The sequence below is a fragment of the Mercenaria mercenaria genome, chromosome 14 (genome assembly GCF_021730395.1).
Source record: "Mercenaria mercenaria strain notata chromosome 14, MADL_Memer_1, whole genome shotgun sequence".
Lineage (NCBI taxonomy): Eukaryota > Metazoa > Mollusca > Bivalvia > Venerida > Veneridae > Mercenaria > Mercenaria mercenaria.
Genome location: NC_069374.1, coordinates 31,153,640 through 31,225,728, shown reverse-complemented (window position 1 = coordinate 31,225,728; position 72,089 = coordinate 31,153,640). Strand labels below are relative to the sequence as shown.

The window sequence follows — 72,089 nt, the reverse complement described above, 5'->3', positions numbered from 1 at the left end:
TCAAAATGAGAAAAAAACTTAGACCATGAGAACGATATTCGTTTTACTTATATGAATGGTATGAAGAACATTCGTTTGTTTCTACATTTTTACTTTAATTCAGATAAAAATTTGCATTTATATCGGAAAATGGTCGAAATAAAAACAAATATCCAGATTAATTTTTTACCCCAAACTGTGTTTGCCTGAGGAGGGAGAATTCCGCCTTGGTGGAGTTCACTGAATGAGTACGGAAATTTCATACTGACTTCATTTACAATCCTTTCTACGTCTTGTGCAAATGGAACCTGTCAGCACGAAAAATAATTAAAAATAGCTGTTTAAATTTTGTGAAGGTTTTATAACGATTCGGTTCAATTACAGTCAAATTTGTTCATATGCACCGCTGACCTTATTGGGGCTACTGTATTGGAGTGGTTAAGGTCACTGATTGCAACTCACCTGTCCTTCAGAGCTGTTGGTTCGATCATCGCTTTGGGAATAGAATTCTTTTATGAAGATTAATATAATTCCATCAAGGTGTACGCCAATGCCTGAAGTAGTCTTGTCGGTGTGAATGTATATTTTCAAATCAAATAAATAAGCCATCGCTCTTTAACCCTTACCATGCTGGACACGATTTATTCTGCCTTTGCGACCAGTGCAGTCTGATCATGGTTTACACTGTTCGCTATTCAGTCAGTAAATTTTCAATAAACATCCCTTCAAATGATAAATAGTACTGCCAAAATTGAAAGATGGACAAGTCCATTACAGAAATTTAGCATGTTAAGGGTTAAAGAGGTGGCAACTTAGATATACATGTACATTTTTAATTTTTTGCGAGTAAAGTGGAAGAAAAATGATAACATTCCTTTTGCATGTTAAAAAGAAATTCTCCAATTGGTCTCTCACATGTCGCGCAGTATTTTAAAACATGCCAACTTCCTATCTTTGGCAAAGACCTAGAGATTTTTATCCGAATGCATCCAAGAACTCATCCACCATCTAGCTTCGCTTTGTTTCGGATTTTCTTTAAACTCTGGGATTGTTGTTTCAGGTAATGCAAAATATTCCAACAAGCAACAGGAAAAACCACATTAAGGAAAGCAGCTGCCCATACAGGCGATATGGAAATATGGGCACATGTACATATATGTATATGCACCTTTGAGCATATGTACAAATTTACACACATGAACGCAAGAGTAATAACATAAAAGTAACAAACAAAAACAAACATATATGAAGAAAAACAAACATATATGAAAAACGAACACCGCATGGCACCGCCTTGGAACGATCAGTGGCCAATCTCTTACATAATTATGTAACGGTCTCCACAGAGACACATTGTAAAACAATGTTATGCGCATGTTAAGATAAATATAATTCAAAATGCATGCACCCGTAAACATATGTATCCCATGACTTTATAGAAGCCAGATTATTTAGAAAACACCATTTCGGACTAACTGATGCAGGACAAGGGATCCTAGAGAGCTAGTTCTCATGCAGTCTCCAATCTATATGAAAGATTAACCTTACTCTTAAACAACCACTTTAGTAACATAATCACGTACACGGACACAAGTTTTTAAAATGCTTGCAGTAGTACTTTTTCATCATCACTTTTTAATAATATTAAGTTTATGGCAGTTCAATACGATGAGCACAGATATAATCAGTATTTTACATTGTTGTTTTTCGTTTTGTCGTAGAATTGTTCATTTTTCATAGATGTCATTAGCATTAGTCCTAAAACTCTGAGGGCGCGTGACAATGTACTTGTTTCTATTCATGTAAATAAAATATATAAATATGTACATTGACGGTATTGAAATGAAAACTACTACTTACTACAACTCAAAATCAACAGCTGAGCAGTGGCAATAAGGAATGAAAAATAAACAAAAACGGGACAATAATACATTGTTACATGGATGTGTAATAAAAATATATGTAACTTATTAATGTAAACTATCAAAGTAGACTGGGGTTAAATTGATGTTTCAAATTGAATAACTGTGCTATTGGGATAATATGTGAAAGGAAAAGGAATGTCTGATAATAAGTTAATTTCATATGAAAGCCATCCTCAAGTATTTCATAATGCTGAATGCGGGCCACTATTGAAAGAGATAGGTCAGTTTAAAATTTAAGAAAGTGGCTGATTAAAGCGGCAGCCATTTTAGTGTGATTATGAGGACAACATCATACTTGAGGGAGGCCATATAACGAAATCAGGAGGCACCCTTTTCGGAAAAAATCGTATCCCACAACCCCTCTTCAAAAAGATACAGCCGGTATATTCGACATTACTCCTCCTCGGCGGCAAGTGAAGTCATTTCACGCTATAGAAAATGAATAATAATACGTTAATAACCTCTTGCAGTCAGACAAGATCAGCGCTTGATTCTTCGTTTCAGTACTGTATAAGTGCATCTCGCCTTTCTTCACGATTATTTGGAATAGCTTGGTTGTTATCGTTAGCTAAGCTAGACTCTAACAGCGCTGCATTGTATGTCAAAACCTGCAAAATATTGATTTTATATATTTGATAATACAGTGCTGACGTTCTTATATACCCATGTAAAACGCCTAAGGCGCTCACTTTAAGAGAACCTCGACCATACGACATTGCTCCTACCAAGTTTGGAGAACAGAGTTCACAGTTCATTAAAATATAAGTCAATTGAACGTTTTTCCTAGATTTTGTTTTACATCCCAAAATTGAAAAAAAAAAAACAACAAAAAAAATAAAAAAATAAAAAACAACAACATGAGAATAAACTTAATAATTCTCTATTTCTGGCTTTTGTGTACCCTAATAGGGACAAAGCGCCCCACACCCCCACCCCACCCCCAGTTCAATACATCGGGCATAATACTTTATAATGATGCTACTGACAAAGTTTGAAGAAGATCCATCAAGAAATTCATGAAAAGAAGTTTGATGAATATCTATCAAGCCAATCAGAAAGGGAAAGTCGTTTATAGTCGTTTGTTTAGCTCCAGAGGCCCCTTAAAGGGGCCAAGTGCCTCCAATTGATATTTTTGGAGAGGACGTTATAATGATATTACTGACCAAGTTTAATGGAGATTAAGCTAGCGGTTCATGAGAAGAAATCGTTCAATTTTATTTCTGAGAGGGAACCTTATAATAATGCTATAGACCAAGTTGGATTAAAATCCATCAAGCAGTTCATGAGAAAAAATTGTTTAAAGGTATTTTCATGTGAAGTCCTTTCGGCCCCTTAAAGGGAGCAAGTGCCCCCATTTGAACAAAGGACCTTACAATGCTACAGACCAAGTTTGATGAAGATTCATCCGCAGTTTCATGAGAAGCGGTCGTTTAAAGGTTTTTTTTCTATTTTTAGCTCTTAATGCCCCTTAAAAGGACCAAGTAAATTCTTTTGAATAAAGTTTAGAGAGGATCTTATAATAATGCCACAGAACTAGTTTGATAAAGAATAATCAAGCGGTTCTTTAGAAGAATTTGTTAAAAGTTTTTTGCATGTTTAGCCCTTGCAGCACCTACAAGGGGCCACGTGCCGCCATTTGAACAAACCTGGGAGAGGACCTGATAACAATGCTACAGACCAAGTTTGATGAAGCTCTATCAAGCAGTTCATGAGAAGAAATCGTTTAAAGTTTTATTTTTTTAGGTCTTGTAGCCTCTAGAGAAGAGCCAAGGTATTCCATTTGAAGAAAATAGATAGAAGTCCATACCAGGATGCTACTGACCGAATTCAGTGTAATTTTGTTTAGTAGTGTCAGAGAAGAAGATGTTGAAGTAAATATGTTGATGCAGGACATAGAACGACGGCCGACGGACGATGGACGATGGACAATGGACGACGAACGCCAGACCATCCACCTATTACTAAAAGCTCACCCTGAGCAAAGTTCAGGTGAGCTAAAAACGTATGCGTATATTTACGTAACACCATTAAAATGCAAGTCAGTCCTTCTGATCCAGTTTATAAGTATCAAATCACGTTCAAAAATAAAAGAAAATCTCGTGCATTCATGTTTTTATTGGAATATGATTATGAGCTCACATTTTTATGGTAATTAAACTATTATCGTGTATCTTTCGAAATCGCAAATTTAACTTGCGTTTTTATGAAGTTTGGAATAGATCCATGCTGTTCGCTAACGGTTTCTCCGATTGCAATAGGCTTTGAAAGCGAACAGCATGGATCCTGACCAGACTACGCGGATCCGCAGGCAGGTCTGGATCCATGCTGGTCGCAAATGCACTATGTTGGTTTTCTCATGGTGCGGCTCATATATAGTCAAAGCTGTCTATAAAAGACACCCTTGGGAGAGACGAAAAGCGACCTTTGTTGGTAGATGTTCTTTATTCATAGGTAAAAATAAACAGTAATGTTAAAATAGGAACCAGAACCAGTGGTCTTTACAGCCATAGGGTCTATGTTCAGAGGTGGTCCTTGCACAAGTTTGACTTTATATCCCCAAAAATACTGTGAAGTGAATAGCACTCTTTTAAGCTTAAAATATATATCGTGGGGTTCGTTTTTCCATGTTAATGCATTTTCTCTCATTTTAAAACAACTAAATAGGCTAACGTTTTTTTATCGACAGCTTCAGCGGTATTTTCTCTATAACCTAAATGTGATATATGGGTTGATATTGTATCCAATCATATATTAAAGTTATAAGAAACCACGGCAACAGAGCAATATTAAATATCTTATATCTTGCTTTATTCACAATTTCTTTAATGAAAATAAATAAATTTATCTTTCTCGTTTCATGTAACTGCAAAACATTTTATTTTTAAAGTAAGTAATATTATTTTGTTTTATATTCAAACATTTTTTTAACAAATATCAAATATTAAAATACTAACAGTAGTACTCTTCATTTGACTTTTGTTTTTAAAATCATGTGTGCTTACCATTATAATTGACCATCTTGAAGTACAGTTGAATAGCTGAAACTGTGTTCCTTATGACAGTGTCAAAGCTTTTGAATCTTATATTTAAATGTAAAAAGTTCGTGGGTAGTTTCCATTGTAACATATTTTTAGTTCACGATATCACTTAAATGTACTGACATTTGCACAGTATTTATATAGTCATTACTATAAAAATACTAAATTACCAATTTCAACGGAAATGTGGACATTACAAGTCAAACTACTAATTGACAGTTCCGTGATAAGTAATCTTGCACCAGTCTATTTTCTCTTTATTTTTAGTAATCAACATCCAATTGCTAACACTCCGCATGGCATTTCAATACAAAATACATAAAAGCCGCAAAATATTGATCATTATTTAACCCGGAAGACTCGTGAAAAGTATTTCAGCTAAAAGCGCAGGTTTAAATTAAGTTATTTAAATGAAATTATGCACTCTGCACTTTTATATACGATCGGGTATTTATAAAGCAAAACAAAGTGTAGATTTTAAAGTAAAGTAAAATGTTCATTTTTTTTTATGTAGAACATATTTTACAGAACACATATTTTACATCATAATTATATTAATCAAAATCTAGGAAACTTTGACAAAAAAAAAAAAAAAAAAAAAAAAGACTAAAAAGGAGGGGCCGAAAAGTGGGGGACGAAATGACTATTTTTGAAATCGTCAAGAGATACGAAATGACTGAAATAGGGACGAGTTGGCTGGGGGACGAGTTGGCTTGGGGACAAGTTGACTAAGGGACGAGTTAACTATAGATCGTTTACGGGAGATCACTCCGTATTAGAGTTGGCAGATTTGTAGTCGAGCTCAGGTTTATGACGTAAGCTATTTCCTCAGGAGTCTTGCAACGGATTATACTGACTAACGATAAAGATCAGAGCACCTGCATATCCCTTAAGAAAATTTTATCTATTCCATTTGAAAACCTGTGGAATTTTTTATCCACCTATCCAAATGTACAGTTTTAATCAGCTGTTAATTGACCTTCATCCCAGATATTTATAAGAAGTAAAGATGAAATCAATACCAGCCTGCGGCCGCCGGAAAAAGCCGCTAAATACTGATTATTAGTTTAACCGAAAAATCGTGAAAATATTTCGACAAGAAGTGGATGTTGAAAGTAAGTTTAAATAAACAAAATAATCGAAATCATGTATTTTCAAGATAATAGGTTTGCGCGATTACTGTCACGTAACGTCATGACTTCTATGACATCATTTTAACACAACAATGTTTTGTTACATTTCGTAGGTAATTTAGTGATTATTTTGGCATAATTAAACTAATAAGCATCAAATCGGAGACAGGTTTATGTATTTGTCCAGAAGAATAAATATACAAATACATTTAAAGCTATATATTTACTTTGTCGTAAATGATCACGTTCTGCTTCCGGTTGTACATGCGCAAATTTATATCTTATAGTAAACTATCTTCTGACGCGTACATTTACATATCTATGGAAAAATGCACACTAACCACAGAGGCGCATTAAATTGAATCTGACGATATGTCGTTATACCACAAGGCTTTGTTATTTTTAGAAAAGAGCTCTATGCTCGCTTATTTAGTGATATCCTGTAAATAAGGTTAAAAGATGTAGGAAAGGTTATCAGATTTCATAGTTCGATTATGTTAAAATATATATTCCAAAACATAACATTAATTTTCTTTAGAACATAAAAGAAGTTAAAAAATACACTTAAATCTAAACAGCTGATTCAAAATATTGGCAAGTATAAGATTTTCTTTTCAAGATTATCACGTAATGCAGAAGAGTGTACGTTTTATATAGCATTACATGTAGCTTGTCTGGTTCCCGTTCGTACTCTGAAAGTACCGATAACGATAGGAAGGGGCAGGTAATCCAGACTATACATGTAGCCGGAGATACAACAGCGACGAAAGTAATGTAAAATAAATTATTGCAACCACCTTAAATGTTTCCACTCTACCAGCTTCAACAAAACGTCTGATACATATCATGAATAGGCTTGTACGCAACAGATGTATCGTCAAGACCGGCATCATAACCCAACCAATGGTTTTTCCTGCAAAACAATTAGACAAATGCTGTTAGAACAAGAAAAACTTTGTAGCATTTCTAAATTATTTTTAATAATGGTTGTTAGAAACAAGAGAGATTATAGACCTTTATTAGAAACATCAGGGGTCATTGCCGTCTTAAAATAGAAAGCCGATGAACCCTTACGGTTCTTACATGGCGAATATTTACTCGGGCATTTTACTTTTAGAACAAATGCCTTCCTTTTGTCTTAAGTGTGTTTCTGAAATCTCATAATAAAGATATGTTAAATTAATCTGTTTTGTTTCTGTATTAAGGGATTCAAAATGGCGCATAGTTTTAAAACGCTAATAAATTCGTGCAAATGTCAACATTAAGACATGACTATCGCCTTCAATGGTTGTTCAGACATGTTTATATAAATTAATTTGTCTTTAAATGAATAAGTAAGAGTACAAACTGATTAATTCTGTGAGAAGAGTCAAGGTGTCTGCTTAAACAGTACCAAGAATCATTACGAACATATAGTCCTTGAGGAATTCCAAGTTGATGATAAAAGTAATACTTGAAATATACGGTCATACTTATTTGATGCATCCAAGCAGATCAGATTTGCTGACAATGGCTGGCATAAGAATGTCTGTATTAACCGCTTGTTTCAGACAATATTCATGGACTAAGTCTCACTCTGAAACTCATTTTAAAAGAATCAAGTACAGTGCACATAAATAACAAGGTTTAAAAAGGTAATGTGTACATTTCTTACCTTTAATATGTAAACAATTTTCTCTCGATTAATCTTAGAATATCAGTTGCATGCCACGACAACAAATATTGCTGTTACTGTGTTTCAGCTAGTGACTAGTCACTAGTATGAGCAACAACTATCTGAAGTATATTACCTTCGAAATCATAAATATTGATATGGAGCAGGTGCTACAAAAAATATTTTGCCACGTGTAATTCACCTATAACCACTATTTTCCGCGTTTATGTGTCGTTAGTTGTGGTTTCAATGGTTTAAAGTAATTGACGAAATTGGCCTAAGGCTTAAGTTTAGTTTATACTTGTTTATACTTGTTTCTTTTAATCAAATATAAAATAAGGAACATCATTAAAAAAAGTTCTCCCGAATATACGAAGTGCTATCTGGAGTACAGCGCGTTCGACCACTAGATTGAAAATATTTAAAACGATGTTACATATTGAAGAAAACTCAAATTATATATCTACATGACGTCAAAATGACCGTGTTTTAATGAAAATGACCGTGTTTTTTTTTGTTAATTTAGGATAGAACAGATGATATGACTCAATGGATCATTATTAAGTAAAAAAAAAATTACGTCTTTACTTTGGTGAATATTCCAAAACAAGTAACTTAACAGATCTATATGTAGGTAATGTTACCAGATGTGAATGGTGCAAAAGAAAGTAAAAAGGCTAACGAGGAGCAACATACTTAAGTTGTTGTTTTGTCTGTTGAACTTTTGAAAGACTTTTATCTATTTATATTCAATTTAAAATGTATATCAATGTACATATGTTAAGAAAAGTCTTTTTAGTTTTAAAGCGCTTAAAACAAATGTGGCCATAAAGCTTATGCATTCAAACAATAAAGGTATCTAAATCTAAATATGGCCTATAGCTACATACGACGCCTTGTACCCAAACTGTTTATTACATTTTATTAATTCCGCGCTTTGCTTAAATATATATGCGCGTTGCTGAAATATATCAAACATAACTAACTTTTTTTACTCAAAAATGTAAAGTTTCTTATTAACGTTGGTAGTCGACGAAAGTCTCCAACTGGAATGGATGGAACAACTTATTCCAGCCGAGCACACGACAGGTGTTACATTTACCTCCCCAGCATCCAGTCTAGGCCGATACTGCTGGAATCAGTAATTACCCAGTACTGAACACTAGTTGGGATATCAGCCGCGACCGGGAAATGAATCCGGTCCACCCTGCTAACCACTGCGCTACTGACTTTAATAAGCACCTGTAATTCTCTAAAGTAATAAATTCAGTTGCCACACCAGTAATTTTTTATCTTGGGATATATTGTTTGAAAAAGTGTTAATAATAACAATGAACATAAATTAAGTACATTGTAGAGGAAAGGAGATTCGAAATGTACATTACGTGTGATTTATATATGTTTGTGTTTTACTAATAAGACTTTTATTTTCATCGAATGGAAGTAATATAGTATATTTCAAGTAACGTTTCAAAAAGACTTGTGTATTAATACTGAAAAGAAAACGAACCAAATAATCCTAATAACTGCAGTAACTACATCATTAATATAAATTGAAAATTCATTCCTTTCTAAACGAAAATTTGAAAAATAACCACTTTTGTTAACTGTTACAGGCATACTATGATCCCTGCTGACAACCATAGAGATACACCACTGTCCAAGGGCTTTAAGACCCAGAAACTAGAAGAAACATTCCACAGGATATATCTCTTCCATTGAGTTATAAAACAACTGTATATAAAGTTAGGTCACAAGTGCTTGATAATTTCAAATGAATAGAATAAAAGTAAATAATTTTATCGGCATCATTTTCTGAAAATTTTCTTTCAGCTTTGACAACAAAAATATTCCAAAGGGCGTGTAGGTTTGTAAAACGGCAAGCCTTCTGAAAACAACAACATCAACAACAACAACAACAATAATGTTTCACCAGTTTAAAACAAATAATTACCTACGAGTATAAAGATGATCTTCGCTACATTTTATTAAATGGTACATTTCATGCAGTCTAGATAATATATAAAACAACCCCGTATGTATTTTTTTTTCATCTTAAGGTTTGACATAACTTAGTGAAACATAATTTAAATGCATGCTATGTTTTCTGTTCAGGCTGGTCGCAAGTGCATACTTGTAACGTCGCGATCATTTGTCATAATCTGGAAAAGTTGAAAGTCTTTCATCCATTTCTTGAAGATCTCATACAAAGACAGTTTACAGTAATGTTAACTGCCACGAAAGCATAGTTATTTGAAAGTTGCGCGGAATAGTCCAGTTGGTCTTCCAGAGCATCTGATCGTCTGAGAACATTTAGTGCATATTTCTGTGGCGCACACTCAAAGTGTCCAAACCAGCACGTGCTATTATGGCACGCGCCATCCCGGACAAATCTAGGGTTGTATCCGTCCCCTAAATCTCTCCAGAAATATCTGCAATCGCAGGACCAAGGAAGTTGTCCAATGTGGTCCATTTGAATACGTTCTGTAAATTTTTTCAAACCTTTGATTAGACAACTTTCTTTCTCATGCTTAATGGCAGCTGAAGTTTCGGAAATTTGTTTCAAGAATTTACTGTAGTTTTGTAATGTTGGTAAGTCTTGGTTTGATCTCACATGATTTCTTGAGGCTGGATGGATTTGAGCGTTCGTCGTTTGTGATGTATACCATACTGCCAATAGTCCGTACATTATAGCGTTATCCTGGAATATAAATATTATAAAAAATATTTGATAAAATGATATAAAAAATGTTTAACAGTATGTCACATGTTATTTAGGAATTTAATCAACCAAAAAGTATTAACACCGTATTCACATGTTCTTATTTTAGCGGATTCTTTTAATCATATTGACTTATTTGTTCTGCACTGATCACTACAAATGCAAGAGTATCACATTTACACTGTACAAACATTATTTGATATTGCAGAAACGTTGTCTTAATCGGACTTGACCTTTGATCTAATGACTAAGATGTCATTACAGCATGGCAACAGCAAACTTCCAAGAAGTTTAGACGTAGTAAACTGTTCAAAGTTATTGTTGAACCGATTAATTTCGCCTATGACCCGAACGATTCTAATGATGCAATTACGCATATAAAGTTTAACAATATAAGGCCAAACCTTCTTTTGATATAGAGCGAAAACCGTTTCTGATCTTGAAATCAAGGTGACATTGTACTTGGATTAACTGACCCCAAAATACTTAGTAACAGAGGTCATCTTCTGACAAAAAGCAATTATGCTATAAAGTTGGACGACTGTCAAAACAGACTCCATGATACTTAAGTAACCGAAATTATAATAAAAATGATTTAAGAACACAGCGACATTTTAAGTTCAAGGTCGCTACCTAGCATCTTAAGACTGTTTTTGTGATGGTTATTCAAATCTGTTAGTTGAACCTTTGATAGCACAAAATGCTTTTGGAGATTCTAGCGAATCGATTTGATAAAGACTTGCAAGCACGCCATAAGAGGCAACCCTTAGAAGAATGAAATACTTTATCGTGCTTTAGGTTAACAGCTTTGCATCGAGAAATATGCACGAGTTCTGCTGCGGAAATATTAAAGAATATAAATTTCTTTCACGGATTGTAAGTGCAGGTGGGAATATCCGGCCTTTAGGCGGTTACGAGGCTCTGCGGAGATACCGCGTGATATCATCAGAAATCCCAGTCCGGTATGAAAGAACAGTGCATATCACTTATATAAAATAAATAGATACTTTTACATACTTATCTATTCTGATAAGTTAATAAATGATAAAAATTATCCCTAAATCAGCGTAAAATTGAAAATATCGTCGTTAGTGAACTTTTTAATGCGAAGACATTTGAATAATTATGATGTTACAAATGACGTCAGGAACCTGATATGTTTATCTATGGGTTCGTAATAGACCCTTCTAACGCAAACGTAAATCGGAAACGGAATACTGAATTCGTAAATATTATTTTCAAATAATGGTCTAAGGGAGATACTATTGCATTACTATTGGATGAAACTGTCTCCCCTAGACCACAAATTAGCCTAAAATTTTACGAATTCAGTATTCCGTTTCGTAATTACGTTTACGTTAGAAAGGTCTATTAAAACATGATATATTAACATAACATATAATAAATATGATATAAGAGAGGTTAAACATGAACAGATATACTTTTTTAAGATTAGTTATTTTTCAGAATCAATTGATAGTCAAAAGCAATTTTAGTATATTTTATTATCATGTAGAAACAAAGAAGAAAAAATAAGCATTACCATACAAGACTGCATGTCCTTTTACATGAATCAAACACAGACTACTAAAACGAACAGACGTATTTGTCCCGATAATTCAGTGTGAAAAATTCTGACAAAACAGGAAATTCCAAACTGCAATATTGGTTCTAAAGTACATAATTACACATAGATTGCATCTTAAATACCGAACAATTACCCAGTGATTGATGCAGTTATAGAGAATATGCATAGAACCGTGGGGATAGAGACCAGTGTGAATATCACTATGACTGTATAGTTAGGATAATTTTTGTTGTTGTTGTTGGAATTAACGTCGCACCGACACATGGTAGGTCATATGGCGACTTTCCAGCTTTAATGGTAGAGGAAGACCACAGGTGCCCCTCCGTGCATTATTTCATCACGAGCGGGCACCTGGGTAGAACCACCGACCTTCCATAAGCCAGCTGGATGGCTTCCTCACATGAAGAATTCAAAGCCCCGAGTGAGGCTCGAACCCACATCGATGAGGAGCAAGTGATTTGAAGTCAGCGACCTTAACCACTCGGCCACGGAGGCCCCGGATAATTATTTAGAAGAGTTTTGATTGAATAAATGTATTTTCTAATCTTGAAACAGGAATTTAAAGGCGAGATAAACATGTAAGAGTCAACAATTTTAGATAAAGTATGAGGAGAAACGCAACATTTGTGATTTTTAAGGGCGAGACACACATAATAAGAGTCAGCAATATTACATAAAGTACGAAAAAAAAATGCAACATTTGTATCTATCAGGCGTGTTGATATTTATCATAATTATGAAATGTTACTGGATAGATTTCCTAAAATATACCGTATTAGAATATATTATATACAAATTCCTCTAAAATGACAAGGAAAATTGTCAGCAGTTTACACACCATACCTCACGACTTTGATATTTAATCCTGGTCTCTCCGGCAGACTGTAGAACGCCTTAGCTTTGAACAGAGCTGTAAGATCACGGGTGTCTCTATTTTGGCATTTACGATTCTAAATTATTATAATCATTAAGCTTATTTCATTTCTGAAAGATTTTTTCTGAACTATGGATCAGATATTTTTTAACTGTGCATATAGAGAGAGCAGTTATTTTATGTATAAATTAATTCAGGAAAATTTCCGCACTTCGGAATAAATAAATTATAGTTAAAGAACTGTGTACCTTATGTATGTACTGGAGAAAATCAATTATACGATTAATTAATGAAATTGTAAACGGCTGATAGGGGTACATACGCTTTCTTTACATCTAACACTGAGAGTAGTTGCCGCAAAATCTTTATTTTATAAAATAGTAGGTTAATGCAAAAACGTATTTAAAACAGTATTTCAGTCTGGTTTAGATGCTAATTTTGTCATCAGATTTTTGCAGGCAATGGTATACATGAATATAAGTGTAGGTTCAAATGAGCCGTGCCATGAGAAAACCAACATAGTGGGTTTGCGACCAGCATGGATCCAGACCAGCCTACGCATCCGCGCAGTCTGGTCAGGCTCCATGCTGGTCGCTTTTAAAGCCTATTGGAATTGGAGAAACTGTTAGCGAACAGCATGGATCCTGACCAGACTGCGCGGATGCGCAGGCTGGTCTGGATCCATGCTGGTCGCAAACCCACTATGTTGGTTTTCTCATGGCACGGCTCAAATCATGGCATGGATTTTCTTAAAATTCAAATCTTTGTTTTAACCTTGTATTTCTTTTTTAAAAGAAAACATGTATCTTCGAAGTCGTCGGACATTGTTCTTTCTGTTTAGTCTATTCTTTTTTGTAAACAATGCATTGTTTTCGGAACCCCAGCGTATAATTTCAACAGAATACCTATTTTGTTAATCTGTTAAGTAAAATAGGCTTTAAATCATATAACAAATGTGAAACTAAGAGTTAACCATAGAAATGAAATGACATACGTCAGAAACGAACCTACATCCAAAAATTTGTTTATTTTAGTGACAGGTTCTGCTCGTTACCAACGAGCTGAGAGGACCTTTGTTACTTTGTCATCAAATAGTATGAAATAATCTTCTTTTGTGTTTAGGAAACATAATTCTGCTGTAAAAAATGCGTTTTTTTTCCACTGGATCACCACATATTTTAACGAGAGAAAAATCGTGTACAAACGAGGCAATTCACGACCTGTTAATACATGATTTTTATTTTTGAAATGCTTTACTAGTAATAGTAATATATCTCATATACTGACAACAAGTTATTATGATTTCACTGTATATGGAATTAAGAAAAAAATGCTCATATTAAACATTTTCACTTCAATCAAATTCGTTCCTTATGAGACATTTATGGAATGTCGTTTTTCATATAGTTACATTATATGTGTGTGTATATAGAAACTACAGAAATATTCATTTCCGATACGGCAATCCAGTCGCCAACAAATTCCTGACCTCAGAAATATAAAACTTCTTGCCGGAAACAAAATATACTCATGGGCATCGATGTAATACCTATTGAGTGCCATATTGTCATAAATAATTAATTGTCTAATTGGTACCGGATAAGTACAGACATAATTATGCTCATTTTTACAATAAAGTAGAATTAACATATGATCAAGTAAGTCCCAGAGTATCAGAGGCACAGTAAAAATACTGATTATTTGATAACGAACTTGAAAAGCCTTTGGCCCTCAGCTGCTGCTAATACCAACAATTTAGTTTGTTTAGAATATACTATGAAACAGTCCAGATTTAGACATAAGGTATATACATAGTACTAAATTAACTAATATTTATTAATTCAAATATTCATTTTCTTCCTTATTTTTTTATTTGAATATTTAGTCTTTTAATATTAATGTACTTTTTTATGCATTCTAATACAATCTTTAATTTGAAAAATAATATCAGAACGGTGCTACTATATGTCGTTCATAAGTGAACAGAGTGCGAATTGATGTCAAGATCATATTTGGTAGTGCTTCAGATAATAGGGAACAACTCCAGTTTAGGTCAACGCTTTCGGAATAAGGAATACTTTCGTTGTGAATAGGTAGAGATCAAGACATTATATATATACAACGATCACTTGCATTGTAGTCTGTTAATTCTTTTTGTTTGTGTTTATCGTCGAAACGGCACTATCATAGGTCATAAGGCGACTTTCCATGGGCGTAAAAAAGTCTCCCCCTACCTTCAATACGCGTAGTAATATTTCGATCTTTTTAGATCGTTCAGCACGACTAATATATTGTTAAGTGGGTACTTTATAATTTTCCAGCTCGAACATTTCAACTTTGGTTATTTCAGTACTCCCGCTTTCATAGTTTTAAGTACTGTCCAATCACCCATTGGATATGGTACCTGATTTTAAATTTTGTCAGTTTCTGTGTGATACAGGCTCCATAACCTCAGTTTTCTCTTAATTCCAGTTTGTAAAGTTCTGCTATTTCTTGTATCGTTTAGGACACGCCCATCATTTCAACTGGAGACCCGCTTTTAATGAACTGCACTCTGTGTATCGTCGAAGGACCTTTGTACACCATCGTATATCTCTAGATTGTTTTTGATACTTGCAACATGTGCAAATGTTGAGCTATGCTCAAGGGCGTGAACGTTAGCATGCATTTCCGCCACCGGTCGTGAACAGGCTCAGTTAAAGCCAGCCTGCAACATTTTCACTTTTGTCACGTGGGGCGATCTGTGGAACTTCAATCGGTTTTCTATTTTATAGACTGTTGAGGAAAATTTCAGGTGTTCTTCCGGCTATTATTACTGACACGAGGTACCTAAGGAGAACAACAGACACCCGTTTATGCAATCTGGATGACTTCTTTTGTAATACTTTCGTCATACTGTATTACCTTGAAAGGCTTTAGCTTTTGTTTCAATGACATACTCATAAATTATCAACTAAAATAATACGTACTTGAGATATTTTGATAATAAAACTACGTGGCTATAATTTTAGAAAAATGAAGTTCTGGGGCCGTATTCATAAAGCATCTTAAGTATATGTTTTGACTTAAGTTGAAGATTTTACTTAAGTTTGTGGTGATTTCAGCTTAAGTCTAAGTAAAACACTTAAGTCTTATTCATAAAAAGCTTAAACTTAAGAAATTACTTACGTCAGAAAACAAAATGGCATCGCGAGTACGATTAAAGTGTTGTTTTTCAGATAAAAGCACTTTAAACATAATTGTGCATGTTGTATCTGTCTGAAATTAATGTTGTTTTTTTTTAATGTTTTCGCCCACAATAAAAGCCAAGAATTACTTATTAAGTTGTTTTATGAATAACAAATATACTTAAGTAAAATAAATTTCTTACTTAAGTAATACTTAAGTAAATAATCAATTTCTTATACTTATACTTAAGATGCTTTATGAATACGGCCCCTGATGTCAACTATTTATGGAATTGCACTCTGTCTTTCATTAAAGGTTCTGCCTACACTGCCGTATGAATATATCTGTGTCTCTAAATGTGGCTCTATTAAACCGAGTCTACAGCATTTTCATTTCTATCGTTTTAAACGACTTTTAATGTTTGCTTGAAACGCATTTACATTCAATTTCATCTTTTAATCTAAGAAAAACTTTTATCGTTATGTTTGACAAAAATTATTCACCTTTAGGTGTTTTACATAATGTCGCGTACTGCTACACACTTGTGTCAATCAAAGGGAATTTTAATTATATAAACAACAAGAACCTTAAAAGGAAAACTGCTATTTACTTGGACTTAAGAGTGGCAAATATTCCAATTGTCATAACTCTCTTTATAGCAAATTGGGACTGCTGAGTAATCAGTAAAATCAGTATTGTACACCTACTTTTGGGGTTATACTTTTTTGCCTGATATATGATAATCATAGACAAAACGGAGAGTTCCGGAGTGGATAACAAACAAAGAATTAGCCATTTAAAATACAGCAATTTACTAACTCAAATATATAACATTATTTATTTTCACAGATGTGAAAAGTCATGTAATAATAAATGACAGAAACTTTATGTGACTACACAACATAGTGCTAATTAAACAATACAACAAGCATTTTAAAATTGCCAAACTAAGCAAAATTTTCATGAAATCAAATGTTGAGACGGAAAAACTGCTTTTACAATTATAACGAATGTTGGTATGGCATTGAAGACAGCAAAAATGTTGCTTTTATGACATTTAATACAAACAAATATTCAAGCTTACGCCCTTGATGGAATGAGCCAAGTTGTAGATATATTACAAAAATTATTTGTGTATACAGTACATTAATTACATCTTAACTACTAGAACATAATAATGACTGATTTAAAAGCCGTCTTCCTATATAATAGTGCAGTAGAAAACGCCATTACAATCTCTTTGTATAAATTTATACTTTTAGTTTGCATAATATTAGTTTCACTGTTGTATGTAGAAGTTATCGCCATTCACCGATAAAAAGGTTTTGAGCAGCTGATAACATCCTAAATCTTGCTATTATTGCATCATAGAGCCGGTTAAATTATTCTTTTTTCTTTATCCGAATTATCCGAATGAAAAGGACAAATCATAATGTAATGCGAAACTGTCAGAGGAATTAATCATTAACAAACAAAATCAAATCAATTAATCTAAATCCACACTGCCCAGAACGTATGAAACACTGAATTTTCAAATAAAATCATGAAGGAAGACAGACTTTAGAATTTATTATTCGTCTGTGATAGTTGACAATACAATAAAACGCTGTTGGTGTTTCAACAATTTTAATAGTCATAATTGGATGTAGATATTATGTCTTTTGTCATACATTTACAGTTCATCTTATCCCATTAAAAGCTTAAAGTGAAAGATTCGTCAGTCAGGTCATTAAAACCAAATATGTGTGACTGGCCTTACTGACACTGCAAAAATTCAGTAGATAATGCCATTACTTTTATTATATTTGATCACTTTTGTAGAAATGATTATTTTCTAAAAGTTGCCATTTATGGTTCAGAAGTTACCACTTCTTAAAAATGGCTGTGATGTGCAACGTGTTTCAAAAAGAAATTGATAACTGAAATGGACTATCCCACACATTTTAGGCGAAAACAATTTTAATCTCAAAAATCCATAAAACGTGAGTACTCTGAAAATGACTAATGGTACAAACTTATTGACACAATTCACATAAGATTTTGCAAGATATTCTTATAAATAGCGGAAAATATTGAACAGAAGTGGTAATGAAACGTTGTAACTCTTTTGAAATATTGCAATAAATTTACATTCTTCTTACATTTTTACCAATATCTAACAGTTTGTCCTTTTTCAGTGTCATATATACATTCTATGCCGGACTTGGTGGAAATGAATATGTTGAAAAATTTTAATAAAACTGTGAACGAGTAGCTTCAATGTCGCTGTATCCTTTACAATTAACCCTTACCCTGTAATATTTCTATAATGGACTGGTCCATCTTTCAATTTGGACAGTACCACTTATTATTCAAAGGGGTTTTCACTGAAAATTTACTGACTGAATAGCGAACAGTGCAGACCATGATCAGACTGCACGGATGTGCAGGCTGATCTTGGTTTACACTGGTCGCAAAGGCAGAATCATCTGCCGCCAGCAGGCTAAGGGTTAAGGATACCGTGTTGTAAATACCATATTTCAATTTCAAGTTTAACAAATAATTCCGTAATACCTTTTTTATACATTTTATAATCTAAGCCAGTTTTCAAAAAGTCAAAAATACTTCCACAATACTGTCAATTTCATTATAATAAAACAAAAGCGTTATAACCTTTAAGCCCCTCGTTGTCACGATATGCATCAAAGGAAAATTAGTTTTTTTCTGTTTGACGATACTGTAGAAAAAAAGTCAGAATCTGTACATGTGTCCCTTTTTTAATCCAGCTCGTTTAAGGAAGCAGAAGATTTACTTATACATTTGCATGACGTTCTAAGATCATAAAATGAGCAACACTGTTTGATTACATGATAAGATTGTATTGAAATTTTGGTAAATATTATTCACAACATATTGTCCAACAAATATTGAAAAGTCGCCATATGACCTAAATTTTGTCGATATGACTCTAACCAAAACAAGATAAATAAACAGATAAAAAGTATGTAAATAAAAGTTTCAAAAATGCATTACTATACTAATTGTAAAGATACTAATAAAATCCAAAGTGCTGTATAAAAAAGATTTGCTTTTTTCTTCGTACTTACGATTCGTTCTAACAGTTCAAAAACATACCAGTGTTTTTCTATAAATTTTAAAAGCAATTGAAAGTTTATCAAACAGAACATGGTCTCTCAATGACATGCAGAGAAATAGATCATTAGGAACAGATCTTTAGATTTTGTCGAACAAATGACAGTGAAAAAATAGGAAATGTCATGATCAAACACTAACAATTAACATTTATATAAACACAATATTCTGCAGAATGCTGGTCACCCAGCACGAAAATTTCATCGCTATCTACTCTAAAGGTGTCTCCAATGAGATGTCCTTTGCGTTATCATGGGGTGGCGGACAACCGGTTGCACCATGTTCAAACTGGTGTAACTTCCGAGACTGCCTGATATTCTTGCTCTTATTCCTGAAAGGGAAAATCAAAAGCAAATGCTTAAAATTGTTCATGTAAAATGCGAATATATAAATTAATATAATTTCTTTCGAAAACGAAACGATGTCGTCCGAGAACAAGTAATTTTATTGTCCAGAAAGAGTTTCCACAGATATATTGTCATTGTACTGAACAATACAAGAGATACCTGTAATCGGCTCAGTTGTATTTTGTAGAAAGAAGTACTTCTGCAAATTGGAAGTGATTTTATTTCTGCAAATATTGGCGGAAAATGCTGCTTGCAAAATGAAAAGCTTGGTTCGTTCGAGTATCTTAAAATCAAACTTGTGAAAAATCACAAATTTTCAACGTCGCAAATTTAACTTAGTCTTTGGAATTTTAGAATAAAATTGACGCGAGAAATATGCAGTCTTCAGTAAAAATTAATGGTGATAATAATGTGATAAAAAGTAAAAAGACTAAGGATATAAATCTAAAAATTACACTCTACCTAACCCGTAAACGCCATGCAATTACAACGCCTATTGCAGCAATGAGACCTACAGCAGGTAACGTGGTGCCCAATATTATTATAATATTTGTTGAGTCTGTAAATAAAATGTATTATGAAATGGGTACACATGTTTGTTTCATAAAGTTGTATGAAATATGAGCAACCTATCACTTTTGTAATTCATAATGTTAAATATAATGCCAATACATCTGACACATAAACCATTACATAGCAAGATTTCTATTTCCAAAAGTAAATATTGTCATATCTACACTATGTTCAGGAATATATTCCGCTGACACGCAGGGGATGCCTTTGAAAATTATTATAAAACACTGTTGATACATAAATAATCAACTGATAGGTAAGTTATAACTTTTGACATTCAAGCTCCAAAATTCGGCATTGTTTAAGGTATTTTGAAGAATAAATGCAGTTGGATACTTTCGTCAAGTACAATAGCCGATATTTTGAAAAACGGAGATATATAGAATTGTGTGTTGCTGGTGGACATTAGTTTACGCGGCTTAAATGGTTACTTGTCAGGTATATACAGCTCATTCTAAAGCAATTTTTCCAAACATTGCAAATTAAATTTTAGTTTTATATGCCTGTTAAAATCATGCGAGTATTGAAATATAAGAAAAATTCAAGCGAGCCTCTCGAGCTCTCTTTGCGATGCATATATATGTAATGTATATCAATTTTCGTTTTCATAGAAAACACATTAATTAAACTGAAAATTTTTAGAGCCTCACGCATTCCAAAATTGAGCATCCAGTTAAATGATACATATAGCGATCAATCTAAGCATACGTTAACCGATGCATATATGAATTGAAATATACATAGGTACACGTAGAATATATAATAAAACAAGAGTTGTCCGTAAGACAGCCAAGCTCGACTATTCGAAATATTGTCACAGAAGCAGGAAATTATTACCCAAAATGTTAAATATCAAAAGAGTTTTAAGTTCGAAAGGGGACATAATTTGACCAAAATACATATCAGAGTTATGGGACTTGATGTTATCAACTAGTTTTATAACCCCGAAGAAACATGTTAAGTTTCAATTCAATATCTGCATTAGTTTTGGGGATAGTAACTTGCATGTAAAACTTTAACCAGAATTTTCTAAGTCCAAAAGGGGGCATAATTTGCTCAAAATACATGTTAAGAGTTATAGAACTTGACCCAGTGAGGTTGGTAATTGACCTAGAAAAAGAATAAATAAGTTTCAAAGCTATATGCCTTTTGGTAATAGCTGTATGTACTTACACGCAACAATTTAACCAGGATTTTCTAAGTCCAAAAGGGGGCATAATTTGCTCAAAATACATGTCAGAGTTATGGGACTTGGTGCTATCAACTAGTTTTATAACCCCGAAGACACATGTGAAGTTTCAATTTAATATCTGTAGTATTGTAGTTTGGAGATAGTTACTTGCATGTAAAACTTTAACCAGGATTTTCTAAGTCCAAAAGGGGGCATAATTTGGCCAAAATACATGTCAGAGTTATGGGACTTGACCCAGTGAGGTAGGTAGTTAATCTAAAAAAAGAAAAAATAAGTTTCAAATCTATATGTCTTTTAGTAATAGCTGTATGTACTTGCACGCAAAACTTTAACCGGAATTTTCTAAGTCCAAAAGGGGGCATAATTTGGCCAAAATGAAGGTCAGAGTTATGGGACTTGGTGCTATCAACTAGTTGATAACCCCGAAGACAAATGTGAAGTTTCAATTGAATATCTGCATTAGTTTTGGAGATAATAACTTGCATGTAAAACTTTAACCAGAATTTTCTAAGTCCAAAAGGGGGCATAATTTGCTCAAAATACATGTTAGAGTTATGGAACTTGACCCAGTGAGGTTGGTAATTGACCCAGAAAAAGAATAAATAAGTTTCAAAGCTATATGCCTTTAAATGATAGCTGTATGTACTTGCATGCAAAAACTTAACCAAGGTGCGACGCCGACGCCGACGCCGACGCCAGGGTGAGTAGAATAGCTAGACTATTCTTCGAATAGACGAGCTAATAAACAGTTTACACCTGTGAATTAAATGGAAACTGAAAAATTTGTGCATTTCAGTTCTCAGTATTTCAACGTATACGTCTAGGTAAGAAGTCGTACATATACTTAATCATTTTAATTTTTAATATAGTTCTTATATATTCTCCAATCATAAGGAATAGCAAATGTATCTTAACTTATCAATACTCTCCTCCTGTAAACATTTCTTAAACAAGACTTATCTATGGGTATGCCTTGTCCATATACTTGCCTTTAAATGTCGCATCGGTCGATATCGGACTGTTCAACTGTGGTGTTGATGTAACTGTTTCCGGGGTATCTTCTACATATAAATAATCGTAGTTTATATTTTTTGTTTTCTTACGAAAATCGCAGCTAATTAATTGTCGTTAAACTTATATACTTCGTTATGTATTTCCATAAATTTCCATAATTTATTCAAAGAATCATATTAAAAAATACACATTCCCGGTCTTACATGCTCCATGTTTTATGTCAATAGTCTTGGTTATCATGTAGTCATGATCGTAAAAGACCTCATAAATTTATAAACGTGTTCTGCATTTTCCTAGAATTCACTACATTGCTTTTATGTCGTATCAAATCTGCATTGAAAACTGCACAATATATAAAACGAAAATACAACTGACCTGATACAAAGACATAGGCAAAATCTGATGAAAGATTTGCTACCAGATTTCCGGCGATGCAACGATATTTCTTCTCGTCTGTCTTTGATATGTTATTGATTTCAAGGATTCTACCCGATTGTTCCGGTAAATATTCATCTTCGCGGTACCACCATATCTGAGGAGGAGGGTTGCCAGTTACATTGCAATAAAGTCGTAAGATGCTTCCCTCTGTGACATTTTGATTTCCTATTTGAGATAACATCGTCGGTGGTTCAGAGCAGAACACATCGTAATCGTTGATTGCCTTGAGTGTCGTTGTCATTGCCAGTGTTAGATCGTAGACCTCAACAACTGTTTGAGATGCATTTCCTGTTAATTCGAGAAAGAGATCTTCAAAATGAGATATAACCTTTAAACTCTTAGACATGTCTGTTACATTTTCTGCGTCAAATAATCCGTACAGTTGATAGACGGCAAAATGAGCACAGTCCAAGAACGAAATGCAACTTTCTTCAGGAAAATATTCGGATGTTGAATTTTCCACCAGAAGAAGCCAGTGGTTGACTAGGTTAATACTGTTTGCATCGTCTGTTTGGTTTATAAGAAAGGTTTTTGCTTCTTTTGATAAACCATCGATACCAGAAAGCGAAGGATCATTTGTCAAATTGTCTTTTGCCTCTTTGATAGCCCCTTCGATATCCTCAACACTCATATTGAATTCGTTGAAAGCTGCGTCAGAGTTAACGCCGATATTTTCAATGGAGAAATTTGACGCTATGTCGTCAATGTTAAATCCTCCTAGCGATCCGTCCAAAGACGACGCATTGTTTAAGGTCTTTGCTGTTTCATTCGACATTTCAAAAAGAACTTGTACAGCTTCCGTAAAAAATGACATTGCATTACGCATTATATCGCATTTTTCTTGAAACACTTCTACTCTATTTTCATAGTCCCCGGCAGAAGCATTTCGTTTAAATCCGCTTGTGCTGAAGATAGTATCAATCGTATCGTTTATATATAAATCAAAATCGCCAGACGTCATATCTGCATTACGTGCTGCTCGTATTACTTTATGTAGTCCAGACATAGCCTCAGATTTTATTTCTCGCTTCCTTCTTCCTGAAAGACGAGTTACATCAACAAATGTATCTACAGTTCCCTTTGCGGCTTGCCAAATACTTTGCATGTGATTACCAAAATTTACGCCAAGTTTAACGAGTTTGAACCCCTGTCTAAACAAGTTGATTTCACACTCAACATGAAATACAGTAGAGTCATAAACTTTCATTTCAAATCCACAGTTTCGCACATCAATAATGTTCTGTATACCATATTCTATGATAAAATCTAAAGCTTTTAGACCCCATCCAACAACCTTCTTTACCGCTTCCAGTGCATATTTCCTTCCTTCCAATACTCCTTTGGCTCCCTCCAAACCTAGCTGTGCCAAATCAAGGGCCCCGCTAGCTATGTCAAGAACTACTCTTGATTTATCAACAACAAATTGTGCACTTGAGACAAGGTGTTTAGCAGCGTCTAATGCCAACATAGGAATTCGAACAAATAGTTTCGCAGCCTCTAGAGCTACGTATGCAGCAGCACGTATAGCTCTACAGCCTAGGTTAAATGCAACACAAATCGGGTCTGGGAACGAAAACATGCAACTCGTAAAATGGCAACAAGGATAAGGTATTTTGACAAACCAAACCTTTTTCCAACATATTCTACACTTAATGCCTGGAACACATATTCGTCTGCAGTCTCTTATCTTGCATAAACTATCCACCTTTCTCTTCGCTTCATTAAGTTTATTCAATGCGTTTCTAAAAGGAATTTTAGCTTCTTCCAATTTATCTTTTGCGTGTTCTAATGACTGCACTGCTTTGTCAAAAGCTTTATTAGCACTTAAAAAAACATCTTTCTTTTCTTCTAGCCAGTCTTGTGCTTTGGTTAATGCTCGCTGTGCAGTGCTAAATGCATTCTGAACACTACTTATCCGTCTATTTGCTTCGTCTGCAACTTTTCGTGTAATCTTTCTAAGTCCGTCGAGGTAACTACTCTCAAACGAGTCGCCTTCCCCAGCGTTTGCTAGTAGTCTTCCACGAACATCAAATGATTCAATTCCGTTCCCAGCACTTTCAAATGACACGGTTAGTTCTGCCATAAATGTGTTCCAGACCTTACCTTGCATGATGAAGTAGTGTCCAGTCTGAGTTAGGAAAACGTCCACGTTAGCAGAAATTCCAAGAACGTTAGCTTCTGCATGTGACTGTGCTATCATTTTTCCTGGCGTATCGATGCTCATGGCAACTCCAATGCCATCCCCGACGTGCATGCGTAGGAATGGGGCTAATTTGACAAGACCAGTTGAAACCACAGCATATATTCTTGCAGCACGTTCACCTCTCAGTAATTCGTAGACTTTACTGAAACGACCACATGTTCCTAACCGATCTACGGAATAAACAAGTTCAATTTCAAGGCCCGCAATTTTCAGAAAAAATATTTTGAGGCTACCTTTATACCGAACTCCGAAACCCTGAGGATTCTCAAATAGATGCATAATCTGTGCAGTAATCTTATCAATAACGTTTTGGATATTTTCCTTTAAATGATCTATTTCTCGATATATTAGTCTTGTGAAGTTATACTTAGCTACAACTGTATTGTGTTCTATAGAATCTAAAAAGTTTTCAGCGTCCTTTTGCAGTCTTTTCCATCCATTGTTCCAAATTTTCGAAATATTTCCAACAAGATGAGATATGATATTTCCTTCTCCTTTGTTTAGTTCCTGTACAAAGATTTCCAAAGATGTGGTTAGTTGCCTAGCTGAATTCTGAAGATGACTGAGCATTACCACTGACTGGTTGACAAACAGGGAGCTATATCGAAAGACGTTTTCTACAGTTGTATTTATAAATATTTCTGTCATTCCTTTCAAGTCAATAATGTCGCGGATAATATCAATATTGTTACCCGTGTTGACTGTAGGCGTGGGATCTGTAGCAAAATATACGTATACCCTGTTGCTGAAATCAAAAAGCCCATGCTTAAGAATAGGTACTTCCCGAAATGGATTGACATCAACCATTAATGAGGTGAATATTCCAGCGGGATTTGCATCTTTACCACACCATTTTCTTTGCATCAGTCCTGAAATCGGGAGATTATGTAGTAGTAACGTAAAGTAATATCACTTCACGATTTTTCCTGCTTCATGAAATGAATGATGTTAAGGTGATACCGCAAATTCATGCATGAAACTATTGAATATCATTTTATCGCCTCCGGCACAAATTACACATATTGTGTAAGTGCAGGTGTGCATCCTCTTTTTAGACCTGAACTCGTGCGATGCATGAATGTACGCCCTGCACTGGTTCAGGTTTATATAGCTTTAGACTTTGGAGGTTATTTTTCCTGCGTGGTCCGAATTATTGGGTGAAATCCATTTGAAAGTTGAGACATTCTTTTTTTGGCGATGGTTGCTTAGTTAATCGATATTTATATAACATGTCCTCAATTCAATATATCGTAGAATGTTAGAAAAAAAAATATTTCAATGTCATACAAACTGCTAATATCTCATCACATTTGAAAACTGTCGTGATTGTTGGTTTAAGTATTCAAAGTCTATAGTTTCGACGTATACCATGTACTATGATAGGATTGGCCTCTTATGTAATAATGCATTGCTATACTAAAGATGTAATTAGTATTCGTAGAGTTATGAGAGTTTTAAGAATTTCTGAAATTTTGTAAAATTGAAAAACATGGTGGTACTTTATAAAACATGTGATATCCCACTAATTGTTATATGGATTCCAGGTTTTACCGTTTACTATGAACACATTGTGATATCATATTATTATGCATATCTATCACTTACAAACCTCTTTCATATTTACACGCTGACATAAGTACCCCATCTACTTTATTTGCAATGAAACAAAGGTATTTAAATCTACAAAACAATTCGACTTTAAAACTTTAAAAATATTTTGCAGTTTTAATAACATGTAAAAATACTTCAAAATCGAAAGATTAACAATTGGGCATATCTAAGAGACTTATTTAGAAAAAATGTTTAAAAACTGGTGATTTTTTTAATTAGTTCTTTTTGTTTAAATTTTTATTTCCTGGAACATATAAAGTGCTATGTTGAATTTTTTTATTTCAGTTGTAGCTTATCATTATATATATCAGTAAGAAAAATATCAGAACCAAACCTGACCTACTATCATAGATATTTGAAATTAACGGCCGTTACACAATTTAGGCAAATAAAGGATGATTTTTTTCGCAACAAATAGAATCTGTTTGGTAAAATGGTACATTTAATTTATTAGTCATATCTTAATCATTTAGCATTAATGTTTTGCAAACATTTTGTTAGAAAGAAATATTCAAAGAAACGTTTTACAAAATCCCGAAAAGAAAACGCTCGTATATTCTTAAGGAAACTACCGGAGTTCTGTAAACTTGAGGCTATGTTGAATTGGCGGCGCCAATCATTCCGATGGTGAAGGAAAGTTGCGATGTAATTTACTTTTGTAACAGCAATATTTAGCCCAAGTAAAGGTATACCTTTTACTGTTGCAGAGATAAGCACTTTATATCTCAGGTACAATGTTCATTATAAAAATAAAACAAAAGACATACAAATGTTGACGCGTTGTCTCGGTCGCCGGTCGTAGGTACACAAGAAACGAATACTGATGATATAGACGAAGAAAGGGTTCTATACATCACATACTGACAAGCTTACGGTAACGAGCGCATAAAGCACTGCAAAGTTGTATTTACGCGCGTGTTCGAAAATGTCAAAACAGGCTGGGATGTTCGAAATTTAGACTTACTTGTGAACGCATATCACAGCCGAATTATCACTGCATCACGTATAGTTATGCGGGGCGATAGAGATGTCATACCGTTCAGTTTGCGAAGCCGATGTCTTGATATTTTACTTTTCACACATCGATCCTGGTATCGTGCGAACGAAGCCAATAAAGCATAGTTTTAACAGGTGGAATTGACTTATAACCAGAACATATGGTGTGAGGTTGCAATGGGAGTCAGATGTCAAAGAATGCGCCTACCGCCATGGAAATGGTCAAAATTCGGGTAGGGAAGGCTTGCGCGTTGAATTTGCTGGCCAGTTTCTCTATTGCATGTTTCATGTAATAGTTAACGCACATTTACACCAAGCGACAAGAGTTTCTATATAATACTGTATTTTACAACCGCAGGAAAGGCTATTAAAATAACGCGAACACCATTTTGGCGTAATGGTTTACTAGGACGCCAAAAATGGAGTTACAATGGTAATCATTTAACATCAGATCTCAACATCAGATCTCAACATTGGTCAATCTTATAATGTCGGGCTTGATACTACATTTCAGAAAAAATTCGAAATGTTAAGAAGTTCCTAACTACATCGGGCTTTTTTTTTTTGTTTAGTCATATGCCGTAAATTATCACTAGAAATTTGTTTTGATATGAATGAACTGATACTATTCAATACTATTCAAAGTGTTCAAATTGAAGTAAACGGTTGTCATAAATTTTATTGAACTAACATTTTCTGTGAAAGATCCTTTGAAAGCACAAAATCCAACCAAACAACATAAGAGCAGAGTCTGTTCATTGGAGGTGATGAAATATGCAACATCTCTCACCGATTAAAGTAGAATTCTAAAAAATGTAAAAATAAATGTACTCTATGATCGCAAAAGACCAGAAAATATATCGACATTAAGTCTACGTACGGGGAGATTTTGTTCTTTAAAATATTTAAGGAAAGTTTTGCATAACAATTTATCATATTTGAGGAGAACTGTATTCAGACATATTTACGTATTATAATGACGTATTTCAATAAGTGAAAACGTTGGAACTAAATTAACTAACTTAAGTTGTCTTCCTTGAATCTTATTTAAAAATAAGAAATTATTTGCAGTTTTAAAAATAATATCATATTAATATGGGTCTGGGAATCGAATTTACAACGTGTAAGAACGAAACCGAGTGAGTTGCTACTCGTCCAACAAAGAATAAGTGTTTACATCGGAAACATTGTATATGGATTTAATCTAATGTTATTCTTTTGTTTGTTTACTTTTCAAAACATCATAAAACTGTGCGGTCCCTTAAATCTGATTAAATGTGATAGCATGTTCTGTGATATTTAAAGCATGCTCATCTCACTTGCACTGTGCACGTTTAGCATGTGCTAATTGACGTCAGCACTAATTTACAAAGCTCAAATGTCATCAGATCTTGAAGTCGATAACATAATTATTTCATGTTTATTTAATTAAAAGCAGTATTAGCATTTCTGCTTCTCACAGGTAGGTCATTCTCAAAATCTGTTATTCAAACGTTGGTGTGTGTGTGTGTGTGTGTGTGTGTGTGTGTGTGTGTCTGTGTCTGCGTGCGCGTACGTGTGCGTGTGCGTGTGCGTGCGTGTGTGCGTGTGTGTGTGTTCAGGTTTAACGAATATATTACTACAATTTTTCAGTCATATAAACGACGGTGTCTACTTGTAGCAGAGAGCACAATGACCATCATTTTAAGTGCTGCCTTACTGGAATATCACGGGAGGTCGTGGGTGCGATCCACGGACGCGTCATACCGAAGACGTAAAAATGGTACTAGTAGCTTCCTCGCTTGACGCTCAGCATTAAGAGGATAGTGCTAGGACTGGTCAGCCCGGTGCCAGTATAATGTGACTGGGTGGGGTATCATGCCACGTGTCTTCGGTATGACGCGTCCGGGGATCGCACCCACGACCTCCTGCACTCGAAGCGGACGCTCTACCACTAGGCTACCGAGGTGGTTGAAAACCTATTGAAGTTATTTCGCAATGGGAGTGTCACCGAAAACATACTAGGCGAACTAGGGCCCTTAAGTTTCACTTTTTACGCCACATGTTAATGCTTTAAATTACTTCCACATTACAACCTAAATATCGACTTAACCCTATATCTATATATTCTTGGAAACCATCTGGTTTATAACAACGATCTAATGAAGTTATGGATATTTGGTATTCGTTTCCGACGACGATCGAGAACCGAATCAATGTTCTAATCTAATCCTGAGCTTCCTTTGCGGTAGTCGAGCTTCGCTTAGCCCAGGTAAGTTACCATAATATTACCATTATTTCTGTGCATATTTCATAAATACAAGAGTACGCTTCACGAAAATGTCATTTTGTCAAATTTTCCAAATGCATAATGGGACGTTTTCAAAATTTCACTGGTATGACACGTTACTGACTCGGACACGTTAAGGGAGAATATGTGTCAAGCAGCTGGCTAGCTCAGTCGATAGAGCACTAGCCCTGACAGCGAGAGGCCCCGGGTCCGAGCTCCGGTCTGACTGCACATTTTTTCCGCACCTTGTGACATTTGGCGCGCAACAAAGGACAGTGGCATGCTTGCTTGGTCAGTCTTACGACGCTTGCTAAATTATGCACCTCGGAATTCGCGAACGAATTCTAATTTGTCGGGTGAAGGGGTTGTATGCCGCGGTACGGACTTGTCAACTTGGAGAACATTTGTCAGGCAGCCAGTTAGCTCAGTCGATAGAGCACTCGCCCGGTAGAAGAGAGGTCTCGGGTTCAGGCTCCGGACTTACATCACATGTTTCTCATCCTGTGCCATTGGCGCCCTGACGGTATTAAAGTGATTAGTCTCCAATAACTGAAATTGCTTATATACAGAATACCCGCTGAAATTCGAGGACGAGTTTCAAAATGGTCGGGAAATATGTCACAGTAAAGGACTTATAATAAAAAGAAGAGACCATATGTATACCGCCAGCTGGCGCAATCGGTAGAGCATCGGAACAGTATTTCGAGACCCCGTGCTCGACTCTCAGTCTGGCTGTTCATTTTGTTTCTCACCCTATAACATTTGACACCCAGCGATGGACCGTAGCCTGCTTGCTTTGTCAGTCTTATGACGCTTGCAATTTTATATACCTTCGGAAATCGAGGACAAATTTCCAATATGTAGGGGTGTATGTCTAGTTACGAACAGTCTCGTTTGGGGAGAATATGTGTCAGGTAGCCGTCTAGTTCAGTCAGTAGAGCACTCGTTCTGTAAGCGAGAGGTCCTGGTACAAGTCCCCTACTGACAGCATATTTTTCTCACGCTGTGACAGGTATATGGGTTGTAGTTCATTAAATTAAATTCATAAAACAAATCATTTGTAAATCGTAGAATTTAAGTGCATATTAGCAGTTTCCATACTAATCTAATGATTTCTTCAAGCTTTTAAAAAAGGAAAAGGTATGAAATCTGTAACTGCCGATGCTTAGACAAGTAAGTTAAATATACAAACCTCCAAGAGAAGCATATGCCTCAATATCGGCTGCACCTGCATTTTTAAGTGTTAAAGTCTGGCTTTTGCCAAACAGTTTAAATGTAAGACTTATAGACCCAAGGAGTTTAAGCTTCATATAAGCTTTCCATTCTTCGAGAAACACGCTCTTCAATATCTGAAAAAGTTTCAAAGTACTGACGTGAAATTAAGTTCATGTATTATGAGTATATATACGTTTGTTACATACAGCCACATGTTTAATACAATCCTATGATGCTTTCTTTTGAAATATCGACGTCAATTTAAAAACAATTCGGCATTTATGAAAACATTAAGTATATATTTTAAATAAATGACCATCTTGTTTATGTTGAAAGCATGAGTGTATTTAATGAGATATGAAAATATCACGACGACGTTTTTCTTTGTCTACCTTTATGGTTAGATATTATGATTTAAGTATATTTTGATTTTACAGAACAAAACAATAGAATGTACCTCTTTGATGTTTAATCTACATGTATCCTTTTTTTCAAAACGTCTCAAATACATGTTGCGGTTTATAAGAAAATAGAGCTTAAGATTTTCATTTTTTAAAACCACACAATTGTTAAATGCTCTTTGTAACATTTGAAGAAAGCCAGCTTATCCTGTTTTTGGTGACGTTTTTTGCATTTAAGTACATTTTTGTGATTTTTTTTAAAGTAGGCTGAAGATGTGAATGAATAATTTTATACGGTGGCATAGTTCGATTATATTGAAATTTTGATAAGTCATCGAAAACGTTTTAAATTGCTCTGAGCGTACGGTAAATTGAAAACGAATCAGTATTTTTGAAGATATTGGCCAAGTTACAAATTGCGGGTTAGCTGCTTTCTTAAGTATATAATACAGAATACTAACACAATATATATAAATGTGAACTTGTAAAATGCTTACATATCATGTTATAAGCATAACACAGTACGCTTGAAAATGTTGTTAACTTTGTTAGTTCCTTCTTATACAAAGGTTGCAAGGGTGCGATATAAGTACAGTGATATTATAAATCATCTCTCTCTCTCTCTCCCTCTCTCTCTGTGCGTGTGTGTGTGTGTGTCTGTGCGTTTGTGATGAGAGAGACAGAGAGTGAACTTACGTTTTGAGGACTAGGCACAGACATAAACATATTCAAGTTAGCTCGTAGATCTGCAGAAAAAATGTCTCCTTTCAGTGACCATGTCGCTCCACCACCAACCCATAGATTTGCTTCTTGCATTTTCCTTTAGAAATTAACAAAAATATCAACAAGTGTCAGAAGGAGAAATGTAGCATAGGTATATGTAAACGACTCTGAAGTCAATGCCATAAGTGGACTGACTAGCGATGACCCCTGAATGGGAAATCATACTTAAATTTACAGTCGTTCATATCAATGATACAACAGAAAAATGACTTCCTGATTTATTATACTTTTTATTTCAGATAAGGTACGCTTGGTTTAAGAAGAACTATACAATTATATAACACTAGATACAAAGTAATCTTAAATGAATAAAAACTGTCATAAATGTTATCATCGTTTGTACGAGTACTTGAGATTTCAAATGAAATATGCATTGATAACACAATGAAGCCAAAAACATTTGTTTACTTACCGATAGGTAAAATATTCATCTCCTTTCCAAAGTTGAAGTGACGTTGCAGAATATCGTACGTTAATATGCCTAAGTAAAGATAAACCAACTCCGACCGGTTGGATTTCTATCCCATACTTTTGTCTGAATTTGTCGATCATGCCTATGTTGTTAAGTAGACCCCTTGATTCTTCCGGGATGATTAAGAAAAGCGAGCCTCCATAATCTTGACAGATGTCAATGATGAGACAAAACTGTTCGTTTCTTAGCATCTTGGGTATTACTACCTTATCCCCGTACAGACTAATTGAGAAACTATTGCCAAATGTCAGAACAGTGTACAAACGATGTTCGTGGGTAGGTGCCCCTCTACATTTGTCATTTTGTATTTCGTTTCCTTGTAGAAGTTGTGTTTGCAAATCGCTTACGCCTAAGATGTCTGCCCCTGTCTGTGAAAACTTTATCCAGTCAGGCAGAACATCTTCGAGATTTGCAAAAACAGACTTCATAAATGACGATGATGTTAGAAAGTCACGAATATCTCTTGGAGTTGTAAAGAAAGTAACACAGTCATGTTTTCTTTCTTCTCCATATGCGATACCATCTTTATCATTAAAAGCAAGGGAACCTGTCACAATGGCAAAATTATCATTGCTTTTCACAATTTCTATACCGGTAATGGAAACTGGTAGAGACAATTTGTTGACTTCTACAAAAACAATTCCAATAGTGAATATAATGCTGTTGTTCGTTCGGAGCTTGTACCAGGGCGATGTGGAGGACATAAACACATCAATTGTATTTCCGTCCGTACATCTGGTCAACAGTATAGTGGAGCATCCGCGAGGTAAGAGCTTCCGGACTATAACATTGCGAGCAAAAACGCTTGTGGTGGTTTCTCCACCTACAAAAATATATCTCTCACGTGTTGGTTTGACAATATATCAAAATCAAATTAAGCTTCAGGGTAAAGATAATTACAGAGGAACAGTGTCAGAACGGAGACATATTATTTTATCTGTTAAGTCAAAGTTTGGTTATCTGGATTTCAACTTATTCAATTTGATATTTTTGTTAATTTAATTAAATATTATATGAGAACTTGTATTCTAAAATGGCTTACCTTCAATAATTAACATTTTAAACAAATTGGAAACTAATGTGAGGATATTATCTTTTTATTGACGACATGTATCTACCGCTTTTATGGATGATAAGAAACAAATATTTTTAAAGAAAAGAATCTCGTTTTGCAACACTTTGAATATTACTATATCCATACCAGCACAAGAAATGCCATCGCTGTTCAAAGTGGTGTTACCACTGCATTTACAAAGGAAAGAGCCGACTGTATTTATACATATGTCTTCGCATCCACCATGTAGGAATCCAGAACACTCGTTGACATCTAAAGCATATAAAAATGTTTAATTATACAATATCTTTTTTTAAATCAAATAATTCTTCCCATCGCTTAGGCCTTGTGTAATTGTCTGTTAGAACAGTAATGGAAGAGGGAGAGACGATGATTTTGACATATTACACAACTTTTACTTTTCTTGACTTACAGACTAAATAGAACTATATGAGATGTAGTGGAGTAATATACGATAGCGTGACACTTTATAGATGCTTTAGATTAGGTAATAAACAACATAAGGACACCAGACAGATAATATAGAATGGCTAATATTCTCGTAACTTTAATATCTCGATAACATAGACACGATTCGTAGATGTATATACTTTTGGACATAATGCTGCATGGTATTGTATTTTGAGTTCACAAAGTTCACAAATATCAAGAAAAATAAAGTAATTGTTTGTATTTCCCATTTTGCAGTATCTCTTTTTGTCTTATCAGAGTATCCACTGCCATAATATAATTTCATAAACTATATAATAGCTTACCACCCAGTTTGTTGCTACAGTATGGGAATATTACCTATAAATTATAATAAATTGCAATACTTCTTTGTATTTTTCATACTAATTTACCATTTTCACAATTCTTTCCTGTAAACCCTTTAGAACAGAAACACGTGTATGAGCCTAAATTGTCAATGCATGATCCACCATTCTCACAAATAACACCAAGGCAGTCATCGATATCTGTAAAGATGAAAATCAAACATGACAACCATTTTTGTCATTTGTGAGCATGTTCAAAGATGATCTTGTTTTGATGAACAAAATGTCTAGTGAGTACAAAAGTGGCCTTACAATCTCTGAACACGCTACAAATATTACGTTTATTTAAATCAGGCTTTCAGTCAAATGCTATTTTCTCAACAATTTATAAAGTAGCAATAAATACTTAATCAGTTAAATGTTTTTCCAAGATATTTAAACCATCTACAGGGAGTGGTTATTGTTTGTGCTTAGGAACGATAAGATCCCATGTAGAGCAAAATCTTTGTTTGGGAATTCATTGCAATTCAATTAGAGACTGAGTAAAAATAAAATATGCAATAAATGCTGGGTTTGAGAACTAACTGGATTGGATGTTTCTAATGTTTTTTTTTATATTTAAGTCTTCTCAATCTTATGACTGTTTATAATTTCAACACTGATTTTGGAGAGTTCAGTTGTTTTGTGCACTATTTTTGAATTGACCGGTAGAAAAGCTGTATCATAATCATTTTATTCTCGTAGCTTTCAATAAAGAAATACCTTTGCATGTTAAGCCATCATGTTGTAGACTGTATCCATGGTTACAGCTGCATGTGTAATTGCCTTGACTATTATGACATACCTGTGAGCACTTTGATGTTAATTCAGAACACTCATCAATATCTGTGAATAAAATCAAGTAAAAGAAACAGGTAGTAACGTTTCGACATTGCCTTCTTGGAAACAGAGCAACCGAAACAGAAGTTTTGTATTATACGTTCTGCAGAGAAGATGTATTATACCTAACGTTTTTCTGCTTGATGCGTTAAATGAATTGTGCAAGACATATATAAAACATATTCACCGGTACAAGAAAACTGATCTGCCTGCAGCTTGTATCCATTGCGGCATTTACAACTGAAGGAACCTGGCTCATTGGTACAAATATGCATGCATCCTCCATTGTTTTTGTTGCATTCGTTTATATCTTAAATAAAGAAAGCGTGTTTCACGAAATTTGTAAAAGTCCGAAACAGAAAATAAAAATAAACACTTTGTTAAGACAAGCTAAAATGTCTTTTTTTTTTAATTTTTTTTTATTAGGTTTAACTCACAACGACTATAATTCTATATTACAACTTTGTAGTTTAAATGATTAGAACAGGTAGGTCCTAAACATCCCTGCGGATACTTTTTCAGTCACGGAGTAGAAGCTAGGTAGAATCACTGACCTTCCGTAAGAAGACAGATTCTCCCTCAAAATGAAAAAGAAGACAACAAAAAACGTTACATCATTCGATGTACTATCACTGCTTGAACTAATTGTACCTTTGCAAGAACCATCTGTAGATAACTCATACCCTGGACCGCATGCGCATCGATATGATCCTGGTGTGTTGATACATCTTTGTTTGCATTTTGCTACACCGGAAAGACATTCGTCGATATCTTTAAAAGACAACTTACATTTTAGATGATATGAGAAACCACTTGTGGTTTGTAAGTAGACTAAAGGCTGTTTATATCTATGTGTTTGTTTTGTCCTAATGTGGGTTTGTTTGGCTCTGTATGCGGATATATATGAGTATATGCGCGCGCGTGTGCGTGCGTGTGTGCGCGCGTGTTTGTTAGTGTTTGCGCGTGCATTAAGGCTGTTATTTTCAATTTCGGATCGTGGTTTTCCCTATTAAATATTCATCCTTGTTTTTCCCTTCAAGTTTATTCAGTAATTTCTCAGTTTGTATACATACGAAAACATGTGACTTCCCCTACCCTCAGCCTCTTTCTCTACCCATCCCAATTTAATATATTGCATATTATTAAAAGTTATTATTAAAAGTTGTTTGATTTTTGAAAACTACATCAGTGGATGCAGACTTAATTTGTTACCATTTTGACAACACCTCCACCCCCACCGCCCCACCCACACCCCAACCTCCAAAAAGAGAACAACGTTGTATGTCCTGCAAGAAGCCGTAAATCAAAGTAAGTGTGGCTCGTCATAAAGTTTGTTCCAGACACTAAAACATATAAGATTATCCTTTGGAAGAACACAACGCAATGAAGCAAAATGATAGCAAACTCACTTTGACTGAGTCTGTTTATGAGAAATGGAATATGTAAGATCCCTCACGTCCCCCTACTATTGGCTAAAGCGGAATTCTATCATACGAAAATGGATGCACTACATAATCAAAATACCCGGAAAATGTGACAATACTGATTCCAAATATAGGCAGATCCTTTTGAAGTACGGCAGGCAAAATTATAATAGCAGATTTGGATTGACTGAATCTGTTCATGAAAGGTAATGAAATATGCAACACCCCTAGCAGCTGTCACAGTTCAACCGAATGCACTCCATGATCACAAAGGATCATGAAATATAACAGCACCTAGTTCAAGTACGGTTAGACATTTTACAGCCGCCCCATGACACTGACAGATTGCTGTAATATGGTAATTGAAATTTCATGATAGTGCGCGCGTTTTGATTGTCCACATAAAGTTTATCATTGGATTTCTTATTTATATTTAGCCAGTAAAATCTAAACACTTCAACGCGTCGACAAACTGTTCGAAGAAGAATGCAGCAGTGGATCTCATTAAACGACATTATGACAATCACATTCCGTCGGAAATATGAATTATTATTAACAGTGGATCTTGCATTGCATCTTCAAAACGTTTATAAAGAACAAGCGTTGATAAAATGACGCCGATTTAAATTTGATAATTACTTACCGGAACAGGTGTGACCATCAGTATCGAGGCTGTATCCACTCCTACAAGAACATTTGAAAGATCGAGGCGTGTTTGTACAAATATGGTTACAGTTAGCTGTCCCATCTCTACATTTATCCAGTTCTGTGTGATATGTAAATTATTATAAAATTTGTTTGATTAAGCTTGTAAAACAAAAAGAAAATATAAGTATTAACTGACTTATTTAAAATGAATTTTAAGTAAATGCATCTTCAAGGTCAAATTTGCAAATATTACTAGACCAGGACTACCACCACACGCCTGCTTGCCAGACTTACAATATGCGATGTAAGTATGTCGTCAATCTAAGATATATCTTTATTTTATTCTAAGTTTAAAAACAATTGAATTTAAATTAATATATTGTCCTTGCGCAAGAATTTTCTTAAAGCTTATAATGTGATTCGGCATATAACGGCTGCTGTAAGCTATCTTTTCACTTGGTGACCTATAATTACATATACAAATGTAGTAGTGAACATGTCAACCACATTACCAGTAATAAAAATGTTGCATTTAAGATTTTAACTATTCCACCTAGTTTAGCGATAGTGTTGCCATCTCAAAGTTATACATACACTCAGATGAACCCGTTGCAAACTAAATTCGATGACGTGGAAAAATTACTAGTATACTACTGTAACGAGTATCCAAAACTATATTTCACAACATGTGAAAAGTCATTAGGGAAGTCTATTTATTTCACATTTTTTCGAGTCATTATATTTCTCTTCCGAAAATCTAATATTTAACATACACGTAAATCTAAAAAAATACACTTAAACAACGCACAAACATCTAACCTTGACAGCAGCGTCCTGATCTCAAGGAACTACAGTGACATCGTCCTCCATGAAAAGTACCCCCGTTGTAACAGAACTCATTGCATTTTTCTGTAATTTTACTCAATACCAAATCAGCACACCTCATCTCCAAAGTTTTATTGCCGCCACCACATTGTCGGTTACATGGAGTGAACATCCAGTAACAACAAGCTAGAATAAATTGAAATAATTTAAATGAACAATATCTTTGTCAAGATTTAGGACATAAATGAAATCAACGAGTAACACGTGTTGCAAAGTCTATCAAAATTAAATTGTGTGCCAAAATTGCAGCTAGACGGAGAATGCAGCTTTTTTCAATATCCAATTAAAGTAAAACTTAACGATGTCTAAAATTATTGTTTATAGATACTTCCCGCCACTTATGTTACCAAGTTCTTATCACCTGCATCATCATGATTATAAACTAGAATGTGTCTGTAGGACACAGGATGTGCTCCTCACTGGTACATTTGTCACAAATAAGGGGAAATAATTAAAATGTTTGCAGTCTTAATAGGGTATAGCTTCAACAAACATTTAATGAAAAGGATTCATTATTCTAGGCCCTATACTTTTTGAGCTATGAGCATCACAAACAAAAAATCCAATATTTTGGCTATTTCAAGGGCCATAACTCTGTAATAAGAGCTAAGATTCTCAAGAAGAATGCCAAGTGTGCAAGGTCACATCACGATAAAGACTCCAGCAAAGTTTCCTGAATTTACATCAAATACTTTTTGAGCTAGGTATATAATTAGGTGAAAAGGTGCATATTTTTACTATTTCAGAGGACATAACTTTAAAAATAAGGGGTGGAGCCAGCCAAAAAATTAGAGGTGTGCATGTTTATATCATGATAAAGACTTATGCGAGTTTTCAACCATCTATATTAAATACTTTTTGAGCTAGGTGTGTCACAAGGTGAAAATGTACATTTTTGACTATTTCAGGGGCCATAACTCTAAAAATAGGGGGCGGACCCAAAGAAAAATAGGAGGTGCGCAAGTTCATATCATGATTAAGACTCATGCAAGGTTTCATGAATCTATATCAAATACTTTTTGAGCTAGGCATGTCACAAGGTGAAAATGTGCATTTCTGACTACTTCAGGGGACATAACTCTAAAAGTAGGGGGCGGACCCAAATGAAAAATAGGAGGTGCACAAGTTCATATCATGATTAAGACTCATGCAAGGTTTTATGAATCTATATCAAATATTTTTTGAGCTAGGCATGTCACAAGGTGAAAATGTACATTTCTGACTACTTCAGGGGCCATAACTCTGAAAATAGGGGGTGGAGCCAGATGAAAAATAGGAGGTGCGCAAGTTCATATCATGATTAAGACTCATGCAAGGTTTCATGAATCTATATCAAATACTTTTTGAGCTAGGCATGTCACAAGGTGAACATGTGCATTTCTGACTACTTCAGGGGCCATAACTCTAAAAATTGGGGGCAGACCCAAATGAAAAATAGGAGATGCACAAGTTCATATCATGATTAAGACTCATGCAAGGTTTCATAAATCTATATCAAATACTTTTTGAGCTAGACGTGTCACAAGGTGAAAATGTGTATTTTTGACTATTTCAGGGGCCATAACTCTGAAAATAGGGGGTGGAGCCAGATGAAAATTAGGAGGTGCGCAAGTTCATATCATGATTAAGACTCATGCAAGGTTTCATGAATCTATATCAAATACTTTTTGAGCTAGGCATGTCACAAGGTGAAAATGTGCATCTTTGACTATTTCAGGGACCATAACTCTGAAAATAGAGGGCGGAGCCAGATGAAAAATAGGAGGTGCGCAAGTTCATATCATGATTAAGACTCATGCAAGGTTTCATGAATCTATATCAAATACTTTTTGAGCTAGGCGTGTCACAAGGTCAAAATGTGCATTTTTGACTATTTCAGGGGCCATAACTCAGAAAATATGGGGTGAGGCCAGACGAAAAATAGGAGGTGCACAAGTTCATATCATAATAAAGACTCATGCAAGGTTTCATCAATTTATATCAAATACTTTTCGAGCTAGGCGCGTCACGAACTTCGGACGGACGGACGGCACGCACGGACAAGACCAAATCTATATGCCCCCACCACTCATGAGGGAGGGGGGGGGGGGGGGCACAAAAATATCTTTTTTTCACCCATACCTTAAAAAGAGTCGCTTGTAATTTTTTTTTTTTTTTTAATTTTAAGATAAACATCACAACAGCACCGTGCTTGCCTTTCACCGAGTTATTAGTTACAAAAATTACATTTTAAATAAGCTAATACATATTTGTGTATAATAATCTTGAATTGAAGAGTACAACAGAAAGCTTTATTAAAACAATAAGTGTTTTCTTTTCAGTCAGTATGAAAAAAACGCCAAAACGGAAGTATTTAAATTTTACTCACAGGCTGCGCTTACAGTAATCGCAATTACAAGCAGTTTAAGTTCCCACATCATAACATCTCAGTTACATAAATATATAGCTTTATGTACTTTCTTTTTTAAGCATGTAAAAGTTATGATGTCACTTTTAAGCGAAACTTCTTATCTAGTTATGCTGCTTGTGATTGGTAAACTAAATAAGGAAGAGCTTTAAAACAGATAATTTCGTTACCCTGCATTTTTCCTTTTATCTTTACGGTAGTTAAGGTATTTGTTGTGAACATTTAAATAATTTGATTAAGTACGAAACAATTATTAATTTACAAATTTTGGCATTAAAATGCACCTTAATTTTGACATAGATAAAACAATATATTATTAGGTGCTGTGAAAAAAAAAAACAAACATAATTTTTTATATTTATTCAACAAAACAATAATGACAACTGCTATTTTTTTTCTTGAATACCCTGCTGTTGAGAGTTTTTGCTGAGTTTAACAACACATTTTTAGGTCATATGGCGGCGTTCAGCTGTGATGGTACGGAAGACCCCCGGTGCCACTCCTTACATCATTTCTTCGCTGGCAGGCACCTGAATAGAATCACCGACCTTCCGTTAACCAGCTGGATAGCTACCTGACATGAAAAATTCAAGGTCCTATGTGAGGCTCGAATCCACAAAAGCTGGAGTCAAGTGATTGAAATTCAGCGACCGTTATACGACCCGGCCACGGACGCTCCTTGCTGTTCAGATTAAAACATCCTTTACTTAGATATAACAATGCTGAATGCATATTTGTACTTGCAAACAAATAATTGTGTTGCAGTAGAGCAATATCTAGTTTAACTATTTTTGTGTAAATGGCACATTGTACTAATATTTGAATACTGCTGATAGGTACAACAATTATCCTCTTCAAATTACAGTACAGGGACATCTTAAAAGTCCGACCCCTCAACAGTTCAGTAAATATACGAGGGCTCTCCAAAAATAACAACTTTTTCTCTAGCTTTTATATACTTTAATGAAGAAATCAAGAAATATATAATCAAGATTTACAATCTTTCAGCTAACCGCACTGCAAATTTGACGTGATTATGACCATGGAATTAGAAGTTACGCCTCCACGAAAAGAGTCACTTACACGGACCCGGCGCACGGCGATCATATTTCAACGAAGTTAACGACGTCGTGTCTTTATTGTGATGCTTTTATGAAGTCTGCATTAATTCATATTTGTACATTTCTTTTATATATTTTTTCATGAGCAATACTTAAGTCATATTAAGTTGTTTGATTAGAATACTAAAACGTATGAACACTTTTGCCACGCATCTTGGATAGTGTACTCAACGTAATTACTTAGTCTTTATCTAAGGCGTCATACATTTGCGTTACCGTCTATTCGCAGGTTTTTCGTTTTCTCCCTCCATCTTTGCTGTCTTAAAGCGTTTTTGGATCATTTGCGAATCGTTTGTATCACTTGAAAATAAAGGCACAGATGACTGAACATTGTTATGGCGTCTGCTTCTTTATTATGAATTTCAGTTGTTGTTTGCCAAAAATTCTCCAAAACTAAGCAACTTTCGTTATATTATCTATGTGAGACGATGACAACAGTACATACATTATGAATAGTAATATTCATTTAGTTTAAACGTTGTCTTTCACCTCCCATGTCAGGACGACGCAATACTCTAGGTCCATGTGCTCCATTTTGACGTATATTTGGGCAAACAAGTATACCCAGATGATTAAATCCATCCCACCATTTCTTCTAGGAAAATAGCCAGGAAAATAGCCATTGGGCAAAAAAAAAAAAAAAAAAAAAAAAAATACAGATATTTTTGCAAGTATATCACATATTTAAAAAGTTATAATCATAATTTTGGTATCGAGTTGTAGTGCATTTAATGCTCTTAGCAATAAAGTTATTTTCTTTGAGTCGCAGGCCCTAACTATGCCGAGGCTGACTGGCGAGCATTCCACCCCCCTCTCTCCCCCCCCCCCCGCCCCCCCGCCTCACCCCACGACACACACACTACACTTTTGGTCCATCATTCTACTTTTTCTAAATACATTTCTTGGCTTCTCTGTTGTGAAGTCTACATGTAACTTAGACCCAGTGGCATTTGCTACTTAATAGCAAACGTTTTGAGACATATTTCATTGAAATCGGCTCATAAATGGCTGCACATTGCTAAAATTACCTACCAAACCCACCTTTTTCCTTATGTGAAATAGCCAATTTCAAAACAAAAAATTGTACACCGTTCACTTTTTTGATGTTGTTTAGCAAAATATAGTAGGTAGGTGGCATAAATATGGCAAAGTAATGATGTTGGTTTATGTCAGACATTGTTATTGAAAGACGGTTTTGGATTGGTTGAAAAAAAGTGTAGGGAAACCCTTAAGATTCAATAAGACGTAAGCTGAGTGGATAAAAAGGTTATGTTTACAATCATAAGATTTGTTCAAAGTCAAGCAATATAATGTTTTCTGTGAAATTTGGTATATTTTACTAGTGTCTGGCTGAATGGTTGACTTTACAATTCTGTATTTAGAATAGTAGGTGTCAGTAGGCATTTTGCCTCTAAATGCCATTCAACAAAGAGGGTAGGTTTGTCTGAAGAAAAATTGTAAAAAAATTGATTTGATAAGCCAATATAAAATTGCTATTTCTATGTGTCTGAAATGCTGTCTTACTGAAAGAATCACATTTTAATGGTCATTTCTCAATTTTGGGGCATATGACAGGGTCATTTCTTATAATGAAAGTCTATTGGAAAAGTAAAAGGAGTGTCTGACCTAAAGAGAATTTTCTACACCTTGTGAATTAACTGGAAAAACTGATTCTGAAGAAAGATGTTGTTATTGTATATTCTTCTGTTGGACTGGTTTAGGATAATCAAAGCCCCTTAGGTTGTTCAGCAACAAAATTACAGGAATTTTGTCCAGTAAATAGACATTTTCAGTCATTATCAGCACCAGGGGAGTGTGGGGTGGGGGGGGGGGGGGGGCTCAATTTTGGCATTGTTATTACTTCAAACAGGAAACTGCATGTGACTAAGGTGATACTTGCAGTATTTGGTGTCTGCTTAGAGGCAGAATTTTCTTTGTGCGCAGGACAAAAGGATGGGTGGAGTGTAAGATAAATGTATAGTTTTTCCATAAATCTTTTATTTAGGTCTCCAGACAGACTTGACCGGTTATGGTTCCATAAAGATTTTATGACAAGACTGGAGGAAAACTATGTACTGACAGTGCCAGAGTGGATATTGGTAAAGACTAGTAAAGGTAGAACAAAGAAATACATTCTTTTAGAAAGGCATAATTTTATATTTGCTCATACAACCTTCTGCATTGTATATTGAAACTTTTTCTCTTTTCCTTGAAGCAATAACAGCCTGCAGGAGGCCATTTTTGTCTGTTTCATTTGTCCTTTTATGTGACAACTAATAATGTTTAATTCATTTCAGATGTTTTTCACTGATTCAATTGCTCAAAAGTTGAATTGGAAGCAGCAGTAACATTGAAATTTAAATAATAAGATATCTTTAAGCTTCCTGCTCAAAAACATATGTCAAAAAAAGGTTTGAAGAGACACAAAAAGTTTGTGACATAGGCTCTAGAGAAAAACACTGACCCAGAATCATTTATTCTGTAAATGGTGTTGTTTGAGTGGTTCAGTTGGAATTCATTTTACAAAATATAGCTATTTTACTTGTACTTTTAAGTGTTCAGGCTTTAGTTACATTATGTAGGCATTCTGCGGATCAAAATGGTAGTCTGTGGTGTACTGTTTTTTTGGATAGAGCTGGATAATTATTTTTCATTCTAACAAAATGATTTCTTGATAGGTTCATACATATCTAAATAGCTTTACAGCATTATGTAAATGTTTTATAACTTAACTTATTTTCGGTGCTGGTAATAGTAACTTGTCAGAAATATGCCAAAATTGAATCTAGGAGTTATCAAAATTGAAATATTGGTACATATTAGATGTGAATTATTTCCCCTTAATTGTTTATAATTCTGAAAGCTCAACTTTTATCTGTTTCAATAAGGTTTTTTGGGTTTCGAAATATATTTTCATGTAAAAGTAGTTTGACAGACATTCTAAATTGTAAAAATGTGTTCTAAAAGATATATTTATGCTTTCCATGGTCTAAAATTGTGTGAAAATAACCTAAAAATGGCACTCGAGTGATGCTTGACAGCTATGTATTTGAGAGTAAAACTCTTCTTAAGGGTAAATTTAATTTTCTTTGCAAGATTATGCTTCCCCTTATTCAAAATTGCATTTATTTTGCAAGTGTTTTTGTCTTTATTAGTAATAGCAGCTTTTATCTTTGGCCAAATAGCCAGAAACTGATGAAAAATCTGTAATGGAGCTTTATTTGAAAGACCTGTAAGTACTAAAATATTGTAATGATAGTGTAAATAGTGTGTACGCTCTCTATAAATATCAACTAGTGTTTGTTTACTGTCTATTAAATGCTTAAGCCACTTTCAGTTATCCCCTAGATGAAAAAATGGGTTTACAATTAAAAAGTCACTGTTTTAAGTGATGGGTGGGGTATGAAAATTGTACCCTGCTGTAGCATTTATGCTAAATATTGTATGTAAGTAGTGTTTGTTTAAAGGGGACTAAATACACCCAATACAGGAGGGGGTTTATACATGTTGCATCATCATTGACTTCCTGGTGGTCATTTTAATAAGAAAATGCAATTTTATTTCATATTTTTAGTACAGTTGACAAAAGACACTATGACATACTATACATAAAATGCTACAGGAGGCTTGGATTTTTGATGAGAGTGAAAACAACACAATTGTTACTTTGGTAAGTGTTTACTTTAAAATTATAATAACTAAAAGGCATGTCTATTGAAAATTGATATTCTCTTTAAGTCAGACATTGTAATTAAAAGACGGTTTTGGATTGGTTGAAACAAGTGTAGGGAAACCCGTAAGGTTCAATAAGACGTAAGCTGGGTGGATAAAAAGATTATGTTTACAATCATAAGATTTGTTTCAAAATCAAGCAATATAATAGTTTCTGTGAAATTTGGAATATTTTACTAGTGTCTGGCTGGATAGTTGACTTTACAATTCTGCATTCAACAAAGGGGGTAGGTTTGTCTGAAGATGAAGAAAAATGGTAAGAAAATGGATTGAACAAGCCTATATACAATTATTGTTTTTATTTGTCTGAAATGCTGTCTTACTGAAAGAATCACATTTTAATGGTCATTTCTTACCCGTAGGTAACCAGTCGACTTTTTTGTGGCACAAGGGTTGTTGCTGCACTTGCTGACCTCAGATTTCTAGTTGGCACGTACACCTCCAGTAAGTCTCTCATATACACCGGCGACTGTCCATGCAAGGCCTTGAATGTTTGAATGAGAATTTTGTATTTGATTCTATCTTGTATTTGAAGCCAATGAAGATCTTTAAGGATTGGTGTTATATGTTCAAAACGGGTTGTTTTCGTAATAAGACGTGCAGCTGTGTTTTGGACATTTTGCAGTTTGGTCGTTGTTGATTTTGGCACGCCGTACAAAACAGCATTGCAGTAATCTAATCGTGAGGTCACAAGCGAGTTTATCAGGGTTTTTGTGGCTTCAGTTGTCAAATATGGTCGAATATGACCAACGTGTCGTATTTGGCCGTAGCATGTTCGATTCACAGAATTAACATGATGGTCCATGTCCATGTTCGAATCAAGCGTAGCACCAAGGTTTCGAACAGTTTTTGATGGTCTTATGCTCGATTCGCCAACTTTCAGTTCTAGATTTTCAGCATGTTTGGAGTGTTTTTGACTCGAAAAAAGAATTACTTCAGTTTTGTCTGCATTCAATTTTAACATGTTTGAATTCATCCATGAGATTTCTTTTAGGCATTGTTCAACTCGTGTGATTGTGGCTGCCTTTGATGCTTGGTCAACTGGTTTAAACGATAGATGGAGTTGGGAGTCATCAGCATAAAAGTGGTGGTTTAGACCGTGGTTTCTACAGATGGACCCGACTGGCTTGGTGTACATCGTGTAGAATTTTGGGCCTAGAACATATCCTTGAGGAACACTGAATTTCATAAGCACTGGTTCAGAGAGTTTGCCATCGATGCATACTGTTTGGTAGCGGTCTGTTAGATATGATGCCACCCAATGAAGGGGTTTATCGGCGAATCCAAAATTAAATTCGAGTCTGTGAAGAAGGGTGTTATGGTCAATGGTGTCGAATGCAGCCGACAGGTCCAACATCACAAGTACTGTGACGTCACCTTTGTCAAGGGATCCGAGAATGTCGTTCTGAACTTTTACCAACGCGGTTTCAGTTGAATGAAATTTTCTGTATGCTTACTGGTTTATTTCATGTAATTGATTGTTCGTCAGATGTTCCTCAATTCTCGGCCATGGTTCTGATACACAAACCTGAACGTAAGAAAGATTAAAATTATGATTCTAGCTTTGAAAATCAAGAAAGCTATTAATATCTAGGAATCCAGACTAAAGTTATTTCAAGTAAAACATTGTTTACGTTTTATAGAGAGGATGATGTGTGTTGCAACAAGGTGTTGAGGTCTGGCACTAATTGAAATATAGTGTTTTAGGGTTACAGTGGTCCCTAAAATGTCACTTTAAGGTAGAAATACACAATGTTTTGGATGTACCCTTAATTGTTACCTACCTGTAGAAATACACACATTACCTGGTTCGTGTGGCCCCTTGTAAACTGGGTGGTCCTTGCGAGACTCAAGTGTCATCTACCGATTGAAATAAACAATCTAACTTGACATTTTCATTTGTAAACCTTTTCAAATTGGACACACCATTGGACATCTTACCACAAATACGCAAATCAATCAATCAAACTCATTTACCTTCAGCGTGGTCTCAGTAGAATTAAATACACATGTTTTTGTTACAAGGAGGCACCTCCCCTATCAAAGTGTAGTATACAGTAATTATTATTTTCTTAATTCAGTTAACTTAAATATCAACATATACAAATAAAGAAAACCTCTTGATCTAAGTATTAGTCGGTCATTCAAAATGATCTTGAAAACAGATTCATTTCTTTCTAAATAATAAAAATAAATCAATAGACTTAAAAAATTTAATGCATCTTTTCAAAAAAGAAAAACATAAAGTGTAGAAAGTAGACGAAACAACAGTTTAAAGTAAAACAAAACTGTTGATTATCTCTTAATCAATTGACCTTTAAATTTGTTAATAGTTTAATTTTAGTAATTAATGGATAAACTGTAATAATTGTATATAATAGAATAAATGCATCAATTATCAATATGATACTATTAGTCTTTAATCATAATTATTTTCAAGACACATATTATCACACATTGACTTATTTTGCTGTGTTTGTCTTTGTTGTTATTTAAAGTTTATTGAATTAATAAAATAATATGTGTTGTATTTGTCCTTTTGATACTAGGCTGAAGGGGATTTGGTCCTCCTTGTAAAAAAAGAAAGGGTATTTTGTCCTCTTGTAAAGTTCAGCGATTCGGGTTTTTGTCCTCCTGGTAAATTTCAGCGATGGGGGTTTTGTCCTCCTTGTAAAAAGGAAAAAGGTGTTTTGTCCGCCCATGCAAAAATGAGCGAAGGGGGTTTTGTCCAAAGGGGATTTTGTCCTTATCATTATGTATACATGAAGGTCTATTTTGTTAGGTGGATGCGAATGTGCAGTACTGCCTAAGGACTGGACAAGCTGGAAACAAAGTAATATCTGACGACTGGGTCATTTGCTGTATGTTAGGGTCGGACAGAACCATGTTTAATGATAATGAAAGGGTCAACGATAAGTACATGAAAAGACAATATCTGAGAGTATTTCCTTCTTAAAGTTGTCACGTGTTGAGGATTTGTTCTGTTCTGTTCTGCTTATAGTCCAGTCCATGGATCCGCATCGATCTACCAACCGTGAAATTGGGATACGGTGTGAAAACTGTAATCATGTTTGAGAGAAAAAAAAAATCTAATAAATTCAAACTATATTTTTCAGTCTCCAGTTGGGACTACATTAAATATATTTCCCCTTATAGTGCCCCAGGCACTGTCAGCCTGAAATAAGAGTAGTTTCGGGTGCACAACCCTGCGGAAAATGGTTCCGTATACGGGAGTGTACGCATTCCGTATACTCCTAATATACGGGCGTATACGGAAACATTTTTCCCGTATATGGAACATTCCATATACGGGAATCCCGTATTCTTTAATTGGACATTCATGTTTTTCTCACATGAATCCATTCATTTATACTTAGCATAAATACGTTTCAACAGTTTATGTCAGTATTCAAAGTTAGGGATTGTCAAGGTCCAAAAGTATGTTTAAGGCGTAGGTTTTGATCATACTTTCAGGAAAGATACCTTCTATATGATATTCGTATATTAGACATATACGGGACCGTATACTCTCGTATATGCACATATTTTTCGCAGTGAATTGCAAATAAAATTCATATTCAAAGCAAGTTTTCTCTAATTTCAGCTTCCCCCTCGCTATGCGCCGTGTATTGACCATTTAACAAAAACGAGAATAATTTCATTTAGTATGGTTTGGACTTACCAGTAGCTGTATCCGATAATATATTAAAAGTGTCTGTTCTGTAAGGCTTCTAATACTAAATTTGAAGATTTTCGGGCAAATTCGTGTACAACCCACCAACTACAACAACGCTTTAAACTGTTAAATGAAACATTATATCCGCTGTTCTCTTGTAAAATTTAACACCAAGAAAGTATTTCCTTGTACACGCTTTAATAAAAAGAACAAAAGCATTTTACCCTTGCCATGATTTAAAATAAATCCAGTATTTGTGTCCGAAATGTCACAAAATTTCTTTCCTCGCGCCGCCACACGTGAGAATTATGGTGGCTGATTTCTGCCATTTCGCGTTTTCGCCCCGCGACCCCGCCAAGCGAAAACACGAGAATTTACAAGTTAAAATGGCGGGGGCGCGGGGCGAAAACTCGCTATTTAGCGGGGTCGCGGAGCGAAAACACGATAATTAGCGGGGTCGCGGGGCGAGAGTTAGTAACTGGTATGTCGGGGGCGCGTGGCGAAAACACGATAATTAGCGCTGCTTAAACGCCGAGTTTTTGCACCGCACCCCCGACATTCCAGTTCCTAAATCACGCCCCTCGACACCGCTATTTATCGTGTTTTCGCTTCGCGCCCCTACTAAATAGCGAGTTTTCGCCCCGCGACCCCGCCGAGCGAAAACATGAAAATTAACAAGATAAAATGGCGGGGGCGCCAGGCGAAAACTCGCTATTTAGCGGGGGCGCGAAGCGAAAACATGATAATTAGCGGGGGCGCGGGGCGAGATTTAGTAACTGGATGTCGGGACGCGGTGCGAAAACTCGACGTTTAAGCAGCGCTAATTATCGTGTTTTCGTCTCGCGCCCCCGACATACCAGTTACTAAATCTCGCCCCGCGACCCCGCTAAACAGCAAGTTTTCGCTCCGCGCCCACGCTAAATAGCGAGTTTTCGCCCCGCGCCCCCGCCATTTTAACTTGTTAATTCTCGTGTTTTCGCTCGGCGGGGTCGCGGGACGAAAACGCGAAATGGCAGAAATCAGCCACCATAGAGAATACTACTTTCGAAATAAAATTGCTTATTCCGTACATGAGTTAACACAACTAATAGCGGGCCAACAAAAGGACGAGAAACACGAGAAAGACGCAAAAGAGCATTATGAGAAAAACGTGCGTAAAATGTTCATGAGGATATAAAGATTATTTCATAATAATATAGAAACTGTTATGAAATGCGGTAAAGTGAAAAAAAAATTATGAATATTTTACGTCTTACGTCACAGGGCCGTAGGAACAGGGGGTGGGGGCGGGTCCCCCAATAATTTGACCGATTATGGTAATTATCTTAGCAATTGTTTGACTGCGAGTCCAGTTTTAAATAGCTGTGATCTGTCACCAGACATGCAGTTTTATAATTATTGTTAACCTTGTTTATGTCAAATCAAAACAAAAACATGTAAAAAATGATAAAAAAGCCTTAGAAAAAGGTTATTTGTCGGACCCAAGCCTAAGAAAAAGGTGAGGGGTTTTATACTATACTCATTATACTGTATTCATTTGAAAATGTCAAAACACGGGGTATATTGTATATAAAATTGCATTGGTAAAAGTGTTCTTAAATGCTCCAAAAATGCCCCAGAATGCAGGAAATGAAGCGCTTCTGACAGTCCAGTATTTTACATATTGGATCGTTTTATATCTTACATACATCTGCACCAGTTGCATGGTATATCGCAATTTTTCTTCGTGCTGTCGTGCGTCGTATAGTATTGCGCAAAGTCACTTCGCATTATGGCGATATCGTTTTGCATCGTCATTCGCAGTGCTAAAATATGAACATCGTTGGAATCGACACAAAATAACGCAATAAGACCCACGGCTATGCGTCTAGACAATTTCGTACTGAATTGTCTTGCGTCGTGACTGCAACTATATCACGATGCACGGAAATGGAATACGAAACTTGACAAAGCGAAACTACGGCTCGATAATACGATGTTATATTTTTGAAATACCATATAGCATAATCGTTTTGTCACGTTGTGCTATCAAATTTCCGTGACGTCACTTCGCATTGTCGTGTGTCGCCCTGATTCGAAAGGAATTCGTGCATCACAAGGTCCAGGAAATCGTTGTGAATGTGGATAAAAGCCTAAATGCAATCAGAGCGAAAGATACAATGTAGAATTACACATTAACCGCACCAGTAGACGGCGAGGTAGTTACGTTTTACAATGCCACCAGTAGACGCGGGTCAATGCGATACGATATTGCGAAAATGTGACTTCGAATTATCGGGCGTGGCTTCAATCTATCACATATCGCTTCGCCTTGTCCAGAGTCGATTCTGCCAACTTGTGACGGATATACAGTATCTATACTTTAAGAGATTGTGGTTTATATAAACTTTAAATTTTGCGTTTAAATTTTCCTTTATTTACGATGCGAAGATTAAGAGTGTGATCAATTTACAGTACATTGGGGAAGGGTTATGATCCTTGTATCCATATTTCCATATGTCTATAATCGTCATTTAAAGTTCATCTTTCACTCAATGACTGCAAACTCAAACTGCTGAAAAGAAAAATGTACAAAAGGTTGTTCTTGCGATCTTTACTTCCACCAATTGTCATTTATATTTTTTATTATTTTCTATGTAAAAAACCCATTAGTGATTGCAAAGGAACTGTCTGGACAAATCTTAAGTACGATAAAGCGGACATTTTCAAATGTATTGATACAGAGTAATAGATCCTATGCCATGTAAAGAGGGGCAGATAACTGTACCTTATTCATAAATGTTAACCCAAGTTTTATCGCAGTTGATGGACGTTTTGAGATATGGTCCGGTAAAAGTAATTATACAGTAAATCCTGTGGTAAAGGTCACCCCTGAATGCAGGTCAAAACTGTAAAACCTGTTTCAAATTGAAGGCCACTATCTTTCCTGCTTTGTAACAATAACCAAATTAACCTCTGTTGAGGAGAGAGATCACCTGTCTACAAACACCACATGTTTCATTTCCAAGGGTGACTATTACTGACAGGTTTCAAGCAAACTTAAAAGGAGAGATAATTTGAAAACGACTCAATATAGAGCTTTGTTTCTTTACTTCCTCATATTGGTTTACATGTATATATTCATAATTTTAGTTTCATTGAAATCTAAACAAGGCAAAAGTAAGTAAAAAATGTAGACACTTTAAACATATTTAAAAACAATTGTATAGAATGTTGGGTTTTGCGTTCTGCAATACCTCTCACTGCAATATTTCTATATTCAATATTCTATAGATTAATTATTCATTTCTTTCGAAGTTGTTCTAGAAACAAATGACATTGTATTACGAACTGAATGACAGATAGCCATACCCACGAACGGACAAATTGACGCTGTATTTCCAAATCCAAAACCTTTTGGAAGCATTATGACTTAGAAGATATAAAAGATATTTTTGTTAAACATGAACGCACTACTGTAACATCTATTAAATTTATACACACATTTCCCAACAGAACTTTAATAGTATTATTATAAGGATATTGGAAGGAACATACTATTGGATCCATCTTGTTTATTGCCAATGTTGGATGCACGCATTGAGTGTACAATATAATGACTAAAGGTTAAGGTAGGTTTAATTTAGGTTTAATGGTGTACTTTCAATGCGTGCGTACACTCAATGCGGGAGAACTAATGCCGACCTCTTGTCTATCGAGGTATGGGATAAGGCTGCACGAGTTGATTATTTAAATATAAACTGAATTACGATAAATAGCTTTTACTTTGAAATTACTGAATTAACATAATTTTTTTTCCAATGGACATTAGATTTACACAGTTTGGACTGCGAATTAAAACACATCTTTGTAAAATTGTGTTTAAGAAGGTCTGAAATAGACGCCAACTATTTAAAATGTAAAACTTTCAGGCAGAATTAGGAAAAAATGTCGTTCATTCGAACAGTAGATAGTACTATAATATCAGTTAAATTCCTAGCAAAATAATTTCATTATAAAATCTGTGAAAAAATTCTCCTTTGAAAGCATAGAACGCAACCAGTCAACATAACAACAAACACACATGAATGGTATTGAAATGTGCAACACCCCTCTGGACTTCTAGCACCGGCTAAAGACGAATTCTATTAAAGAAAACATGTAGGCACTCAAAGATCGTAAAAGACAAGAAAATATAACGAAAGTAATAAAACTGAAGCTTACCGTACTTCGCCTTGCAAAATTATATTTCAGTCAAACGAGACTCTTTAAGGTATTAGGCCCGTAATAGAGTACCTCCTTTTTGAAGAGTATTCAATTCCTACAATAAACCTACTTTGACTGCAATTTTCAGGGGTGCGTAGGTTCAAGCCCCACTGAGACCAAATGTTTTTTCTTATTTTCCTTTTTTCTAGTAAGTGTTTACTTCTTTTAAGACTTATTATTGATTTATTGTACAAAAGTGACAAATCTTCATTTGATAAGCTTTTTCTTGCTGTTCAAAGTGAATTTACCTCTGAAACAGAAGGGGTAGAGTTAGACATCTTTAAAAATACTGAGTTACATGCGGTAAAAGTTTCTGTTTTGCCTTCATTCTTTAGATTACATATTGTGGAAGAAAAGTAGGTAGGTTTTACTTCTGCATTTTTAAATGAAGTGAGCAAAATTCAAAACAGACTTGCAGGATCCGACCTTAATTTTTCAATGTTAGAGTTAAAATTCTGTTTCATTACATCCGTTTACTTGAGGCACCCTAGAAAAAATGATACTGGCAGTTTTATTTTGTGTTTGATTACTGTTTACCAATAGGTTGATGTTTCTTTTATCAGAATTAATGTTATATTGAATTCTCTGCAAACGTTTTGGACAGTGGCCATCACTTTGAAATTTGTCTTTACTTGAGCTTGAGGAAATACCATAAATACAAAATTTATAAAGAACGGCACGGTAAAAGTTGTTAAAAAATTGCAACATAGTGCCAAACACGGTCATTTTTAAGAAGATACCAAGCAAATGCCATTTTTAAACGTTACTATTAGGGGTCCAATACCTTAAAGTGCAAAAAAGAGAAAACGAAAATGCTAACAGGAATATTTTAAAGGTAGATGCAAGTAATACAAGAAAATATCATGGTTACTGCATTTCTGATTTTGTACATTATTAATTATTAATTCTAGTAAAATTTTTAACTTGAAACTTTTAGATAATACAGCATAGTATTTCTCGTTAGCACACCTTTGAACTACAAACATCTTTTCAATCAATTAGTTAAATCCCCCTAAAACGATTTACCTTGATATATTCTTGGCAGCGCTGTTCCAGTGGAAATTTATGCATTATCACTATTTTGTCTCCTCGGCAAAAGTCCATTCCGTGCAATGTCAGATGTTATAAAACTTTATACATAATAATTTATCGCGCCTCTACTGATTCATTCTTTGGCATTGTTAATTAACTGATAGATGATTTTAAATACATGACCTTATTTACGGCTTTTTATAGCAAATGTACGTTGCTATCTTCTTAAAAATGAAATTTTCATTTTTCTTGAAGGCCAATGGCGAAGTTTGGAAATGTATTTAAAGGTATTTTGGATATGCATTCATTTCATCTCTTCACGTAAGCTGACATCGTTGTGTTAAAAACAAATGATTGCCTTTACGCAATAGCGCAATGAATGCTACAGCCGCATAACGGTGACTAGCACGTAACGTTGGCGTAACATGAACATCCTGGTTAAACAGAGGCGCACAAGTATGATATAACGCTTTTGAGCGACGATTATTTCCATTGTCACTTATTACGTAAACTCTTAAATATATCATCAGGCCCGGATCCAGAAATATTTGACTGGGAGAACAAGTTTAGAACAAAGGCGTCACTGGCGAGGTACATAGCGCCGAGAGGGGGTAGGTACAGGAGGGGGTGGGGGTCTCTGTCCGTATTCGGGGGAAGAGTGCGGTCTCCTTCCTGAAAGTTTTTGGTATACAGGTACAAAATGGTGGCCTCTTGTGCATTTTTTTTATCTAAATTTGAGGTACTGGTGGAGGTACTCCCCTCATTTGGTTCTAGTACATTTTTTTGGTCTAAGTTTTGATGCATGTGAGGGGTATCCCTGCCATTTTAGTGGGGTCAGGGGAAAAATTTGAAATGCAGGTATGAAATTGTGGCATCTGGTGCATTTTGTAGTCTAAATTTGAGGTACTTCCCTCATTTTAGCGGGGTCAGGGTGTTCTCCCCTTGGAAAATTTTGAAATGTCTGTATGAAATGGTGGACTCTTGTGCGTTTTGGGTCTAAATTTTTAGAAATATTATTCCTTTGCCAAAATAGTTTGGTGGACATTTGAGTATAGGTCACTTCTTAGCCAACTGCGGGTGGAGGTGGGGGTCGGGGGAGGGGCACGGGTCCCTTCGGCCCAGCCCTGGACCAGGGCCTGATCATAATGTACATTAACTCTACGATTCAAAGTGTTTCAAGTTGTGCTATTAATTTTTAAACTTTCCAGATTCCGAACTATAAAGTTTAAAGAAAAAAACACATGAAAAATATAAGCAAAGTTTCTTTTGTAACCTGGCGGGTGCAAGCGTATCTATTTGCTGTATCATTCAAACTTGTACTGTTACATTTTGAAATCTATATGTCTGATATATGAATACTTTGGACAAAAGGGAGATATATGAACCACAAAACACAAATTACACTGCAACATTATAATGACTAACGTGAAAAGAGTTCAGAAAACTACAAATAAGTTTGGTCTATATAAAAAAAAGACGTAGTTATAGCGGAAGTGTAAAACAAACATCAAATATATTGATAGTGAAACATGTAATTCAACAAATTAAATGCGCTGCTCAAAGACAAGCACATTCAGAGGCAAATAAAGTTCAAAAAAAGATAATATGATTTGAATTATATATGCATATTTTGTTTACCGTATATGGCTATTTTGATGTATTTTCGTTTGTATTCTAACATTTTAAATTGTGCATGCTTGACTCTAAACCTAACAAATTTTCAAACTAAACGTTGATATTTCGCCAATATCTTTAATATTACCATAGCAACATTTCAAAGTAAGTGTAGCATACCTTGTGTAGATGTATATAGTGTAATAACGTGTTAAATTACAAACAAAGTGAGATATGTCGGTACTCCTTTATTCAGTTTTCTACCCATTTTTCCATTTTTAAAAGTTTCAAAAATAAACACTGATTGATTGAATTCATAATGGAATGTAGTCATTATTTATAAGGAAAGATATGCCCATTTAAAAAAACTTTCATGTCCCTCTACAAACTAGAAGAAAATTAGCCCTTATGTTAGCCAACTGTATGTTTGTATAAGTCTTACATACATATTCAGCGAATATTTTCTTATCAAATTCATTGAATGCTTATTTATCAAAGAATTTCGCTCGTGTTATGAAAACATAAAATTTTATTTGTGTTTGTGTGGTGGATAAGTGGATAAGAATTGCTACATTGAATGAATAGAAATTATTGCTACTGTGACGCATAATTAATATAGTGACACTGTACAAGTGTGAAAGTTTTATAGATATTGTCAAAGTATCAATGGAGAGCTACGTATAGTTTCATATTTCATTTTCTGCCAATCATTTATAGAAACATGCAAGTAAGTTACGTATTTGAAAATATAACAAACAGGATATGATCTCTCGTACAAAATGAAATGGCTCAGAAGACACTACAAATAATTTGACTGTCTAGGTAAATATTGGTTCAGCGCCTGATAAAGAAAACTATCAAATGTCATTATAAATCACTAGCAAATAACATCTATATAAAATAACTGTCAGAAAAAGCCTAAACGTGTCTGTGCAATAGTCTGCTAACACTCTCTACTTTGAAGGTGCCTCAAATGCAATGACCTTTGTGTTAATTACGGGCTTGTGGACAACAGGGCGCACCATGTTCAAACTGGTAATACTTCCAGGACTGTCTGCTTTTCTTGCCCGTTTCCTGAAAAGAAAAATCAGAAGTAATGGGCGTAAAAGCTATTCATGTAAAAACGACACACACTGTAGTGATAAGATAAAGTACGAATATATACATTCAAATCATTATGCCCCCACATTTAGGTGGGGCACATAGCGTTGCTGCTGTCGGTACGTAGACCACGAAATATTGTGTGTCCAACTCCTCCAACAAAATCAGACTTAATAGACTATATCAACAATTATTAGACAAATAATTATGCCCCCACATTTATGTCTGATTTGCTTGGAACGTTCAGAGATGAACAAGCTTGATGTGCTTGTGACCGTAAAGGAAGGAAATTTTTGCTCTGACTATTTTTATCGCAGTTATGGCCCTTTAATTATTTGATGTATAGAATATTGAGAAAAAGTTTGTGTGTCCAACTCCTCAAATACAATTGAAAGGATATGTTTGAAAGTTTCACAGATGAAGGACCTTGATGTGGAGATGACCACAAATAATGGATTTTTTTCTATGGCTAATTTTGTAGAATTATGACCCTTTCTTAATTTCACAAAGGCTAACTTTGTAGAATTATGACTCTTTCTTAATTTCACAAAATAAGCAATAGTGAAGAAATATGTGGTGTGTTCAACTCCTCATATATTTTTGAAGAAATGGATTCAAAGTTGCTTAGATGCACAACCTGATCTGAATACGACCATAAAGGATGGTGCAGTATGTGGGGGCATCTGTGTCCTATGGACACAATTCTAGTTTCATTCGAAATGACATTTGTGAGTTTCGATCCTTGGTTTTATGTTTGTCACTTAAATATATTAAACTTAAGCATGATTCGTGAATACTAACACTTTTGAATATGAAAATCGGTAACGAATCCATAAATAACAAGAGGGCCATAATTGCCCTATATCGCTCAGCTGGTATCATTGCACTTAAGGACAAGAAGGTCACAGAATCATAATCAAGAAGTGAGCCATCCGAAACATGCGCTCTGCACGTCGTTTCGATGAGGTGAACATTTGTGTCAAGTTTCTTTGAAATCCTTCAAGGGGTTAAGAGTTACAGAGTGGAAGGGGAATTGCTAACCAACAGACAGACAGACAGACGGACACCGAGGTGATAACATAATACGTCCCTTCGGACGTATAAAAAGGAATCGAGGACTTATGGTGATACAAGTTGTGTGCAAGTTTGGTTAAAATCAAATCATAAATGAAGCTGCTATTGTGCAGACAAGGTCAAAATAGCTAATTCTGGCCCTTTCAGGGGCATCACTCTGGAACCCATAATGGAAATTGGCCAGTTCAAGAAAGAAACCGAGATCTTATGGTAACACAAGTTTTGTGCAAGTTTGATTAAATTCAAATCATAAATGGAACTGCTATTGTGCAGACAAGGTCAAATTAGCTAATTCTGGCCCTTTCAGGGGCCATCACTCTGGAACCCATAATGGAATCTGGCCAGTTCAAGAAAGAAACCAAGATCTTGTGGTGATACAGGTTGTGTGCAAGGGAAATTGCTAACCAACAGACAGACAGACAGACAGACAGACAGACGGACACCGAGGTGATAACATAATACGTCCCTTCGGGCGTATAAAAAGGAATCGAGATTTTATGTTGATACAAGTTGTGTGCAAGTTTGGTAAAAATCAAATCATAAATAAAGCTGCTATTGTGCAAAAAAGGTCAAAATCGCTAATTTTGGCCCTTTCAGGGGCCATAACTCTGGAACCCATAATGGGATCTGGCCAGTTCAAGAAATTGTTGACGGACGGACGGACGGACGGACGAAGGACGACGGACGAAGGGTGATCACAAAAGCTCACCTTGTCACTATGTGACAGGTGAGCTAAAAATGCGAATAATATTTGAGCTATAGTAATAGATTAACAGATGATATTTATGTAATGAACAATATAAAGATGTATAAGATATAATTTTAATAAGTTTTAGTGCCAAGCAAATTTGCATTACCTAACTTGAATACGCCATGCTGATACAACGCCTATAACAACTATGAGACCTAGAGCAGGTATCGTGGTGCATAATATTATGGCAAGGCTTGTTGAATCTGTAAATATAGCGCAATGTATTATAAATAGAAACAAATAATGTTTAACTGGTATACATGTTCCAATGAGGCCAGTCAAAACTGGCATTGAATAAAACATATATTCAATTTTAAGTTATTTTTAGGGTGAGCTAAGCTTTAGTACTCATCACTTACTCACATTAGTAAGTACCAAGTTGTCCAGTACTCGAGTAATACTTGAGTACTGATATACAGTACTGGACCTAACCCTGCTCAATACATCATAACTGTATTCGGGTAAATAAACCTAACACACAGAATAACTTTATACCAATCCAAAACACTTCAAAAGACTAAATTTTCAAAATTAAATCATGAAGGTAGACATTTTGTTATATCTACTATTCTAGTTTGAATATTGATAATGCAATCTTACACTAGTGATGTTTCAAAAGTTGAGACTATGCTGAATACAGACAAAATCCTTGTGCCAGAAATGTTCAACGTGGTTCATCTTAACAAGGGTGTAAGTTTATTGTCAATACATCAGTCATATCAAACCAATACATAGCAATTGAGCATTTCCATATTATTCGCAGGAACACATTGCTCTAATATTATCGCAAAGGACGCCGTTAAAAGTGTCAAAACTATTGTTATTTTCGTGGAGATAAGAAATATTCATCAGAGCGGTACGTTAAAATGTTAACCTATCAAAAAAAAAAAACAAAAAAAAAAAAAACAAACAAAAAAAAACAAGGATATATATCAAACAGGGAACGCCATGTTCCAAAAACAAAGCCTCCGCAAAACGACCCCCCCCCCCACACACACGCGCATACAATGCAACAAATACAAGGACAAAACGAACAAACAAATATAGAAACACAGTGGGGCACCGCCTTGGAACGGTTAGTGGCAAAAACACCACTGGGGAGCTTAAACCGGTTTATGGTGCGCACCCAACCTCACTCTTACCCTCACCATGTTCCAAAGACACGGGACAGTGTAAATAAAAGTCATCCCCGCTAGGTGAATTTCTAACGCACGTAATAGAAACAAAAAGGCATGGCATGTAAAACACAAAAATGCTCCTGTATAAATATATAAAAACAAACCTTAAGAACCAAAATTGTATGTACTCAATGCCTTTACAGAAGACAGAGCAACAAAAGAAACACCCTAAAGGGCCCGACGAAACAGGCCAGAAGACAGATATCAAAACAGTTCAGTCCTGGCGGGATGTGAAAACTGGTAATCATAGAGTCTTCCCCCTCTTCCGTCAGACGCAATCAAAGAGGGAAGCGCAGTGTCCAACTGTTAACGGGTTGAACACGCCTCAAAGGCGGCATTTATAAAAATATTTCAGCTGGACTGTTTTCTCCGCTTTAGTTCAAGTACAATATATGCTTCGTTGGGAAATTGACCATTACTGAATTATGTTTCGCTTGAGGATATTAAATATAACTTCAATGCTCTAAATGGTTATTTATCAAATCTACGCGGCTTCAGTCTAAACAACACAAATATTTAAAAATAAATTGCAATTACATATACCTGTGCTAACTTTGTATAATGAAATATTTGGAAACTTCCTACATGTCCTACTTTGCAATGGCTTTATATGTATTTTCACTTCATTTTCGTATAAAAATGCATTAATTAAATTGCAAAGTTGTGTTAGAGAGCTTTACCTGTGTCAAAATTGAGCATCCACTTACGTTCTTACACGGCTCGATTTTATTGCCGGTCAAGGTATGTACATTCGATAAACAATGTTTGACGCGCAGACCGTTGAAATAACATTATGACCTCATTTTGACAATGACGCCAGTTAGAACGTCAATTTGCTCAATGACGTCTGGCACATAACTTCCCGGCTAGATGAAGACCAGCAGATTTTTTATAAATAATATTGAATGCGCATGTAAGAATGAAAACAACCAAGGCCTTTTTATTGTCTATCGTTTAAATTACTATGGTTATTCGTTTCAGACGGCCTCGTGGTTCAATTGGTTCATCTCAACTCTGAACTGTGATGAATCAGGCAACAAACCTTTCGAGGGCATTGATTATCTAATAAAAACGCGTCGCATTTAGCCAAATCATACGTAAACCTATGCATATATGGATGAAAGTATACGCATGCGTAACAAATATGATTAAAAATAAATATAATCTGTCAATTGATTTCTTATTTGCAATACAAATGTGCGTAATTAATTTTGCAATATTTCGCGGAATAAAAGTTAACGAATGATGTTGTAATAATAACCTTTTTTCTTTGTTTCAATTTTTCCTTTAAGTTTTATATATCATGCAATAATGACTAGCAAATTGTATATTGACGTACCGTCACTGTCTTTGTTCACTCCCTTTCTTACAACAGATTTGTCTGTAGTATATATATCGTATGTAGTCTTGCCTATAAAGGCAGCATCTGTAGATTTCAAACTGCTGGGCTTTTGCGTTGTTACAACCGGGGCATCCTCTGTATGTGTAAATAATGAGAGATTATCGTCATATTTCCTTCTCCTCTATGAAAACAAAATTAAAGTAACGTAATTTCTGTCTTTGTGTTTAGACTTTCATTACTAATACATTGTATTTCTAACCATACACCACCTGTCTTACATGTTAAAATACACATACAGATTGTACATTGGTTTTCATGTAGGACTGATCGTAAAAAGACTAACTACTTACTTGTACAGTTTATAAACCAAAAGAATAACTGACCTGATACAAAGACATCAGTAAAGTCTGATGAAAGATTTGCTACTAGATTTCCGGCGACGCAACGATATTTCTTTCCGTCTGTTTTTGATATGTTATTGATTTCAAGGATTCTACCCGTTTGCTCCGGTAAATATTGATCTTCGCGGAACCACCATATCTGAGGAGGAGGGTTGCCAGTTACATTGCAATAAAGTCGTAAGATGCTTCCTTCTGTGACACTTTGATTCGCTATCTGAGATAACAGTTTCGGTGGTTCAGAGCAGAACACATCGTAATCGTTGATTTCTTTGAGATTTGTTATCATTGCCTGTGTCAGATCGTAGACCTCAACAACTGTTTGAGATGCATTTCCTGTTAATTCGAGAAAGAGATCTTCAAACTGAGATATAGCCTTTAAACTTCTAGACATGTTTGTTACATTTTCTGCGTCAAATAATCCGTACAGCTGATAAACGGCAAAATGAGCACAGTCCAAGAAAGAAATGCAGCTTTCTTCATTAAAATATTCGGATGTTGCATTTTCCATCACAAGAAGCCAGTGGTTGACTAGTTTAATATTGTTTGCATCTTCTATTTGGTTTTTAAGACAGGCTTTTGCTTCTTTTGATAAACCATCGATACCAGAAAGCAAAGGATCATTTGTTAAATTGTTCTTTGCCTCTTGCATAGCTCCTTCGATATCCTCAACACTCATATTGAAGTCGTTTAAAGCTGCATCAGTGTTAACGCCTATATTTTCAATTGAGAAATTTGAAGCTATGTCGTCAATGTTGAATCCTCCTAGCGATTCGTCCAAAGACGACGCATTGTTTAGGGTCTTTGCTGTTTCATTCGCCATTTCAAAAAGAACTTGTACAGCTTCTGTAAAAAATGACATTGCATTTCGCATTATAACGCATTTTTCTAGAAACATTTCTACTCTATTTTCATAGTCCCCTGCAGAAACATTTCGCTTGAATCCGCTTGTGCTGAAGATAGTATCAATCGTATCGTTTATATATAAATCAAAATCGTCAGACGTCATATCCGCATTACGTGTTTCTCGTATTACTTTATGCAGTCCAGACATAGCCTCAGATTTTATGTCTCGCTTCTTTTTTTCTGATAGACGCGTTACATCAACAAATGTATCTATAGTTCCCTTTGCGGCTTGCCAAATACTTTGTATGGGATTACCAAAATTAACGCCAAGTTTAACGTATTTGAACCCTTGTCTAAACAAGTTGATTTCACATTGTACATGAAACACAGTAGAGTCATAAACTGATACTTTCATTTCAAATCCACAGTTTCGCACATCAATAATGCTCTGTATACCATATTTTATGATAAAATCTAAAGCTCTTAGACCCCATCCAACAACCTTTTTAACCGCTTCCAGTGAATATTTGGCTCCTTCTAATACTCCTTTGACTCCTTCCAGTCCTAGCTGTGCCAAATCAAGGGCTCCAGTAGCTATGTCAAGAACTGCTCGTGATTTATCAACAACAAACTGTGCACCTGATACAAGGAGTTTAGCAGCGTCTAATGCCAACATAGGAATTCGCACAAACACTTTCGCAGCCTCTAGAGCTAGGTATGCGATAGCACGTACAGCTCTACAGCCTAGGTTAATTGCAACACAAATCGGGTCTGGGAACGAAAACATGCAGCTTGTAAAATGGCAACAAGGATAAGGTATTTTGACAAACCATACCTTTTTCCAACATATTCTACATTTTAAGCCTGGAACACATATTCGCCTGCAGTCTCTTATCTTGCATACTCCATCTACCTTTCTCTGAGCTTCATTCAGTTTATTCAATGCATTTCTAAAAGGAATTTTAGCTTCTTCCAATTTATCTTTTGCGTGTTCTAATGACTGCACTGCTTTGTCAAAAGCTTTATTGGCACTTTGGATAACAACTTTCTTTTCTTCTAGCCAGTCTTGAGCTTTGGTTAATGCTCGCTGTGCAGTGCTATATGCATTCTGAACACTACTTATCCGTCTATTTGCTTCGTCTGCAAATTTTCTTGTAATCTTTCTTAGTCCGTCGAGGTAACTACTCTCAAATGAGTCGCCTTCCCCAGCGTTTGCTAGTAGTCTTCCACGAACATTAAATGATTCAATTCCGTTCCCAGCACTTTCAAATAACACGGTTAGTTCTGCCATAAATGTGTTCCAGACCTTACCTTGCATGATGAAGTAATGTCCAGTCTGAGTTAGGAAAACGTCTACGTTTCCGGAAATACCAAGAACGCTAGCTTCTGCATGTAACTGTGCTATCATCTTTCCTGGCGTATCAATGCTCATGGCAATTCCTATGCCATATCCGACGTGCATGCGTAGGAATGGGGCTAACTTGACAAGACCAGTTGAAACCACAGCGTATATTCTTGCAGCACGTTCACCTCTGAGTAATTCGTAGACTTTACTGAAACGACCACATGTTCCTAATCGATCTACGGAATAAACAAGTTCAATTTCAAGGCCAGCTATTTTCAGAAAAAATATTTTGAGGCTACCTTTATACCGAACTCCGAACCCCTGAGGATTCTCAAATAGATGCATAATTTGTGCAGTAATCTTATCAATAACGTTTTGAATATTTTCCTTCAAATGATCTATTTCTCGATATATTAGTCTTGTAAAGTTATACTTAGCTACAACTGTATTGTGTTCAATAGAATCTAAAAAGTTTTCAGCGTCCTTTCGCAGTCTTTTCCATCCATTGTTCCAAATTGTCGAAATATTTCCAACAAGATGAGATATGATATTTCCTTCACCTTTGTTTAGTTCCTGTACAAAATTTTCCAAAGATGTGGTTAGTTGCCTAGCTGAATTCTGAAGATGACTGAGCATTACCACTGACTGGTTGACAAGCAGTGAGCTATATCGAAAGACGTTTTCTACAGTGGTATTTATAAATATTTCTGTCATTCCTTTCAAGTCAATTATGTCGTGGATAATATCAATATTGTTGGCCGTGTTGACTGTAGGCGTGGGATTTGTAGCAAAATATACGTATATCCTGTTGCTGAAATCAAAAAGTCCATGCTTAAGAATAGGTACCTCCCGAAATGGATTAACATCAACCAATAATGAGGTGAACATTCCAGCAGGATTAGCATCTTTACCACACCATGTCCTTTGCGTCTGTCCTGAAATCGAGAGAATATATACTAGTAACCTAAACTGATATAACTTCACGTATTTTCCAGCTTCACGAAATAAATAATGTTAAGGTGATAACGTAAATTCATGAAACTATGGAATATCATTTGATTACCTCCGACACAAACAACACATAATACGAAGTGGAGGTATGCGTCGCTATCTTAACACGAACCCGTGCATTGCATGAATTAAGGCTTTGCACTGTTTCACAGTCATTTCATGCATGATCGAGTTCACGGGCATGTGTTACAAACATATTTTCTCATTGACGATTGACGGTAGGCAATGTAACTGAAGTTATTCGTCATACGCCTCTGTGTCATGCGGAAAAATATGTCGAGAGACCAAGGTAAACAAAAATCGATAAAGAAAATATCCTTTTACTTGCCCGAAACAACCAGGATGAGGTATATTCAAAGCGGGGTTTTTTAAGCTACAGTCACACATACGGATATGTCCGTGCGTTGAGGTACGGTGCGGATAGTATTAGTCTGTGGGTGTATAACTACGGAGCAGTACGTCTTAGTACGGGAAAAATGGTGAGAAACAGGAAACAAACAAAACAATACAGGACGCGAATAAGTACGGATAGGTACGAGGTACTACGTTGAATTACGTTTTACTGCGCCTTGCAACTTGCCCAGCGCACGGACGGGTCTGCGGTTAACTACGTTGAACTATGCTTAAGTACGAGCAGTCTCGGATAACTACGTTCAGCTACGGCGAGGTACGTAACAGCACGGATAACTACGTTTAAGTACGTTTAACTACGGATGAATAAGTTTCAGCCAAGTTGGACTAAAGTCACGTTCAAATGGCTACGGTTCGCTCAAACTGTTGTGCATGTTCAAAAGTTGGAGAAACTTGCAACTTTGGAATAAGTTTTGAATACGTTTTGACCACGTTTTGGTACGGATTAATACGAATGACTACTCTGAGGTACGGCTCAGGTACGGATCGATACGGATTACTACGTTTCTGTCCGTAGCTACACGTAGCTATCCGCGCCGTATGTGTGACTGGGGTATTATTCGGATTGGTTTAGGTTAAATAGTTTTTTTACAATAACCTTATAGTAAATTTTATTTTTTTAATTCATTAGGTTTAAACGAATATTAGGTGACATCCATTAGAAAGTCGGACGGGTTGTTTGGGCGATGTTTGCCTAGTTTATCAATATAACATGTCCTTCATTCCAGATATCGTAGAATATTATTACTAATATCTTATCAGTTTCGAAAACTGTTGTGACTGTTTGTTAAGATTTCAGAAGTTTTGACGTATACCATGTACTATGATAGGTTCTGCCTCTTATGCAATTATAGTAATTCGTATTCGGAGAGTTATAATAGAGTTATAAAAGCTGCTTTTTTGTTTGTTTGTTTATAATATTATACATGAACGGAACAAGTGGCGACGATGCTTTCATTTTGATTAAGGGGTAATGCTTTCGCTACAAATTTCGTTCAATTAAATTAAAAAGTGAATAAAATTTGCATGATTTCTAACAATGGCTACAACATTAATCTTGACATTGAAACCATTAGACAGTAAATCTGTGAGAATAGAATGATTCTAAACAACATAATAGCAGACTCGGTTTGAGTGAGTCAGTTCAATGGCGGTAATAAAATTTGCAAAACCTCTCACGCCCTTTAGCACCGGTTTAAGCAGAGTTCTATCATGGTAAAAATGAATGTACTCCATGATCCCAAAAGACCAAAAATATAACAACGCCGAGCCTAAGCACGGGAAGATTTTGTGCTTTAAGATATTACAGAAAAGCTTTGTACACTTTTTACAGGAAAAAACAATGTGTTATATTTCAGGCGAACTGTATTCAAACATACTAGCGTGTTAATAATGACACATTTCAGTTAGTGAAAAGGTTGGAACTAAATAAAGTAACTTGACTTGTCTTCTTTGAACCTTATCTAAAGATAATAAATTATATACAGTTTTAAGAATAATTCACGATGTGAAAGAAGAATAAAACGGAGCGAGTTCCCATTCACCCAACGAGGAATAAGTGTTTGCATAGGGAACGTTCTATATGGATTTTGTCTGACGTTATTCTTTTGTTTGTTTACATTTCAAAACATCATTTATGCGATATCTTAAATCTGATCCAATTTGGTGGTTTTGTGATACTTGAAGGGTAATCGTTGTCACGTGCACTATACATGTGTAGCGCGTGCTAACTGACGTCAGCTTGCATTTACAAAAATATCATTATATATTGAAGTCGGAAACAAACATATGAATAGCCATTTTTTAACAATTCTTGACTTAAAATTTATGAAATTAAAAGTCTACTCACTAAATTCAGTATTGACTTTTATATTTTTCGAAAGAAGGCGATTCTCAAAATCTGTTTTTAAACGCTATAAACCGAAAATTTGAAACAGCATTCTGTTACTATTATGTCTCTATGGGAGTGTCAGCGAAAACATACTGGGTTGATCTCTTTAGGTCCACCGTTTACACCATACGTGATTATTTTATCAATTACTTCAACACTACCTACGTTGGCATTTACAACCTAAATATCACGGTACGAATTTGTCAAATGAGGGAAGAATATATTTCAGGCAGTGTTAGCTCAGTCGATAGAGCACTCCTTCTGTAAGTCTGAGTTCCTGAATTTCAGTCCCGGACTGACTGCATATATTTTTCATCATGTGAAATTTTGGGCCCAACGTTGGGCCGTGACAGCATTACACTGGTTAGTCTCCGACGCTTGTAATTTCTTATATTATATAGAATACAATCTTTTATTCGAGGACGAATTTCAAAATTGCTGTTGTTGTTGTGTGTGTTCGTGAGTGAGTGCGTGCGTGCGTGCGTTCGTGCGTGCGTGCGTATGTGTGTGTGTTCGGGTTTAACGTCTTTTTCAACAATTTTTCAGTCATATAAACGACAGTGTATACTTGTAGCAGTGAGGACAATGCCCAACTTTATAGTGCTGCCTTACTGGAATATCACGCCGTAAACACTTGGCATGATACTCCATCCAGTCACATTATACAGACACCGGGCTGACCTATCTAGTACTATCCTCTTAATGCTGAGTGCCAAGCGAGGAAGCTTCTAGTACCATTTTTACGTCTTTTGTATGACGCGGCCGAGGTTCAAACCAACGACCTCCCGCACTCGAAGCGGTCGCTCTACCACTAGGCTACCGAGGCGGTCAAAATATGACACGGTATAGGACTTATAATAAAAAGGAGGACAGAATATATGTAGTCGGCAGTCGTTAGAGGATCGAAACGGTATTCCGAGGTCCTGGGTTCGAGTTTCCGGTCTGGTTGCGCATTTTTCTCACGCTGTGGCATTTGGCGCCCAATGAGTGACCGTGCCGTGCTTGCTGGAATTTAAAGACGAATTTCCTATTTGTGGGGGTGTGTGTCACGTCGCGGACTCGGTCACGTTAGGGGAAAATATGTGTCAGTCAGCCGTTTAGCTAAGTCGGTAGAGCACTTGTCCTGTAAGAGTTCGAGTCCCGAACTGACTGCACATTTTCTCACTCTGACATGTAAATTACAAACAAATCAGTAGTCAATCGTAAAACTTACTGCATATTAGCAATTTCCATACTGGTCAAATAAATGATTCAAACTGATAAAAAGAGGTAAATGTATGGAAACTACAATCTGCTGATGCTTAGACAAGTAGGATGAATATAAGGACAGCTAAATACAAACCTCCAAGAGAAGCATATGCCTCAATATCGGCTGCACCCGCGTTTCTAAGTGTTAAAGTCTGGCTTTTACCAAACAGTTTAAATGTAAGACTTATAGACCCAAGAAGGTTAAGCTTCAAATAAGCGTTCCATTCTCTGAGAAACACGCTCTTCAATATCTGAAAACGTTTCAAAGCATTGACGTGATATTATTTTCATATATAAAGAATATAATATACGTTTGTTACATACAGCCACATGTTTAATACAATCCTGAGTTTCTTTCTTTTAAAATATCAACGTCAATATAAAAACATTTTGGCATTTATGAAAACTTTAAATACATATTTAACATTTTCAATAAATGAACATTTTGTCATTTATGAAAACTTTAAATACATATTTAACAGTTTTAATAAATGACAATCTTTTAATGTTGAAAGTAAAAGTATAGTCAATGAGATATGAAAATACCACGGTGACGTTTTTCATTGTCTCCCTTTATGGTTAGATATAACATTATATTTTAAAGGCGTTCAGAAGTATTTATATTTTACATTTTATATGCTTTTCAGAACAAGACAATATAATGTACCATTTTGAAATACAGTTTGTTTGATCTACATGTGATATCCTATTTTTATACCGTAGATGAAAAGTTTCATCTTTTAAAATTCCCTTAATTGTTAAATGCTATTTTTGACATTTTCTTGTTATTCTGTTTTTATTTTCATTTTCTTCCCTTTTTCCCTTTTCACGTTTTTGCTAATTCGTAAATTCTATAAATTTAAGTATATTTTGTGATTTTTTTTCAAAAGTAGGCTGAAGTTGTAAACAAGTAATTTTATACAGTGGCATAGTTTGATTTTGTATTGATCGACATCTTCTACTGAAAATTGAAAACATATTTGAAGTATTTTTGAAAATATTGGCAAATAAACAAATTGCGAGTAAACTGCTTTCTTAAGTATGTAACACCGAGTGCGAATAAAATATTGCGCTATAATATAAGCTTATTATGTTATTCCTAAATGTTATTACTTTTCAACACTAAAACTCATATATATATATATTTATATCAAAATCAACAATATTTTGTCGAAATTATTTATTTTACGATAGATTCAGGTTTCGTTAGTAGTAATATGCTTACACGATCTGTGTTTATTATAACCGTTACGCTTGCGAATGTTTTGCACTTTGTTATTCATATTCCTTATTATTTCCGTGATATATTAATCTCTCTCTCTCTCTCTCTCTCTCTCTCCCTCTCTCTGTGCGTGCGTACATGTGTTCGTGTGCGATAGCTAACTTACGTTTTGAGGACTAGGCACAGACATAAAGATATTCGAATTAGCTTTCACAACCGCCGAAAATTTATCTCCTTTCAGTGACCATGTCGCTCCACCACCAACCCATAAATTTGCTTCCGGCATAATCCTTTAGAAATGAATAAAAATCAATGATGTATAACATAACATACATCTAAGATAAATTAATAAACGAAAATGTTTTAGCAACATATCTAAAACAATTGTCAGAAGGAGGAGAGTAGTATTTATGTTAAAGACTAAAAGTATTTCAAATTATACATTAGTTGCCTTTCTAACGAGGACCTCCGGATGGGAAATATTCAATCGTTTTTATCAATGATATAGCAGAAAATTAATGCCCTTATTTATTGTATTTTACATTTCAGATAAGACACGCTTGGTTCAAGAAGAAGTATACAAATACATAAACCTAGATACATTTGTACCAAGTAATCTTTAAAAAATATGCATAATCATCGTTTGTATGAGTACTTAAAACTTCAAACGAAATATGTATCGATAACTCAATGACCCCAATGTCATTTGTTTACCTACCGATATGTAAAATATTCATCTCCTTTCCAAAGCCGAAGTGACGTTGCAGAATATCTTACGTTTATATGCCTAAATAAAGATAAACCAACTCCGACCGGCTGAATTTCGATCCCGTATTTTTGTCTGAATTTGTAGATCATGCCTATGTTGTTAAGTAGACCCCTTGATTCTTCCGGGATGATTAAGAAAAGCGAGCCACCATAATCTTGACAAATGTCAATAATCAGGCAAAACTGTTCGTTTCTTATCATCTTCGGTATTTCTACTTCATCCCCGTATAGACTGATTGAAAAACTACTGCCAAATTTCAGGACAGTGTACAAACGATTTTCATGGGTAGGTGCCCCTCTACATTTACCAGTCTGTATTTCTTTTCCCTGTAAAAGTTGTGTTTGCAAATCGTTTACGCTTAAGATGTCTGTCCCTGTCTGTGAAAATTTTAACCAGTCAGGCAGAACATCTTCGAGGTTTGCAAAAACAGACCTCATAAATGACGATGATGTTAGAAAGTCGCGAATATCTCTTGGAGTTAAAGAGAAAGTGACACAATCAAGTTTTCTGTCTTCTCCATAGGCGATACCATCATTATCATTGAAAGCAAGGGAACCTGTCACTATGGCAAAATTATCATTGCTTCTCACAATTTCTATGCCGCTAATTGAAACGGGTAGAGACAATGTGTTGACCTCTACAAAAACAATTCCAAATGTGTATATAATGCTATTGTTTGACCGTAGCTTGTACCAGGGAGAAGTGGAGGACATGAACACATCAACCGTATTTCCGTCCGTACATCTGGTCAACAGTATAGTTGAACACCCGCGAGGTAAGAGCTTCCGGACGATACCATGGCGAGCAAAAATGCTTGTGACGTTTTCTCCACCTACAAAAAGATACATCACACGAGTTGTTTTGACAATTTATCAAAATCAAATTAAGCATCAGGGTAAAGATAATTTCAGACAAACAAGTTAGAATGGAGGCCTGTCATTTTATCTTTTAAGTAGATTCGTTAAATCCATTATGTTAAAGTTTGGTAATCTTTATTTCAATATTGTCAGTTTAAAGTATTTTGTAACTTATTCCAAAATTATATGTGTATTTAAAATCGCTGACATTCAGTAATTTACATAAGCATAGTGGAAAATAATTTGAGAATAGATTTTTCTTTATTGACGGTATGAATCTACCGGTTTAACAGATAATGATAAAACAAAAATTTAGAAAGTAAAGAAGCTTGTATTGCTAAACTTTAAAACTTGCTAATATATACATACCAGCACAAGAAATGCCATCGCTATTCAAAGTAGTGTTGCCGCTGCATTTACAATGG

At 35.2% G+C, this 72,089-nt stretch overlaps 3 protein-coding genes across 3 annotated transcripts in view; all 3 read right to left on the bottom strand.

Annotated features, from left to right (window-relative positions):
- Positions 1-9,651: 9,651 nt before the first annotated feature.
- Positions 9,652-12,127, bottom strand: LOC123528140 (protein trunk-like). Its single transcript, XM_045307884.2, has 2 exons — positions 11,995-12,127; positions 9,652-10,430 (listed from the first exon to the last, which is right to left on the bottom strand). Exons 1-2 carry the CDS (start codon positions 12,007-12,009, stop codon positions 9,912-9,914), a joined length of 534 nt encoding a protein of 177 aa, XP_045163819.2. The 5' UTR covers positions 12,010-12,127; the 3' UTR covers positions 9,652-9,911.
- A 7,296-nt stretch (positions 12,128-19,423) lies between these two features.
- Positions 19,424-47,513, bottom strand: LOC128548152 (uncharacterized). The gene is made up of 12 exons (XM_053522568.1): positions 47,438-47,513; positions 38,388-38,519; positions 37,504-37,626; positions 36,088-36,207; positions 35,624-35,746; positions 34,645-34,758; positions 33,929-34,054; positions 33,075-33,355; positions 31,049-31,205; positions 22,715-25,849; positions 22,311-22,386; positions 19,424-19,544 (listed from the first exon to the last, which is right to left on the bottom strand). The coding sequence occupies exons 1-12, from the start codon at positions 47,511-47,513 to the stop codon at positions 19,424-19,426; spliced, it is 4,584 nt and encodes a 1,527-aa protein (XP_053378543.1).
- Positions 47,514-55,993: 8,480 nt separating this feature from the next.
- Positions 55,994-72,089, bottom strand: part of LOC123527162 (uncharacterized) — a 16,706-nt gene continuing 610 nt past the window's right edge. Inside the window, exons 2-9 of the mRNA XM_053522567.1 lie at positions 72,034-72,089; positions 70,757-71,639; positions 70,205-70,328; positions 68,911-69,067; positions 62,050-65,190; positions 61,664-61,801; positions 59,253-59,349; positions 55,994-57,294 (exon numbers count right to left, since the gene is read on the bottom strand). The exon at positions 72,034-72,089 is cut by the window's right edge and continues 70 nt beyond it. Of these exons, the coding sequence (XP_053378542.1) occupies positions 57,174-57,294; positions 59,253-59,349; positions 61,664-61,801; positions 62,050-65,190; positions 68,911-69,067; positions 70,205-70,328; positions 70,757-71,639; positions 72,034-72,089 (4,717 nt within the window). The 3' untranslated portion in view covers positions 55,994-57,173. The remainder of the gene's footprint in view (positions 57,295-59,252; positions 59,350-61,663; positions 61,802-62,049; positions 65,191-68,910; positions 69,068-70,204; positions 70,329-70,756; positions 71,640-72,033) is intronic.

Bases quoted from the DNA above. Each gene is read 5' to 3' on its own strand.
- LOC128548152 (XM_053522568.1), bottom strand. From the start codon at position 47,513: ATGACACTTGAGTCTCGCAAGGACCACCCAGTTTACAAGGGGCCACAC. The intron at 35,747-36,087 runs GTACAATTAGTT...TCTTTATTTAAG, and splicing joins TACAGATGGTTCTTGCAAAG to ATATAAACGAATGCAACAAA. The intron at 31,206-33,074 runs GTAAGCGATTTG...AAACTTTTTCAG, and splicing joins CAGGGGCAGACATCTTAGGC to ATATTGAAGAGCGTGTTTCT.